The 71094-nt window shown below is 33.3% G+C and overlaps 6 protein-coding genes and 1 non-coding gene across 18 annotated transcripts in view; 3 read left to right on the top strand and 4 right to left on the bottom strand.

The window, feature by feature from the left end:
• LOC107939257 (probable mediator of RNA polymerase II transcription subunit 26c) overlaps nt 1-5061 on the bottom strand; it is a 5117-nt gene extending 56 nt beyond the window's left edge. The window contains exons 1-12 of one of the 11 annotated variants that reach the window (XM_041114547.1): nt 4318-5033; nt 4164-4232; nt 3992-4074; nt 3790-3863; nt 3619-3671; nt 3497-3530; nt 3268-3389; nt 2825-2918; nt 1273-2722; nt 587-592; nt 447-468; nt 1-362 (exon numbers count right to left, since the gene is read on the bottom strand). The exon at nt 1-362 is cut by the window's left edge and continues 56 nt beyond it. In XM_041114547.1, coding sequence (XP_040970481.1) covers nt 2613-2722; nt 2825-2918; nt 3268-3389; nt 3497-3530; nt 3619-3671; nt 3790-3863; nt 3992-4074; nt 4164-4232; nt 4318-4692 — 1014 coding nt within the window. In that variant the 5' untranslated portion in view covers nt 4693-5033 and the 3' untranslated portion in view covers nt 1-362; nt 447-468; nt 587-592; nt 1273-2612. Of the gene's footprint in view, nt 593-1272; nt 2723-2824; nt 2919-3267; nt 3390-3496; nt 3531-3618; nt 3672-3789; nt 3864-3991; nt 4075-4163; nt 4233-4317 lie in introns of all 11 variants that reach the window. The other 10 variants (XM_041114549.1, XM_041114546.1, XM_016872554.2 and 7 more) reach the window with 10 other exon arrangements.
• A 1726-nt stretch (nt 5062-6787) lies between these two features.
• On the bottom strand, nt 6788-6874 carry TRNAS-GGA (transfer RNA serine (anticodon GGA)). Its single transcript has one exon. It is a non-coding gene; the product is annotated as a tRNA-Ser (tRNA).
• A 15921-nt stretch (nt 6875-22795) lies between these two features.
• On the bottom strand, nt 22796-23994 carry LOC107939249 (uncharacterized protein At5g39865). Its single transcript, XM_016872547.2, has one exon. The coding sequence runs from the start codon at nt 23830-23832 to the stop codon at nt 23035-23037; it is 798 nt and encodes a 265-aa protein (XP_016728036.1). The 5' UTR covers nt 23833-23994; the 3' UTR covers nt 22796-23034.
• Nucleotides 23995-25945: 1951 nt separating this feature from the next.
• On the top strand, nt 25946-37494 carry LOC107939259 (protein ACTIVITY OF BC1 COMPLEX KINASE 3, chloroplastic). The gene is made up of 7 exons (XM_016872559.1): nt 25946-26449; nt 26552-26779; nt 26998-27333; nt 31742-32297; nt 32756-32942; nt 35999-36359; nt 37148-37494. Exons 1-7 carry the CDS (start codon nt 26168-26170, stop codon nt 37289-37291), a joined length of 2094 nt encoding a protein of 697 aa, XP_016728048.1. The 5' UTR covers nt 25946-26167; the 3' UTR covers nt 37292-37494.
• A 945-nt stretch (nt 37495-38439) lies between these two features.
• Nucleotides 38440-45360, top strand: LOC107939258 (F-box protein At3g54460). 2 transcript variants are annotated; one of them, XM_016872558.2, is made up of 9 exons: nt 38440-38956; nt 39943-42555; nt 42653-42866; nt 42955-43242; nt 43333-43392; nt 43481-43611; nt 44176-44290; nt 44552-44699; nt 44992-45360. In XM_016872558.2, exons 1-8 carry the CDS (start codon nt 38493-38495, stop codon nt 44696-44698), a joined length of 4032 nt encoding a protein of 1343 aa, XP_016728047.1. In that variant the 5' UTR covers nt 38440-38492; the 3' UTR covers nt 44699; nt 44992-45360. The 2 variants fall into 2 exon arrangements, with proteins under 2 accessions (XP_016728047.1, XP_016728046.1); XM_016872557.2 differs by having other exon boundaries at nt 38441-38956; nt 44982-45360.
• Nucleotides 45361-47121: 1761 nt separating this feature from the next.
• LOC107939261 (60S ribosomal protein L7-1) lies at nt 47122-50196 on the top strand. The gene is made up of 6 exons (XM_016872561.2): nt 47122-47318; nt 47395-47599; nt 48469-48566; nt 48651-48788; nt 49654-49756; nt 49844-50196. The coding sequence occupies exons 2-6, from the start codon at nt 47399-47401 to the stop codon at nt 50060-50062; spliced, it is 759 nt and encodes a 252-aa protein (XP_016728050.1). The 5' UTR covers nt 47122-47318; nt 47395-47398; the 3' UTR covers nt 50063-50196.
• Nucleotides 50197-50529: 333 nt separating this feature from the next.
• Nucleotides 50530-51775, bottom strand: LOC107939260 (two-component response regulator ARR8). The gene is made up of 2 exons (XM_016872560.2): nt 51422-51775; nt 50530-51337 (listed from the first exon to the last, which is right to left on the bottom strand). Exons 1-2 carry the CDS (start codon nt 51525-51527, stop codon nt 50874-50876), a joined length of 570 nt encoding a protein of 189 aa, XP_016728049.1. The 5' UTR covers nt 51528-51775; the 3' UTR covers nt 50530-50873.
• Nucleotides 51776-71094: the final 19319 nt, after the last annotated feature.

Genomic DNA, 71094 nt, shown 5'->3' with positions numbered 1-71094 from the left:
CAGTTTTATAAGTACAAAATCTTAAAACAATGTCCTACATTAACAATAAAAACCATTTTAGGCCTTCTCACAACATATATATCCCCACAAATTAAAGAAGAGGTTTGCAAACAGTGAGGTTGATTTATCATATGTAACTTAGGGCCTAACAAGTTAGTTCAGCATCTGCATATGCATCCCCTTATCTTCAAGGTTCGACACCTTTTGCGGGTGTGTGAACTGTGAATACATGCGTCTAAGATGATTCCATAACGAAAACAATGTAGCCATGGTTCTCCTCAAAGCTTCCCACTAATGCTAATTGTTTAACACAATTCCGTGATATCTAGAAATTTTATCCAAGTAGAATGCCATCTAGCTTCCTAAAACATCGAAAACGAAGCAGCACATATTCGACCAAGCTCTTTCAGGTTCAACAATCTTCAATGCTAAGCTCAAAGGTTTACCTTTGGTTTGTTGATTGCATCACTGCAAGCCAAGAAAAACTCAAGTTACAAAAAACATGCTATTTTTTTGAACACATCCCGCTTTTGGTCAAAGAAATGTGAAATAAACATGCTTCAAAGCCGGACTATGACAATTGTACCTGCATCTATCAAATATTCATGAATCAGTACTAGTACTTTATAATGTCAAGAAAGTTGTATTTATCATGCATCTAGAGCAAACCAATACATATCTAGACCTGATTATCAGGATATAAGCCTCAAAGGACTCTCCAAATACATAAAAATCTTGGAGACAATTGACTATACTTTTATCAGTCTGAGTCATGTAAATTGATACATATATATACTTGTCAACAAGAAAATTATATTTATATAACTTTACTTGACAATGGATACCTGCATAAGTAAATATGTAGGAAATAAGGAAAGAAAAAAACAAAATAACAGGGAAAAGTATTGAGTAATATTTCTGGTAAAAGAACATGAGAACTTGATATTATATAACATTAAATTTTTTGAAAAGTCAACATTTTGTTCATTAAGCAAAAACATAAGGAATGCATGTTGCAGTCATCAAAACCTGAACGGTTATACAAAAGGCAATCCGGAGTTCATGTAGCAACAGAACTAAGTTCACGGTTATCAACATTTTTATGCAGTAGAACTTTTACAAAAGCTATGAATCAAGGATGTCATCCACAGGTTCCCTAACATACCTTGCTCATGCATGTTCAGTTTAAGCAAAATGTAGTATTAAGTTGCTGCCTTCAACATATATAGAACTCGTATAATAATGAGTCTATTGAGGTTATAGTGAGAATACCTGCAAAGTCCAATAGATTACATCCACCAACCAGCATAACAAGCTGAAGGCCACTTCATCTTGTTGGTTATGGTCATAGCATAAAGGCCAAAGTGCAATTGATCACTTCATAAAGATGAATACCAGTTAAAGAGAGCCTTATTACTCTCTTGCTCGACTCAAAACATAGTTTCATATAGCCATTTAATCCACACCACCTGCAAGCAAAAATGACAAGAAAAATGGTTAACTAAACATCATGTTAGAGAAGACAGAAAGGTGGAGAGAGGTGGATGTAAGTTTGATATTTTCTTCTTGTTCTTTTCTTTTTGCTCCTGGAGCGAATTATGGTTTGGAGTTTGCTGGTGAAGGAAGTCTTGTTTTCCTAAGCATTCAGCTTTGAGTGAGAAGTCCCACAAAATGAAATCACTGAGCAAAAGCTTGCGACATAGGGGAAAGCAAGTACTAGGACTACTGCATAAGAAGCTGCATTGAAAGAGTTAATAAGAAACTTCATTCAAGCATCCTTTGAAGTACAAGCAACTACCCTAAACAAATAATCTAGAAGTCATCAACCACAATGCATGAACCACAAAAGAGCAGTTACATATGATATATCAACCTCACTGTTTGTATACATCTGTATTAGCCGTGCAGAGTCCCCTTGACCCTCTCAACAGATGCAATAAGTTGAGAAGCCTTATCATATAACCCGAAAATGTGGAGGCAGAAAACTTTTTGAAATTAAAAAAGGGTTTCTCTGCACACCTCATCAATGTTTCAAAAGACAGATGGTATCTACCAAATGAAACAAAATCCACATGGCTGGCTTCTTGCATAATCTTTAAAAAAGTAGTGCACAAAAGAATTTTAAGGAAAAAAATGAAAAGAAAAAGAGTAAATTTTCGTTATAACCATATCCCACAAAGTACTGCTACCCTTAGTATGCATTAAGTTAAACTATCAGTTCGCCTAGTATATCAACTATTATCTTCAAGGTAGAGTCAGCTTGCATTGATAAAATATGAAAGATTGTAACATACTTCCAAAACAAGGAGTTATGTTTTAAGAAAACTCACATATATTACAAATTAAAAACATCGCACAGTTGGGGGTGGGGGAAGGTAACATGTCGCAAACAAAGAAGTACAGTTCACCCCCAATAGAACGGTTATGGATGTCCACGGCCCTCAAGAATTTCAAATGATCGATAATAGTTCAGTACATATCCATGAAAGAACATGGAAAGATAACCTATAAAAGATATGAAGAGTACTCCTATCTTATACAACGATCACAGCAGAAAAATAGAAATGAAATCCTAAATTGGGATGTCGTTTAATCCCAACTCATTCACCCAATCACCAGTGCCTCCCTTGAGAACCACCTCCCTTGTTTTTGGCAAAGAAGGCATTCTTGGGTTTTGGTAGCTCATGAATGTCCATCACTTGTACCGTTCTTTGCTTTTTGGCTTCAAAAAGCACACAAAAATCGCAGACAGTCACATTTAGTATGAACCCAAAATGAGGGATTCAAGATTAAGTAAACTGTGGAAGAAGAGAAGAAAGCAAACCATTTTCAGCTTCCTTGTAACTTTCTTGAAGCCTTTTCCTCGCAGAAGCCAGCCTTTCAGAGTCAAAATTGCTTTCCTTTTGTTCTCTCTGTCTCTACGAAATCCCAGAAAGGCGATTCAACAAATAGAAATGCCAAAGTTTATACCAATTATAAATTCATCAAACTGAATCCTTAGGACAACCGGCAATGCTAAAATTGCTAAGTTAAGTAGAACTTTCCCTTGGCCTTTTGCTAAGATAAACTATTAGGGTGTGGCGAGTAACTATAACTTCTCATTCCTTGAGAATCGAAAGCCTCAAAATTACAGGAATTTGTCAAAACAGCGGTTTCGCATCAACAATTATTTTGAAAGCATTTCTTTCTAAATTTGGTATCAGACATCTATGTCCATCAACAAAGTAATGATGCAATTAGATGCTCCCATTTGGTATGTACTAATACCTGTACATTTTGTGGAGGAGTTGAGTGAGTATGTCTTGGTGGAGGATCTTTTCGGGAAGGAGGGATTGGCTTTGGCTTCCTTTCAGGTTCTGAATTATTCTTCTCCGAACCAAAACTCCCATCTGTCAATTGTTGTACGGTAAAGCATTAAAAAGGAGGTTGATTAATTAAAAGCACAAATGAAAGATACAAAGATTATATCCAACTTTGAATCAGATTCTATACTCACTGTGGGGATTAGGAGAGTATGCAAAATCAGGAACCTATAACAGAACAGAATCTTAGAATGATAAAAAATAAACAAAGCAGAATTTTAAAACAACTTTCACAGGGAAAAAGAACTCCTTTCACCTGTTGCCGACCATTTTGAGGAAGTTTTTGCTGTGGTGAATCTCCATCGGCTGCTAGACAATATTCATAGTCATTTTAACTTTACTGACATGTCAATTTCCATTCACCTTTGAAATATTTTCTGACAAAAACAAAAAATTCTTCATATTACAGTTAAGATAATAAATTTACCCATAAGTCCAGCAGGTTCTGGTTCTCCAGGTTGATTCACCCTTACCCATTCATCTACAATTTCTTTCCACTTCCTGAAGAAACAAGGAATCAAATCATATAACACTCTTTCTTTGATAATTGCTTCCTTAGTTTGTTCACACACTCACTTACATACATATATATTTTACGTATATGTAAATTTCAGCAAGTTCATTAAAACCTGACAAGTTGCTTCACTAATCTCCTAACATCATTTGATGAATGTTTCCTCAATTTGTTAACATGTCTCCCAATATCAGTCTCCTGAAGATAGTATCATAACGAGGCAATTGACATAAATCAAACTAAACAGGAAATTAAACCGAAAAAAAATTGTTCCACATAATTATTACCTTGAGAGCTTGAAATGTTATATCCATGTCTGCCAAGCTTTGAAGTAAATCAACTAAAGAATCCTCAGACTGTAAAAATAAATTATTCAAATCAAAATCAAAATCCAAAACAAATGATCAAATCAACGATACAATAGCAAAAAGATTCAAAGACCTGATCAGGTAGTTCAAGACGCTCCTTAATCTCAAGAACCCTTTTTTGTTCATCATCAAACAAGCCTCCATAAGGGTCCATATCATCATCTTCATTTTCAGAATGAGGTGTAAAAGGAGACCCTTTTCCTCCTCCTTTACCTTCATGGGGGCTATCTTCTTTATTAACTTGATATACATTTGATCTCTCACCAAAATCACAGCTTTTACACCTGGTAACCATGGAAGTAGCATAAAGCCTCTCCACAATCCCATCTCTCCTTTGCTTAAACTCTTGGCCATAATCCAAAGAAGCTACCAGGATTGCGGTATCTATAAAAGTCCACACATCAACACCAGCTGTTTCAAGAACTGATCTGAAATCATCCAAATCCATTACAATTAAAACCAAAAGTTGATGATTATGTTGCAAATTCCAACGCCTGTTTTTTCCAGGTATCAAATCAAAGATTTGACCTTCAACATAATCAGATCTGATTGAAAACAAAAACGCCCAAAGCTTGAAATTTACAATTTTTTTCAGCTGACAAAAGAAAAACAATTCTTTCAAGTCAAAGCTGAAATGGGTTTTTTTTTTTTTTCTGAACAACTTGATGATTTTGAGTTTGTTAATGGAATTGGATTTTTGTGTGGGAATTGGAATAAACCAAATGAACAGATAAAACTCTTTTCCTTTTTTTTTTCTTTTTGAAATGAAATATGATTATGATATTTCTTTATTTGGAAGAGAATCTTAGATAAGTGTATTCTTTTCGTTATAATTACACAAACGTATGTAAATAAAAGTAATTACATTACAGTGAAACTGAAATTATCTTTTCACCTATTTATTATAAGGGTAAACTACACTTTTGGTCATTAAATTATAGATAAGTTTTTATTTTGATCAATTAATTAAAAAAGTTACCTCTTTTGAGGACTCACAGAAATCCCTCGGGTGGTGCCACAATCTGTTCTACGTACAACAATGTGTTGAACTACTTCAACAAGTCTGCGCTTAAGATATCCAGCATCTGATGTTCGTATGGCGGTATCCGCAACCCCTTTTCGGGCTCCGTAGCAAGAAATGATATATTCTGTTAAAGACAGTCCTTCGCGTAAATTGCTTTGAATGGGTAAATCGATCATTTGTCCTTGGGGATCCGACATTAATCCTCTCATACCTACTAATTGGTGCACTTGAGATGCATTTCCTCTAGCTCCTGAAAAAGACATTATATGGACTGGGTTAAACGGGTCAGTCATCCTAAAATTAGGATTCATTTCTTGTCGCAAATATTCACTTGTAGCATACCATATCTCATTATAGTAATATTTTTCTGAAAATATCAATTATTATTTATTATTACATATTACAATAATTTCTATTTACAATAAGTTAGATACATCGATCAAAAATACAAAGAATTCCCCCAAAAAAGTATGATATAAATCATAGGATGTCCTAGAACTTAAAAGAAAAACGAATTATTTGAGTTTGTTTATTCGAACTTATTAACTAGTTCATTTTCATTGCGGAACTGATTGATTGTCTTCCACTATAATAAATGAACCTTTTCTTGTAGGAAAGACTATCCGATATTTTCTTTATATTTACATATAATTAAAAGAAAAATGACTATTAATATAATAAAATATTCTTTTTTTTTCAAAATTATGTATCCTTTAACAGATTAACTACGAGTCTCATTCGAATTTGGTTGAAAATGAAAATTAGGCATACCCTCTCTTCGAGCTTGACCAATTTATGGAAAAAATCAAATTCAAGTTTGCATAGGTAGATAAAATGGGTTTTACACTTTTTATTTTGATGTAGTTTTCATGTATAAATGGAGATGTATAAATTATAAATGTAAGACAACAAAAAACTGGGCGTAGATAGAAAAAGAAAGACTTTTTTTGCGTTTTTTTTATTTCATCAATTCGATTTATATATCATAATAGATATAGATCCTATTCTATCCTATAGATTTGAATGGAGATATAAAAAAGAAAGGTACCAATAAATTAAATACAAATTCTTCTTTTTTTTTCTGGATAGTGTATGGAATATAAATAAAAAAGGGGTTATATTGTTTTTTTGTTCTAGAATAGAAGCATTTTATGCGATTTTCCCATCTCTATTCATTTTTTATGCAATTTGTATTGTATTTAATTACTTGTCGTAGAATATTATTCTCGTCAGACTTAAACCTAACTAAAATAACAAAACAAGGGTTCTGCCCCCTTTTCACCTGAGTTAAGGTTAAGTAAAGGAAGACAGGGGAATGGGTTTGATTCGGAGATTTTTCTCCTATTCATGTATGATAGATACGTAAGGAGATTTTCATCCCCTGTATGCTATTTTACGTATTCCATATTAAAAAGGAATTGGGAATAGAGAATCTATACTAAAGAAGGGTCTAATTCTTTAGTATATGTTCTTATTTGATACATTGTAGTCAGTTACATTGGCGAATTAGGTGAAGGTGCGGAAAGAGAGGGATTCGAACCCTCGGTAAACAAGAGTCTACATAGCAGTTCCAATGCTACGCCTTGAACCACTCGGCCATCTCTCCTACATAATTATTATGGCCGATACCCCGAGCGAATAGCGAGTTACTCATATTAGATTGTTCGATAGGTACGAAAATATCAATTCTAACTAGGAAACTTGCTATAAAAATAGAAAACTTTTCATCACTTTTTTTATCACTTTTTCTTTAGCCTCCGGGCTCGAAGAATTTTTAAAAAATGGAATGGGTCTACTTTTATGTTATTTCGTACTGTACACTTCCAATTTGGTCACTAAATTTTTTAAAACTGTTCTTTTGTCACCCAATTGTGAAGTAACACCTTTTTAGTTGGTATAATAACAACTTTACTCCTCAATTTTTATACTTTTTGTCAGTTTGACAATGATTATATATAAAATAATAAAAATTGACATTCTTTTTTTGAAAAATTAAAAAATTCTAAAAAACTAAATTAAAATAAAAGTTAATAAGACAGTTTAAATAGATAAACTGAGAGAAAATGAGGGAAACCTATTTTTAAACCCTCTAATTTTTTTCTCTGCATTATTCATATAAAAATATCAAATATTCATTCTTTAAAAACCAAAAAAAATATAAAAAATTAAGCAAATTTTTTGGTTTTTTGTCTTACCTCTTTTGTTTTTTAATATGACTTTTTCATAAGAAAAGAAAAATTCGAAATATAATTTTTTTACAACTTAAATTTTGAAAAATAATTTAATTGAAAAATAATTTAAATGAATTGAAAATTTGCATTGAGTTTGAAAAAAATAGTGGCATATTTAGTTTTTTTTACTAAAAATAACATTAAAGTCAATTTTACAAACTTTTGTAGAATGTTCTTTAAGACTTCATAATATTTGAATCAATTTCTTTTTCACTCACATAATAAATATATCAAAATCTAATAAGTTATAATACAAAAATTACAACTATCTGCACTAATATTAGTTGTTAAATTTACTAAAAACATAGTAGGTCATTTTATTTGATTGTTAATTATTGCCTTTTTATAATGTTTATTTTGAAAATATGATGATAAAGACAATTTGGTTATATGGACAAGATTGAGGTTTTGAGATTTTTAGTGTTTTGATTTGAACTTCACTTTGATAAGTTATTTTAAAGTTACTCGGTTTGGTACTTATAATGAGGGGTTGAAACTATGAATTATATTAAATCATTTGATTTAATGCTTATAAAAATTGATTATGACTATTGATATAATTAATTATTTGTAACTTCAAATTTAAAAAAAAATTTTAATACTAAACAAATACAATTTATAATTATGACATATCTTACGATTTCAAGTTTTCCAACACTTCTATTATCTTGCAACGACAGATTTTAGAAATACTAAAGATCTCAACTATTATAAATCCAAGAGTTTACTTAGGTATGCTTGCTCTATAAGGAAATCTAAAACTATGAGGCAGGTGAGAGGCTGAGTTATCCACAAACTTAAGGAGTGGAAGAAGATGACCTTTTCACTAGGAGGTAAGGAGATCCTGATTAAGGTAGTTGTCACAGCCATACCAACTTATACGATGCCTTGTTCTAAATTTTCAAAGAGGTTGTGTTCTTAAATGAATTCGACTGTGGCCAACTACTGATGGAGACAAAAGGGGAACGAAAACATAACTCATTGGAGGCCATGGCAGAGGTTTACTAAAGGAAAGGATATTGGGGCCTTGGTTTTAAGGACTTGGAATTATTCAATTTAGCGCTTCTTGCGAAAAAGTGTTGGAGGTTATTGCAAGAACCAAATTCTTTTTAGGTAAAACTATTTAAAAGTTTATACTTCCCAAATGACAATTTTCTTAATACCAGGAAGGGGTATCGAGCCTCATGGGTGTGGAGCAATTTGTAGAAGGGCAAGAATTTATGAAGAAAACCTTATTGTAGTGAATTTGGACTAGTGGAAGTGTGTGAATCTGGGATGATCGATGGTTGGTAAACTGTAAGGATGGAAAGCCTTTGTTCCCTGGGCCTATTGGTACTTCTACCTTTAAAAGTTGGTGAGATAATGAACAAAGAAGTTTGGGATCTTTCGAGTATTGAATGTTAATTGTCAAAAGATGTTAAAAGGGATATTCTTGGAGTTCCGATTAACAATTCTGATAAAGGAGATAAATTAGTTTGGCCTTTTACTTCCAATGGCCTACATTCAGTTAAATTAGGGTATAAGGAGCTCAAAAAAAAAGAAGAAGAAAGAGGAATGATTCAAATTCAGTGCCTTTTGCTTACCATATTATTGATGAGAAAACATAGAAAATGGTTTGGGGTCTCAATGTGTCTAAGAAAATCAAATTTTTCTATGGAAACTATATGAAAATGTATTGCCCACATCGGGGAATCTTTTCAAAAGGAAATGTTGTTAAAGTTTCATTTGTAGAATTTGTCAAAGAGAGGAAGAACTATGGAGCACTTAATTATGGGCTCCAAATGGGTTCAGGGAGTATGGTTTATTGCAATAGATGGTTTGCGGATTATTAAAGAAGAAATCAACACTTTTGATAAATTGCTTGAGGATATTACAAAAGGCATTGGCAGGGATGATAACTTGTTGACTAAAACTGCCTTTTCTTGTTGGATGGTCTAAAAAGTCAAGTGTAAGGCATTGATGGAAGGAAGGACTATTGACATTGATGCCATTATTAGGAGAATAAAGTTTGCTTCCAAAGAATACATGGATTCATATGAGCTTGATTTTAGGGAGGTTGGAATAAAGCAGGAAACATCTGACGTTGTTTGGAAAAAGCCCTTGGATAGTTGGGTTAAAATCAACGTTGATGGTGCTTATGATCACAAAACTAAAAATGTTGGGATTGGGGGTCATATGCCAAAATAGTGAAGGTAAAATTATTGATGAATTTGGAGAAAAGATCATTGTTGAACCACTAGAAATGGAAGAAACATTTTCAATATGTAAAAGAGAAGAGTTGGTTATGTAAAAAAAATAGGAGAAAGTGAACTTAGAGTTAAATTCTCAATTTATAGTAAATGAGGTTAAAAAAAGGAGCATAATCACAGATAGAAGTTGAAGCCCATTTTGAGTAAGTTAGATCTCTTAGAGCGGCAAATTCATTCATTTAAGATTTTGCCAGTTAAACGAGGAGCTAAACAAGCAGCAATCTAGGTTTCTACCCATGCTATACAAGAGATGTTTTGTAAAGGTTGGCTCAAGGCAACCACCATTTCTTTGGTTCTCATTTTAGATAAGGATAACCTACCAGATCTTTCATGTTTTTGATAATTTTTGAACTTTGAGCAAGTTCCTCCCAATTGGATATTGAATCTACAACATGCGAATCTAACCACATGAACGCGTCATCAATAATGAAAAGGGGAAGAGCCAAAGACGAATAGCTTCAACAGATACATCATTATATCTAAAAGTATCACACAGAGTTAATAATCACTTGAAATGCAAGTTTGGGTTTTCATTGACCGATCTTCAAAACTGTAAATCACTTTGAATTATCAAGACCATGGCCTATTTTATTTCAAAATTATTGGCATTGATTGTCGACCTGTTGATGTTGCCTCATACAGCATCCAAGTTGGGCCTAACATAGTCCCTCAATGTACGGTTTGCCATTTGCTCTTCGATTTGTGGAATTCAGACTTGCTTTCCTTAAAAAGCGTATTTTCTTCCATTTGATCAATGTAAGGCAAATCTTCGCTCGAAAATATTCCCCTTCTTGCATTGTGCAAAGTTCTCTCAAGTTTAGGATCAAATGAAAGTAACTCATTTATATTTTAAGCCATACACTATGAAACACCACTACCAAGAAAGTAACCAAATTAAACAGTAAAAATTAAATAAAAATTACAAATGAAAATAACTAAAATGCCATATCTATAGTATCAAAATTGAATTACTACAACAACTCAATCCTAAGAACCGAAACCCTCCCCGGCAACGACATCAACAACTTGACCGCTCTTTGGTGTGTGTGCACCAAGGCAAATAAATTTTACTAATAGATATGGAAATGTGGTGTATTGCAAGTATAAAGTCAAATTATAATATAGTTTTTTTATTACAACAAAATATAGAAGTATTTCGAGGATTGTACCTAAGGGAGGTATGAACTAAAATCGAATTGGATAGAAGGAAAACATGCAATAAGAAGTCTAGACAACTACTTATTTATTAACTATAATTGTAGCACCCCTTACTCGGTCTAGTCACCAGGCCCGAGCGATAAGATGTTACGGCAAGTAACAGAATAGTACACGTAATTCATAAATAAAAAATTCAATTATATAATGAATAATCGCATACATTCACATATATCATGTTTTGCAAACATAATTGAGTTTAAATTGAGCTTAAGAAAGCTCTAAGAACAACCAATGATTAAATTGTAACATTTTCAAAATATAAAGGCAATTATGCGAAACAAGGGTCATATGACTATGAGCCCAGGCCGAGTGGCAAGCTGTAACTGTGTAGAATTGGAGTCACAAACCATGTATCTAGACTATGTAACTTATTGAAGCTATGTAGGTCAAATTGCAAATATTTAACAAAAGTTACACAGCCATGTGGCTGAGCCATGTAACAAACTGAGGCTGCATGAAAACTAAATAAACAAATCTATAGTATTCACACAGGCATGCAACTAGCCCATGTGGCAACCGAGAATTGTGTGCTTCTTATACATTCTATATTTCTGTGGCACACGGTCGTGTCACTAACCCGTGTGTGTATTACACGACCGTGTGGCTAGAGCGTGTGACACAAAATATGATATTTAGGGCTTGCTTCATGCCAACCATGTCCAAGGCCAAATCTATGTTCATTAGCACAAATATACCAACTTAAAAACCTGTATAAATTCAATAGATCATCTATCAATTAACCACATTCAAACCAAAACCAATATGCCTTAAATGGAACCCCAAAACAATCAACATGTCATGAATCAATTTCACCATTCAAGCAACACAACTAATTAGTTTACTAAATCCATTTCATAGTGTATCATCTATCCACCATTTAAGAAATTAACCATACATGTCTAATCCACTCAACAAGAACGTCATTAGCAAAGATCATCGCCAACATATATATACATATGATATTCAAAATGCCAAAACATTATCCAAAATACAACATTGTATAACCAAAAGACTCTTTTAAGTACATGCCATTAACTAACAAAAGACATCACCAACTTATTAAGTCCGAGATCGCAACTGGATGCTGATATTGACGAGTGTAAAAGATTGAAACCTAACCTGCGTACAGAAAACAAAATTGTACGTTGAGCATAACTTAGTGGTATTTCTATATTCGAGCACTAGAACATAATATAAATCATGTAATACAATGAACAAACGAAAAATTCAAATTCAATTTAATATGCCAATCTACAAGTCCTAATAATATCTTAAATTGAGCTATCACAATTGCAGCACATACATTTTTTTTCCATATATCAGTCGGATCGATTAAATCGTGCAATATCAAATTCACATTTTCGGACTTATAATATGATATCCACTATCCACCCTTATTTCAATTTCATTTATAATTAATTTCTCTATTCCACATATGTAACAACTTATTTAAGTACAAAACAGATTCAATTGCACATTTACAACATACAAATTTTCAAAACTATTGAATTTAGTCCTTATTGCTAACAATCAATCCAAATCAGGTTGTTTTATCATTTCAAACTTACCTTATGGTCTTACCATGCAACACAATTCATAAATGTAGCAATTGAAAAGGTTCGGATTATAGAAATACAAAGCGTACACTACGAGCTATTCGCTAACGACTTTATCATTTCCTTCCTTTTTGAGGAATCCAGTTTAACGTTAGCTATGGATTAATATAAACACATAACGCTATCGAAATACAACCAATTTAAAAATCAATCATCAATTTATACAAATTTTGTATTTTATTCAATTTAGTCTCTAAAATTGAGACTAACATAACTTTCAATCTGGAATTCATATTTTTAATCCATTTTCACTATAGTTTATTTAAGACTTCCTATTTTTCAATTCTAACACTAATTTAAAATTTTATATATATTAGTCCCTATTGTACAAAACTATAAATTAACTTCATAATTTAGTCCTTTTTCACTCTTAAGCTTAAAATATATCTATTTAACATCTAAAACTTTAAGAATCCATCAATGGCATCTTTACAAAACGTTAATAGTTTCAGAAAATAACACACAGTTCAGCTAGATTAAGCTCTTGGGATTTCAAAAATATAAAAATTATAAGAAAATGACTAAATTGAACTAATCAATTGAAGATTCAAAATTCAAAACTCAAAACCCATGGCCAAAAGTTTCTTCTCCCTTGTGTTTTCGACGGAAAATGAGAAAGATAAAGCTTCTTTCTCTTTCTTTCCCACTTTCATTTATTTTATTTTATTTGTTTTATTTATTATTATTTCTTTAAATTTTTAAACCAAGTTATGAAGAAAACACCTACTTACCATCCACTATTATTTCTAAATTGGTATAATTGCCAATTTAGTCTTTATTCCATCTCTAATTAATAAAATGTCATAATAATTGAAATTTTACCTATTTTATAATTTAATCATTGTACCTTAATTAATCACTAATTCAACAAAATTACCAATCCAAAATTCAATTCACCGATAATATTTACATGTACAATTTTCAAAAACAAGGTCCCAAAATCGCATTTTTTGTCACCACTAACTTTCGAGTCGTTACAATTGTCACGTCCCAAAATGTGAGTAAATTTTTCTAGGATTAAATTGATAAATGTTGAATTTATTTATTCTGCTTAGCCACACAATTGGGCCTCTGTTTGAAACTGTTAGTTTGGGTTACTAAAATCCTAATTTCTTCATCATATTTTTTTCTCCTTGGTGCTGCATATGCCAGGGTGCGCCTAACCAAGTATAAATATATACTTATGTTGGCCAACCACCTTTTCATTTCCTTCCTTACTCTAGTGCCGCCCTAACCCTCAAATTTTCAAGTCATTTACTCCTTTCTCTCTACTATCGCATCTCACATTTCCCCCTTTGCTCCATTCTTTTATTTTTTTCCTTCTTTTCTCCCTAAGTGCCGCCGTTTTCCCCACCATCATAGGGTCGTTGTCCTATTTTCTTTCCCCTTTCCACTGCCACACCTTGCACCACCATTAAGCCGCCGTTTTCTTTTCTTTTCTCTTTAAAGCTGCCACACTTTACACCGTCAATCTCTTCTTATTTCTTTTTATCATTGTCACAACTACCTCCTTGGTATACTATTGTGTTTCTTCCTTTTTTTCTTGTTGTTGCTCACCACACTCTTGGTAACCGCAGATCTAATTTGAAAATAAACTTTGATCTGGTATCAGAAAATCATCAATTCAATTTAGTGGGTAATGAAATTTTGTATGGAAGATCTAATTTTTGTATGTTACCATTTTTCTGAATTGTTATGTTAATCATGTGTGTTATGTCAAATCTGTGTTTAATCTACCATTGCTACTAATGCATATTTACTGCTACTATTAAAATTACAAATCGTTACTGAATGCATGAAAGTTGGATGTCAATACTGCTATCGTTATTGTTTTCTGATTTGTAAAAGCATGTCATACTATTACATTGGGATTGGGATATTGAAGGTGAAAATACAAGCTCTAAATGTCAGATTGGTTCATCGATCAAAACTACTGTTATACTAGCAGTCCATCCACAAAAATTATTTTGGCGTGTAGGGATGGATGAGTTATGGGGGAACTCTTACTGTGAAGTGTAGCAGATGGTTAGGTAGGAAATTAGACTATTATCCATGCATATTGTGTTTTTACTGAAAATTACCATGATATTGGTATTCTGACATGATCTATTTCTGCGTGCTTTTATGCAATAATTTATTCTTATGTGTTTATTTGTTCCTATGTTAATCCTACATTAAGCTTCATAACTCACTTTTTAGTTTTTCCCAACTTTCCAAATAACTCGTGAGGTTAGGGCTTAGACTTGACATTCGGAGCACTATCGTCGCTTTTCCCTTAAGAACATATTTCTAAATTATTTTATTAGTTCTTTTGGGTTTTGCATTGTTTTAAACAGATTGTGGCATGGACTTTATTAATTATTTGGGTGTTTAATTTGGGGATTTGGTATTATATATTTTTTATGATAAACACGAATGTCAATAAGGTTTTCAAAATTTTATTTTAAATTATTTTAAAATGGTGCAAATATGATTTTTCCTATCAACTTTGGAACTAAAATCAAGACGAACAAGATAATTAATATAAACTAATGTTTTCTTAAAACAGATTTGATTTTAAATGTGGTTTTGAGACTAAAAATAAAATTATTTTTCTAAAAGCGTTTCTCATCAGTTTTATAAAGTAGTGGATTTAATATATATATATGTGTGTGTTTACCATAATTTTACTATAGTGATTTCACAATTTAAAAGAGTACCCAAATCGTATTGATACCTCAACAAGTATCGATAACTTTTTAACAAAGTAAAGATTATTTCTAAGTGAACTTGAGATTTTTCTACAAGAATCCATTTTAATGAACCTAAATGTTTTTCTGGGTAATCACGGTGACTAATGTGACTTTCATGATTTGGCTATAATGTTTGGGCTAGGTTGGGGGTTACAACAATTCACCCCTCCTTAAGAAATTTCGTCCCCAAAATTTAGATGAGAAAATATTTGAGTACTGAAATTTTATTTCTGAATCAAATTAATTCCTTTGTTATCCTTTCTTATCAGCCGTCAGACTCGTTTAGCTGTATCACATGGTCTTTCACATGCTATCGACATTTATATATCGCAATTTGTATTCGAGTCATCAGATCTCGATATCAATCCAATTCATATTCCCTTTAACCCATTCATATTTTATAACTTTATTAACCTAGTTTGGACTCAACTAAATGCATAGATTAACCTATTTTTATCCAGATCTAGAATTGAAACAATAATACTAGCACATGAGTGTATCATCGAATGAACCGACGTACATATACTGGCACATAAGTGCATCATCAGGTAAATCGAAGCAACTATACTGGCACACGCAATGCATCATCGAATAAACCAAAGCAACTATATTTTAACCCAACATGAAACGCGATCGAGAAATAAACTAGAATGGAAAAAAAGAATGTGACAAATAATCCAAATAAATATCTAAAAATGAAATCATCTAACGAAATAAAATAGAAATGGAACCAAATGAATGAATTTAATGGCTTAGTTTGGGAAGTCGAGATTCTATCAAAATTCCCTTGATTTAAAATAAGAATGTGAAAGTAACCTAAAGTGTGATTAGTTTTAAGAGAGGGGATGAAGGTGATATTGTTTTGGTGGAGGGAAGATTTTGGTCCCGCGTGCATCCCCGTAGGATTTTGCGCCTTATCATGTAATCTTTTTGTAAATATTTAAATTATGCAATTTCCTCTTCATCTTTTTTTTTTCTTTATAAATCAATTTGTTCAGATTCGAATCCGATTTATAATTCAGTTGATTATATAAAAATAGTAAATAATAATAATAAATTTATTTTTAAGTATAAATACATATCTAAATAATTGTAAATATCAAACTATTACAACGAAATAAAATTTAAGCATTACAGCACGATACAATTAAAAACTGATACAGTCAAAATTAAAATTAACAAATTAAATTTACTATGCTAAACCCATATATGGTGGAACTTCAAGATCCACATTTATAATTACACTTATTATGTTAGCTTGTTATTTACACATAATATTCACAAAAAATCACGTTATTTTAGTTAATAAATTTAGCAATTGTTGTTTAAATATGAACTGTGTTTAAAAAGCATAAGGATTAAAAATGATTAAATTGAAGAATATGAGCTAAATTTATAACTTAAGCATAATACATAACTAATAGCATATTTTAAATCAATGAATTTAACTGCTATACTAAATTTGTAACTTAAGCATAGTATAGGGACTCATAGCAAAATTTGACCTTTTTAGGTACAATATAATGAAATTTTAATTGGTTTAAAATTATATTAAAGTATTGTAAAATTAAATTCTAAGTAAATTATATTTGACTTCAAATAAAATTAAATATTTTATACTTATATTCAATTCAATTCAATTATATATTTATCTTAATATGAATTCATTAATTTTTTATTTAAAATTAATTAATTATAAATTTTTAATAGAAAAATGAATTAAAATATAAAATTTGAATTTGAATTTAAAAAATTAATCTCAAATTTAATATATATAATTGAATTAAAAGTAGCATAAAAATTATGAAAAATAAAACAAAAAGTAAAAGAGAGGAAAAAATGAAAATATCATTATAATTTCCTGACAGTTTTTTTAAAATAAACTTACATTTGATAATTGAGAAAGAAATAATTTATAGATATGCTAATATTAGAATCTAATGTAATTTATAATTTAATATTTATAAATAAATTTTATAAATAATTAATTTTTTTTATTATTTTTAAATTAAAATTACTGAATAAACATAAAAAATAAACTAAATAAAATATAAGTGATTAATAGAGGATAAGTTCATATTTTTATTTAAAATTCAGTTAGTAAATAAATTAATGTATTTTTCATTAAAACTTAAAAAAAATTAGGTAAATTTTTATATCATATTCAAATATAAATTATAAAACATATAAATGTCTCAAATAACACATAATATATTTACGGTAAAATTATAATTTTTGTTCATGAATTTAGTCTTTTTACTTTAATTTGGCCAAATCACTAACATCATTAAATATACTAAATTACGGCACTTGAGTAGAAAAAAAATGTAACAAATTTATTTATAAAAAATATGTTAAAAAATGAGTTTTCAATTAAAATGATAAAGCTAAAATGTTAAAAAAAAACATGTTGTCTTATGTTTTAATCCATTACGAGTGAATTTTTATATAAAAATATAAAAAGATGTAAACACATTTATGGTAATATTTTTTGTTTTTGAAAAATAACGAATTTTTAGTAATTTTACAATTAAATTGGAATTCAATTAATGTGTAGCATCAACTCAATCGAACATTTAAATAATATATGTAATTAGTCTACTGATAAAAGTAGTCTAAATCACAACAGATTTCATTTTTTAAATAATATATAAAATTTTAAATTTTGTATTTTTTAAATAATATAACTATCCATAGCTCCTACTTAACCCATAAATAGGAAGATCATATACTTCAGTGCATTCAAATTCATATCCTCATGCATTAGCAACATGTCTATACCAATCGAGCTAAGACTAAATCGATTTAAATTTTACATAAGTCAATTAACAAAAATTTTAACAAATTACTACTTTTTTTTATTAGGAAAATGCATTATCATTAAACCAAATACCCAAAGAAAATAAACAAAACCAAGCGAATAACCTTACCCCATACACTCGCTTTTACTCCCCTTGTCGATATTAGAAACACTAGAAACAAAACCAACATTTAACAAATTATGAAGAAAAGATGGGCAAGAATCTCAATAAATGCCAGATACATAGGATAAAGCGGCCTTAGCAAAAGTATGAGTTGCTTTATTAGCACTCCGACCAACGGAAGGAAAAACGTTGGCAAAGAGATTTTCAACCACAAACAATCGCCCACCAAAAGTCCAAATTCCTTTATGTTTAGTGATGATTGATTAAGAGCCATAGTGACGTCCTAACAGTCGGATTCATGAATGACAAAATCCTGTTGCAGTGAACGGAGCCAAGAAAGGGCCTCCCTCACCGCTATTATCTCAGTCAATCAGGACTCTTGACACACCCATGTAAAAGCCCAAAATACCTTTGATAAAATCACCATTCGAGCCACGGAGAACAGCCCCATATCCACACGCGTCGTGCGTCGGGAATACAGCCCCATCGACATTACACTTAACCCAACAACTCCATCCTTTACTTGCTTTAGAAGCAAACTTGGTGTTATGTCTCCAGCAAGGCTACAAGAGTTAGCAGAACTTCAACAAACCAGATAAATGTTACAAGGCTCCACAGAAGCCAAACAAGCTGGGTGAATGTTATAAGGGTTAGCAGAAGCTAAACCAGTTGGGTGAATGTTAGTGATTGATGAGTGATTGTAATCAAATAGTTAGCTAAAGGTTATAGTTAAGAAGTATGCTGCTGTATTTGATTCAAGAATCAGTTAGCTGTTATTTTTCAATTCACTCTTCATCTTTGTGTATAAATATGACTCATCCCCATTGCTGAGGTTTTAGAGTCTTTTGAATAAAATACTAAAATATTTTCATGCTAATTTCTTTATCTTTTCAGTTCTTCTTTGTCTCTTTTAAGTTTTTGTTTTCTTCTTTGTTTGTTGCATACTGGTTCGCGAGGTGAAGGGGGAAGAGGGGAGAAAAGGGAGAGAAAGAGATAAGAAAAGAAAGAAAAGGCGAGGAAAGGGAAAAAAAAAGAATATTTTGTCCATTCTATATTATTTTTGTATAGTTTGTGATAATAATTCAACTTTAATCTAAATTTTTTACTTAAAATATATTTAAATTAATTTTTATAATTATTCAATTTAAAAAGTTTATTTTATTGTTAAATGGTGTTTTTAAAATAATTAATCTGTAATTTAAATTAGGGTCAATTTTAGGATTCGTATTCAATTAATAAATTTTTTTTAAAAAAATAAACACTATTTTTATATTATTTTTAAATATTTTATTTAAAGGGTTTGATTCACAATTTTTTATATAATCATAAAATTATAATTAATAATATAAAATATAGTAAATTATTACTATAATCTAAAATAGGAATTTAAAAAAACTAATATTGATTTTTGATATTTTATTTTAAAAGTTATTATAAAAAATAAAAAAATTTGAGAGGGTGTTGTTTGATGTTCTAAGTCAAAAGTTGGAATTGAAAATAAGGATTAAAAGGCATCTTTCCATAAAAAATAAAAAAAAAGGAATAAAATGGAATTAGTATATAAAAACACACACAGTCCAAATACTGGAAGTTATAAAGCACAAAAGAATATATAAAGATGGTTTTGGCTTTAAACTTGGAATTTCTTTTGAATATCTTTTTAGAAAATGTCACATTCCTTTTCACTAACTATTTCACCTAAAAGCTGAAAAAAAATATTAACCTAACCCAAATTACACCTCATCATGGTCAATCTAGACCAGGTCTGAAAGTTTGTCTAAAAAAGGTTTGGACAAAAATATAAGTTTGAAATATAAATTTGGATAAAACATAATGCCCATTTTATAAATAGGTTAGGCTTTGGACATAATTTTCTTAGCTTGAGCTTGGCCTAGCCTGAATAACATGCTGATATTTTTTTGTATTTTCAATTTATTGAGAAATATTTATTTTAATATTTTTAGTGTGTTTGATATATTATATATATTTTTAATTACAGTCAAGGAGGGTCGAGCTCGTGTTTAGCATTTTTAATATGAGCTAGGCTTGACCAAATTTTTAAGCGTATTTTTTTAGTTGAGCCGAGCCTGAACCTAGAAAATAGGCCTAAAATATTATATGGGTCCGACCGATGATGATGTCTAACCAAACTTTAGAGAAGCCTGTATTCAAAAGTTCATTCTTTTAGATGATTAATAGTTAAATCTTACGTTGGGTGAATAAAAAAATGACAAAAAATAATGTCTTAGCTCAATTCCCATGGGTATTATTACCAATGCATAAAGACATGAGTTTGAGTGCGCTAAAGCATATTATCCTTCTATTTATGAGTTAGGGGGATATGGGTAGTTCTAATAATTATGTCAAAAAGAAAATATATTATTAGAACCTATAATGAGATTGTTAAAAAAAAAATCAAAACCAAGATAACGATTTGGACAACTCAAACTTCCCACTCCCAAAATTGAAGAAATCGTAGCGCTAGTTGCAAAATTGAAATTAGAACTAAAAAGTAGAGAGGACTTTATCATATCAACATACTATCTAGAACAAATAGCGTACTCCGAAATTATATCTCATATTACCATGGCCTTTGTGGACGACCCTCTGTGCAGACCAAGAAAAGATACGGGCTCAAATGATCACCTTAACATAGCCCACGTAAGGGTGTAATACAACTATATATCACCTTAACATAGCCCACGTAAGGGTGTAATACAACTATATTACGACGCATTGGCACTATTCAAGAATATGAGATTACTCAATGACTAAAATATTGAAAATCCAAACATTATAATCTCATTTCAAAATGTAACATTATAGACCATAATATAAAATTCGACGAATGAAATGCGTTAAATGCGTAACTTACAAAAATAAAACGTTTTAGACCCTGTTATAGTTTAACAGAAAGAAAAGGGTTTCTTCATGCATGTTTTCAAATTAACTTTAATATTTTGAACAAGTTTAATATCATACACTCCAATGAATGATCATAAACACCCTTAAATAGTTTAACCTAATTTGAAGCCAATTACACAGGAAAAAAAATATTGTTTCGTGTATTCATCCCGTTAAGGAAAATAGTAAAAAAGAACACTTTAAAATTGTCAAATCATCATCAAAGAAATTGCAATAAAATAGATTTATTAGTTCATAAAATGTCAAAAAATAAAAAAATAAATTCAGTCCTCAGCAAATTAACACCCAAGTAAACTCTCAAAAGATGAAAATTAATCAATCAAGTTCATCCGATTAACGATGATTAAGTTTGACCATTAAATTTGTTGACGTGGTTTATCTTGATAAACTAATTGAATGACGACATGTGACGGCCACGTGTACATCATGCAAACTTGACAAAAATGTCACATCAAAAAATATTTTTAAATATAAAAATACTAAAAAAGAATAAATAATTATTTAAAAAATCAAATCCAAAATAAATTTAGACAAGCAACTGTCTTGAACAAATGGTTGTCTAGATTCATTTAAATCTGAATAACCACTTGTCCAAATTCTTCATGCATGTAGTTCCTTAAATAATTACTAAGAATTACAAAAAAAAGAAAAAAGAAAAAAAGGAGAAGTTATAAATAAAAACTGTGGAAGATTATTGATAATTATAATAAACCTGGACAATTAGTTGTTCAGTTGCATTTGAACCTGAATAATTTCAATGGTTTTTAATATTTTTTAATATTTTTTTATTTTTAATATATTTTATAATTTTTTATGATTCTTATAGTTTATAAAGAATTTACTATTTTTTATAATTTTTCTATAATTTTATAAATAATTATTTATAAAATCACATTTAAGATGAATGTGGACAAATAATTGTCTAAGTTCAAATAAATCTGGACACCAATATGTCCAAATTCATCCTAGATTTTTTTAAAAATTATTTATTTATTAAGATTTTTTATTTTTATTTTTAAATATTAACATGATGTACATGTAGCTCTCATGTATAGCCATTCGATTGGTCTGTTATTAGCAAAATTCAATGGTTAAATTTGGTCAATGTTAACGAAGAGACTTGATTAATTAATTTATTATCTTTAAAATCTCAATTGGATATTAAATTTAGTTGAGGGCTTAAATTTTTTTTTTTGTCTTTTTTTCACTTTTTCCTATAGAAATATCATCACGAGATAAAAGAAAAACTTGTGGAGGTTTGAAGTTAGGATCTATTATTATTGGAAGTCACCCCTTAAAAGATAATTCTATAAACTAACTAAACTAAATTCCAACCTCATCCTTTCTTAACCATAGTGGGATTTCTTTCTAGCTTTACCAAGCAATTCCAAGAGTTATAAGGCGGTTTATATTAAAGGAATTGTGAGTTACAAGTTAGGTCCTAAATTTGAGATGTATTCGAAAAATTGAATTTAGAGAAACAAATATATTATTAAAGGAATTTATTCGAGTCTCGAGAAAGAGGTATAATGTAAGATTAATAAGAACATCAATCTATGTAAAACAGCACATGCATGGATTGAAAATAAAAAATGCAAGTAGGTGGGTAGAAATATGGATAGATTAGAAAAGTAAAAGCATAAATGATAGTCTATTCTCATTGCAGCCCAGCCCACCAGTTACAAGACCTTAAGTAAAGTAGATGACCATGACACTAAATATTGACAATACCATAGGCATAAAAGGAGAATCCCATCCCCTTACGAATCAAGATGCTATTGCATTATACTATTATTGACAATATGGGGTGGACATCGAATGATCATTTCGATACCATTATACACATCGTCAATATATGTAGAAAAACACCTTCAATCGCAGCAACCAGGGCATCGAATCAAGCCGTTTTCGTTGCATTCGAAGCATCGCTTAAGCGACCCTTCGTCGTCATCGAACACCTTTCGACTCCCACTGCAATTCCCACAAGGCACAAACCTGACATCCCCACAAGCATTGCAAGCAAACCCAGGTTGTCTCCTTGGAAAATCATCGAGAATCTTAGCCAATTCACCCATTTCAAACATGCTTTTGATCACATCAGCACCACCAATATACTTCCCCTTTATGAAAACCTGAGGCAATGTCACATTTTTCACTTTCAATATGTTTTGCAACTCTTTCTTATAAGCAGCATCCATGGAGATATCTCTTTCATCAACCCAAAGCCTGAACCCTCTAAATATCATCTTAACAGCATAACAATCCTCAAAAGTCCTTCGAATCCCTCGTAAACTCGTTAAATAAACAACAATTCGATCTTCAGTTCCGGGTAATCTTATGGTAGGATTAATAAAGCCGGAACCAATTGATTTTGTCGGTCTCAAAACAGGCTTAGGACAAGATTCTTTAGGACTGGGTGAGGTGGGTGAAGATGATGAAGGTTTAGATTCGAATAAACTCCTAAGCTTTTTAACTTTACCTTTGACGCTATCGATTGAATTGTGGAATTTGGAAAGCGGAGCAGCTCGATTGTGAGACAACGGAGGTGGATTCTTGAAGAAAAGATGAACTTTAGATTCCGCCATTGAGGCGTGCATTGTAAATGAACGATTTAAGAACCCAGATGAGGGTGACGATGATTTCGTCTTGTTCTTCCCTGATTCCGCCATCAACCCAAATCTCACAAAAAGAAAAAACTCAAATCAGAAACTTTTTTTGCTTTGACGATGAATAAAGATTGAAGATTTTCTAAATCTACAAATTGGGGTTTAATGGATTGTTTTGTTCCTTCTTCTGTTCTGCCTTCCAAAGACAAATCCTTGAGAAAGAAATGGAGGGAAATAACCTCAATCCAAGATTTTCGCTTTTTAACTACTTTTATATTTTAAATTTATTTAATTAAATTATTTTATACAAATTAAAAAAGTTTACAGATTTGAAATTATTTGTATAATTTATTTATTTTCATATATATTTTTTTTGTGTTGGAATAATTTTCACCCTATGATTTTTAAACCAAAATTTGTTTTTTTCACAATAAATAGAAAAAAAAAGTTTTAAAAAGGGGTTTACAGTTAAACTAAAATTTGTTAATCTTGTTTTATTAAATACAAAAAACTAAATAAAAGATTAAAAATTTTAATAAATTACTCTCTAAAAAGTCCGAAAAAGTTTAAGGCTTCACAGGAAAATTGAACTCATTTAAAATATATGTTGGGTTTGGCTTTAAACATTCAAGGTCCAAGTTCGATTCATTTTTAAGTTTACAATACTGTATAAAATAAACTATTAAAATAGTCATTTTTATTTATCTCAGGTTATATTTTAATAATTTATATTTGAAATGTTATTTTTTAGTCATTTACATTATCGAGAATTGGTCAATGGACCGGTTCGAAAAGTGACTTTGAACTGATTAGACTGAAAAATGGTATGAACTTGCTAAAAAGACCGGTTGAACCGATTAAAAATCGATTGGATCAACAGTTGAACTGAATTTTTTATTTTTATTAATAGAATCAATGGTTTGACCAACTTGACCATCTATCTTATTTTAAAAACATTTGTTAAAATTAGTATTATTTGAAAGAAAAACAAAATTTGTAAGTTGAAATCCTTTTAATCACAAAGAAAAAAAAATATAAAATGAAAGCTTGTATTTTGTATTTTTATAATTTATAATTTTTTTCTATTTAGGATCAAGTTAAAATAATGTGTAAATATTGAGGGTTATTTTTAAAAAGAAATTATGATTAAATTAACATAAAAGTTGAGACCTACAATTGTTATTATGCCAATGTAGAACAGGCACGTCTTCTCTCCATCACAAAGTTAATGGAAGGCAATGGAATGGGACAAAAAAGGATAAATGGGATTAGTTGAATGATCATGCTGCAATTTACCTTAAATTAGGGTAAATTATACTACAAGTCACTTAACTATTTCCTATTTTCTGTTTTGGTCACTCAATTATCATTTTTTAATTTGATCACCTAACTATTGTCCCTTTTATTTTTTGGGCACCCAATTATCAATTCTTCTAATTTAGTCATCCAACTAATCAAGATTGTTTTTTTAGTCCATTTCCAATAAGTGGCATTAAACATGGCAGTTAAAAAATTAGTATAATGACAAATTTATCTCTTAATTTTTACATATCATATTGATTTAGTTATAATTTTAAAAAATTAACTCTCAAAATTTACAAATATTTTTTTTGAGAGAATTGAAAATAGCAGCATTGATGCGAGAAGGAGCCATACGAGGTGTAAGGGGAACCACATCCATTCCAATGAAAAGCTTGAGTTCAAGGTGGGATTGTAGATTATCTAGAAACAACAACCATAACCCAATTTTTAGTAATGCAAGAAAGTTACAATTCCACCATTGTATAGAATTATCATATGCATATATATACACAGAATACTGCTACTGCTAAAAGAAAGAAAGAAAGAGACCGCAGAAGCATGAGCATCATCTCCAAGAGTACATTCGACAAAAGAGGAAAGAGGTTTTGATCACCTTCCCATCAGAGAGAATATTGATTAGTTGAGTAACGAAAATAAAAAAAAATAATAGTCAGAGTGAGCAAATTAAAAAAAAATTGATAGTTGAATGATAAAAAATATTAATAATTGGATGTAATTTATCCTAAAAATTATAAATATAAATACAAATAAGGAAAGTGCTTGAGAGGGAGGTGATATGAAAAATTATATTTACGTTGTAATTTAATATTATTAACTGTCTAAAGTAAGTTTTTTTTTTGAATTTACCCAAAATAACAAAAATGGACTGGAATAGGAGAAATGGGAGTTTTGGATGAGATTTTAAAATAGCAAAAACGAAAGACATCAGAAATTTTACGAGTCTATGGAAAGTCTAAACCACCTTACTGCCCTTTGTTAAAATCTATGAATCAACCAAAAGGGTGACACTTTCCACCATTTTTTGGTTTTATTGAATCCATTGGTCGGAGGGGGGAAAGTCGTTGCAGTGGCAGCTATGAGTCTTGTTGTTTCAGCTGGGGGTCATCCCTTCTATTTACAAGCAGGTAAAGGGTTTTCTATATCCAAACCCAAGGGCTACAAAATCTGTCCTCGAGCTGCTTTGGTCGAAGCTACACCCAGAGTCAACGGTTCGCCATCGTCCACCTCTATACAGGTTTTAGCAACTGACCGAGCCGAGGAACTAAAGGCGGAGGCTCGAGCCTTGGCTCGTGCTGCCGATGCCTCCGTTTACAGCCCCCAATTGCTTGCCAAAAAGTATGGGTCTCGTCCCGTCAAGGTGATAATATACTTGTCATTTTCTTCATAAATTCGTTATAAATGAATGGAATTTAGTAGGTTTTTTTTTTGTTAATGAGGAATGGAAATTGCTATGATTTAGGCAGTGAAAAGGACTTTGGAAATCTTGGTAGCACTGGGTACTTTTGCTTTGAAACTGTTTTTGGACCAAAAGAATGGAACCTTAGATCAAAACAAGAGGAAACGAGCAGCTGAATTGAGGACTATCTTCACCAGACTAGGCCCTACTTTCATAAAATTGGGTCAGGGTTTATCCACCAGACCTGACCTTTGCCCTCCGGAGTATCTCGAGGAGCTGGCTCAGCTGCAGGTGTTCCTGTATTTTATGGTGTCGTAATTGATGTTTTTATATTTGTATAAATGTTGATATGTTAATGATATGAGCATTTCAAGACCCTCATGCTCATACTATTTTGTTCTGTTGTGTTTATATCCTATAATTTCGTTGTATTTGATATTGTGAGATCTACTTGCTTGGAGGTTTTCTCCTTGAATAAATTTTACTAAGTTATTTTGACATGTTCCTAGGATGCTTTGCCCACATTTCCTGATGCAGATGCATTCTCATGCATCGAAACAGAGTTGGGGATGCCACTGGAGTCCATTTTCTCCTCCATATCCCCTACTCCTATTGCAGCTGCCAGTTTAGGTCAAGTGTACAAAGCTCGACTTAAGTATTCAGGTAAAACCGTTGCTGTCAAGGTACAACGACCTGGTATTGAAGAAGCCATTGGACTCGATTTTTATCTCATAAGAGGTCTAGGATTTTTCATCAATAAGTATGTTGACATCATCACCACCGATGCTGTTGCTCTCATCGATGAATTTGCCAGTCGAGTTTATCAAGAGCTCAACTATGTGCAGGTTAGTGTTTTTGGTCACCAATTGGTTCCCCTTTTTGTCGTCAAGAGTAGAAACGTCCTAAAAAATCCATCAACTTGCTTTTCTTTTACGCTATGTTCGGGAAGATTAATTTGAGAGATTAGATTTAGATGTAATTTGCTATATAAATTCTGAGAATATAATGCATATGCTAGGTAGGTATTAGTTAAGAAGCAATATACTTAAAAATTTTCAAAACCTTTATGAAAACGTTTATCTTTTCTGTCAGATTACAGTTTACTAATTAAGGAATATTTAAGTGTATCAGATAGGATTCTGTAAATATTTTACTGATTACTATCCCTAACTTGAAGGCTATTTTTTTAGACAGCATCCCTAGAGTTAGTTTGTTTCCTAGTATAGAGTTTCCTAAGTTAGGCTTACTATGTGTATAAATATTTATGTAATGTCTTATGAATAAAATGGAATAGAAAAAGCCTGTTCTTAACATGGTATCAGAGCCAGGTTTTTAGCTCAAATTCTGGGATTTTTTTTCTTTGTCTGGCAACTTCTTCTCATTCCCGATCAACCCTCAAGCCTGTAGAATTTGTTCAAAAGAAACATGGCTGAAACTGTCAAAACCAGCAACACTGGAGAAGGGAATTCTCAAGAATCATCTGTTGAGTTCAGTAAAGAAGAAATTGAGAAGTTGAAGAATCTGCTGGGATCATTGGAAAAATCTCCTTCAATAGGTACTAGTGGTTTGGTTTTTTCAGGTATATCCTCTTCTCAAAATTCTAAAATCTCGGATATACCCACAAAAAGTTCTTGGGTCATTGACTCAGGAGCTACAGACCACATGACCCACTCCTCACAAAAATTTGTTTCATATACACCTTGCCCTAGTAGTAAAAAGATAACAGTAGCCGATGGTTCTGTGATCACAGTGGCTGGTCAGGGTGATATTGTTATAAACAAAACCCTTACTCTTAAAAATGTCCTTCATGTTCCAAAACTATTTATCAATCTTCTATCCATCCAAAGAATTACCAAAGACTCTAACTGTAGTGTGGTTTTCTATCACAATCGATGCCTTTTTCAGAAAAAAAATACGAGGAGGATGATTGGACATGCTAAGGAAGTAAATGGCCTATACTATCTTGAGGAATCCAGTGGAGAAGTTAGTGCTCTGAATTCCTCACCATTATCTTTCATATCCGAATCTATTAAAACCAATAAAAACCAAATTTGGCTCCATCACCTCCGCCTTGGTCATCCATCGTTTAGAGTCCTTAAAATTATGTTTCCTTCATTGTTCAAAGGATTAACTGTTGAAAAATTCCATTGTGATGTCTGTGAACTTGCAAAACATAAACGTACCTCTTTTCCGGTAAGCAATAAAAGAACATCCGCTCCTTTTACTCTTATTCATAGTGATGTTTGGGGACCATCCACTATTTCAAATATTTCTGGGGCTCGGTGGTTTGTATCCTTTATTGATGATTGTACCCGTGTGTCTTGGATATTTCTTTTAAAACAGAAATCTGATGTAAGGTCTGTCTTTCCAACCTTTTACAACATGATCAAAACACAATTTGGAGCTGAAATAAAAAGGTTTAGGTCAGACAATGCCAAGGACTATTTCAATCAGTTTCTCTCACCATATTTCCAAGAAAAAGGCATTATACATGAGTCATCTTGTGTTAGCACACCCCAACAAAATGGTGTTGCCGAAAGAAAAAATGGTCACATTTTAGCTATTACAAGAGCCCTCTTGTTCCAAAAAAATGTCCCTAAACAATACTGGGGGAGGCTGTTTTAACTGCTACTCATATGATAAATAGATTGCCAACAAAAGTCCTTGAATCTCAAAGTCCTATGCAAGTTCTAGCAAAATTCTTTCTTGATTTTAGTACTTCAAGTAACCTTCCTCCCAAAATATTTGGTTGTGTTGCCTTTGTACATGTACATTCTCAAAATAGAGGAAAATTTGATCCACGAGCTGTCAAGTGTGTCTTTCTCGGTTATTCTTCCACTCAAAAAGGGTACAAATGCTATCATCTAGCCACAAAAAAATTTTATGTATCAGCGGATGTTACTTTTGCAGAACAAGAGAATTTCTTTAATCGTCCTTATCTTCAGGGGGAGATCTTATTCACAGAAGATAAGGACAGAGAATTCTTTCTTCTTGACATTCCAGCTACTGTCCAGTAACCAAACACTCACATTCCAGCTCCTGTCCAGCAACCAAACACTCACATCCCAGCTCCTGTCCAGCAACCTGAAACAGAGCCTAATACACCCAAATCACAAAGAGGGATTCAGGACACTACTCGTCCTTTGCTGGTTTACTCAAGGAAGAAGGCATTGGTGCAAGTTCAATCATCTTCTCTTCCTATACAACCTGAGGTAATTGCTGAACCTACTACTGAAACTACTGAAAATTTAGATGAATTTCCCATTGCTATTAGAAAAGGGATTAGAGCCTGTACAAAACTTCCCTTGTACTTATTTTTGTCTTACAAAAATTTGTCCCATAACCACAAAGCCTTTCTTACTAGCCTAAATTCTATCTCCATTCCCAAAACTGTATTCGAGGCATTAGAAGATGAGAATTGGAAAAATGCCATAAAGGTTGAAATGGAAGCTCTTGAAAAAAATAAGACATGGGACTTGGTGAAATTACCGAGAGGAAAGAAACCAGTGGGATGTCGCTAGGTGTACACAGTGAAGTATAAATCAGATGGTTCTTTGGAGAGGTACTAAACAAGATTGGTTGCTAAAGGGTACACTCAAATGTATGGAGTAGACTACCTTGAGACATTTGCCCTTGTTGCAAAGATGAACACTGTGAGAGTGTTGTTGTCATTAGCTGCCAACCGAGGCTGGAAATTACAGCAATTTGACATAAAAAATGCCTTTTTACATGGTGATCTTGAGGAGGAAGTCTATATGGATGTTCCATCAGGATTCGGTCCAAATACAGGACAGGTAGTTTGCAGACTAAAAAAGGCTTTGTACGGACTAAAACAGTCCCTGAGGGCTTGGTTTGGAAGATTTACCAAAGTAATGCTCAAGTTGGGGTATAAACAGAGTCAAGGAGATCACACTCTGTTTGTAAAACACTCATCTTCAGGAGGAGTGACTGCTTTATTAGTCTATGTAGATGACATTATAGTGACTGGTGATGACCTGGAAGGAATGGAGAATTTAAAGAAATGCCTAGTAAAAGAATTTGAAGTCAAAGAGCTCGGAAAGTTAAAATATTTCCTTGGTATTGAAGTGGCACACTCTCGGGAAGGAATCTTTATATCTCAGCAAAAATACATAGTTGATTTGTTGACAGAGACAGGCAAGTTGGGATGTAAACCAGCAGACACCCATAGAGATGAATCACAGACTTAGAGATGCACTAGAAGATGCAGCAGTTGATAAAAGTTCATATCAAAGACTTGTGGGGAAGCTCATTTTCTTGTCTCATACCAGACCGGATATTGCCTATGCAGTCGGTGTTGTAAGTCAGTTTATGCACAACCCCAAAGAATCACATCTTAGAGCTGTGTATCAAATTCTACAGTACTTAAAGGGCACGCCAGGTAAAGGAATCCTATTTAAAAAGGGGGAGAATTTAACCCTTGAAGCCTATACTGATGCAGATTATGCAGCGTCTATGGTTGATAGAAGATCAACCTCTGGCTATTGCACTTTCCTAGAAGGCAATCTTGTGACTTGGAGGAGTAAAAAACAGAATGTTGTGGCTAGATCTAGTGCAGAAGCTGAATTTAGGGCGATGGCTCTTGGAACTTGTGAGCTATTATGGCTAAAAATTATTTTGGAAGATTTGAAGATCAAGTGGGAAGGTCCAATGAAGTTGTATTGTGATAATAAGTCTGCTATCAATATTGCACATAATCCAGTTCAACATGATCGTACGAAGCACGTTGAGGTTGACAGACATTTTATAAAGGAAAAACTGGACAGTGGCTTAATTTGCACTCCATTTGTGTCCACTGATGGTCAACTAGCAGACATACTTACCAAAGGGTTGTCTGGAAAGTTGTTTCAGAAACTAGTAAGCAAGCTGAGAATGGATGATATCCACTTCCCAGCTTGAGGGGGAGTGTCAGATTACAGTTTACTAATTAAGGAATATTTAAGTGTATCAGATAGGATTCTGTAAATATTTTACTGATTACTATCCCTAACTTTAAGGCTGTTTTTTTAGACAGCATCCCTAGAGTTAGTTTGTTTCCTAGTATAGAGTTTCCTAAGTTAGGCTTACTATGTGTATAAATATTTATGTAATGTCTTATGAATAAAATGGAATAGAAAAAGCCTGTTCTTAACATTTTCTGAATTTGTATAAAAAAAAAAGACAAAAAGAAGTGCAATTTCTTATTCTCGGTACCGTTTTTTGGGGTATGAGTGTTAATTTGACAGGTGCCTGCAGGAGGGACAAAATGCCAGGAAATTCAAGATGTTGTATGCTGACAAGGAGGATATCCTTGTTCCCGATATCTTTTGGAATTATACCAGTGGTAAAGTATTGACAATGGAGTGGGTTGATGGAGTGAAACTGAATGAACAGGCTGCAATTGAAAGGCAAGGTTTGAAGCTTTTGGATTTAGTGACCACTGGTATCCAGTGCAGCCTCAGGCAACTACTGGAGTATGGATACTTTCATGCGGATCCTCATCCTGGTAATCTTTTGGCAACACCTGAAGGAAAACTTGCTTTTCTAGATTTTGGAATGATGAGTGAGACCCCGGAGGAAGCAAGATTTGCCATAATCGGTCATGTTGTTCACATGGTCAATCGAGATTATGAAGCTATGGCCCGTGATTACTATGCTCTGGATTTCTTGTCAGCTGATGTAGATGTTTCCCCAATTGTGCCGGCACTTCGGGACTTCTTTGATGATGCTCTTAGCTACACTGTTAGCGAACTAAACTTCAAGACCCTAGTTGATGGTTTGGGTTCTGTTTTATACCAATACCCATTTAACGGTGAGCTGATTCTTTCCATATACTTTTGAGCCCTGTCCTTAAGTTTGGTTAGTTTATGCTTCTATAATGGATTGTTTTATTTAGAGTATACTGCTCCGACTCTTTATTTATTTAGTAACCGTGTTCGAACATAGGCATTGGAATATAATCCTCCAAAGATCCTCCAAAAACATGGAAAACTTAAACATATCCATGTTGCACACAATACTGGTACTCGACACTCACCCCAAAATCTGAGTAAAGTAGATTGTAGTCAGTGGGAGTTCTGGTTCTATGATTTCTTTCTAACCTATTAACTTTTCTTTAGAAATATTTTACCACTATCATCATTTTATATCCTGAAATTCCAATGTCTCAAGGAACAATTTTTTTTTTAACATACCTCTGAAGACTGCAGAGGGAGTGGATGATATATATATTTATGCAGTCTAATGTTTCGGTTTTTAATTTGTTTGCAGTACCTCCCTATTATGCACTGATATTGCGGTCCCTTACTGTGCTAGAAGGGTTGGCCCTCTATGCCGATCCGAATTTTAAGGTGCTGGCTGCCTCATACCCATACTTTGCTAAAAGGCTTCTCACAGATCCAAATCCATATTTGAGAGATGCTCTCATAGAGTTGCTTTTCAAGGATGGGAGGTTTAGGTACGAACAATGATTAATACATCTGAAGAATTGAGTGGAAGAATTTTTTTTTTTTAAAATTTATTTTCTGTATATATATTACACCATAGTACTTATAGGGAAAGACTATACAAAAGAATAGAAACTAAATCTTAAACTTAAGGGGTTTGTCTCCTATAGTAAAGGGATCCTAATCTCAAGGGATATTAATTACCTAAAGTTAAAGATTACAAAAGATTTCTTCTAAGCTAGCATTATTTAAATCATTTGATCCCTATTTATTTGAATCTCTGGCTCAATAAGCTTTTCAAGAGAGTTGGAATCTTCCACCAAGAATTTTGAGTCTTCATTATAAGTATCCCCCTGAAGATGAGATCTAAAGAAAAGCTGGAATTCAAAGAAGGTAGCATCCATTGAAACAATCATTCTTTTTGTTTGTGGATCATAACACTTATATCCCTTTTGTGTTGGTGCATATCCTACAAAAACACATTTTCGAGCCCTAGGATCTAGCTTCCCACGGTTTTTATTTTGAATATGAACAAAGGCACTACACCCAAAGACCCTCAAAGGTAAATTACTTGTTATCCTAAACATGGGGTATGATTCTTGTAAAACACTTAAAGGAGTCCTAAAAGTCAAAGTTCGCGTAGGAGTCCTGTTTATAAGGTAGGTGGCTCAAAAGAGCCTCTCCCCAGAGGTACTTTGGTACATTAGAAGTAACAAGTAATGCCATAGTAACCTCTAAAATGTGCTTATTTTTTTATCTCAGCTATCTCATTTTGCTGGGGAGTGTCGGGACATGTGCTTTCGTGGATGATAGCCTTTTCATTGAAATAATCTCGTAATATTTCATTGGAATACTCTCTACCATTATCACTTCGAAAAATCTGAATTTTTTCTTGAAATTGTGTCTCATCCATTTTATAAAAGATTCTAAACACTTCTTTCACCTCAGTTTTTTATCCTTAGTAGATAAACCCAACTAACTTGAGTGTGATCATCAACAAAACTCACAAGCCATTTTTTTCCAAACGAGATTGATGTGCTAGATGGTCCCAAACATGGCTATGAATCATTAAGAAAGGTTTTGATGCTTGGTAGGGCCTAGATGGAAAAGAAGAGCGATGGTGCTTAGATAATTCAGAAAACTCACATTTGAAAGAAGATGGATTTTTACTCAAAAATAAACTTGGAATCAAATGTTTTAAAGAATAAAAATTTGGATGTCCTAACCTATAGTGCCATGTGATAACATTATTGAAAATCAAACTAGTGTTCAAACAAAGACTTGAAACTTATTGTTCAGATTTGGTTCCATCTTCTAGGAAATAAAAACCTCTGTTTTCTCTAGCACTGCCTATCATCTTCCCTGAAATTATGTCCTCAACTTGCAATAAGATGAGTTAGATATAACATGACAATTTAAAGTGCTTATGATCTTGCTGATAGACAAGATTACAAGAAAGTTTTGTAACATGAAGAACATCATATAAAATTAAGGAAGGGGAGAGTTTAATAGTTCCTATTCTGGCAACTACCGAAAATGAACCATCAGCAATGTGAATCTTTTTGTTTCCTGCACAAGGTGTGTAAGTTGAAAAAAATTGGGTGCAACTTGTCATGTGATCAGTTGCACCAGAATCAATGATCCAAGAGCAATCAGGCTTATATTCACTGAGAAAAACTGAAGCAATGTTACCTAATTGAGCAACAGAGCCAGAGGGAGTTGGTTGGTTTGGAGGATTTACAACTTGAAATTGCGGAGATTGGAGAAGTCTATAGAGGTGTTCTAACTGCTCCTTCGTAAAGGGAGGTGTCTCCTGAGTAGATTGTTGCTCTTGTTCTGCACCTGCTGCTTGGAAGGCTTGTCAGTGATTGGAGCGGATCTGTTTTCAGCTTTTTTCTCCCTCAAATTTGGTGGTTTTCCATGGATTTTCCAGCAGGTTTCCCATGTATGCGACGGTTTTTTACAATGGTGACACCATGGCCTTTTTTTCCTTATCATTTTCAGTTATTTCTCATTGTTGCTAGAGCAGAACTTTTTATGGAAGATTTGTGATCAAGGTCTGTTTTAACATGACTTCTCTCCTAGATTCTTCTCTTCTAATTTCAGAGAAGCCTTCTCTAATAGAAGGTAACGGCTTTTTTCCAAGGATTCTAGCTCTCACTTCATCAAAATCCCGATTTAACCCAGCTACAAAGGGATAGGCTATCATCTTCTTTTTTCATGAATCTTACACTATCTGAAGAACAATCCCATTCATCATTATAATAATAGTCTAACTCTTGCCATAGTTACACCATTTCATTATAATATTCTATACCTTTCCTTGTCTAGCCCTGCATAACTTGGTTTTTGATTCAAATATTTGAGAAAAATTTTCAACGTCTGAATAGGTTTCTCTCATAGCTTCCCATACATCTTTTACAGTAGGAAGAAAAAGATAAGGTTTACCCATTGAAAGTTCCATGGAGTTAATAAGCCAAGCAATGATCCTAGAATTCTCGGACTGCCATATGCCTAGCTGTTTGTCATCTTCTGGTTTCTTCATATCCCCTGTCAAATACCCAAGCTTCCCCCTTCCATCAATGGCCAGCTTCACGGATTGCACCCACTCCAGGTAGTTTTTTCCGTTTAGCTTATGAAGGGTCAGCTGCAATGAATGATCAGATGAATCTCCCCAAGACCCATGGTGCTCTCTGTTGTTGCTGCTGGTCTGCTACTTTCTGATATGACCGATTCAGCCTGAAACAGTGGGAAATTTTATTCTAGCTCTGATGCCATGACGAATTGAGTGGAAGAAAAAAGAATTATTTTCTGTATAATCAGCAGTATATTACACCATACTACCTTAGTACTTATAGGAAAAGATTATACAAAAGAATAGAAACTAAAATCCTAAACTTAAGGGGTTTGTCTCTTAAATTAAAGGGATCCTAATCTCAAGGGATATAATTACCTAAAGTAAAAGATTACAAAAGACTTCTTCTAATCTCTACAACATCCTCTTTTTCTTTGTGTATTCAGTTGTTGAAGTCTGTGGACCTGAATACGTGATTTCTGTTTGTGACAGGTGGAATAGACTAGAAAACCTTCTCGTTCAAGGAAGCAAGGACCGAGATTTCTCAGCAAAAGATGCTTTGCAACCTGTTTTAAAGCTACTACTGGGACCAGATGGCGAAGAGCTTAGGACTTTGGTCATTAAAGAAGCAGTTCGTGTTACTGAAGCGGTTACTCTATGCACATTTGTTGATACATACAACTCCGTACCTTCTTTTATGCGTAGTCTAATATTCAATGGAAATGGAGCGCTGGCGATGAGCAGTGCTGAATTGCAAAGCATGATGGAGCTCCGGGACCGAGTCTTTCGAATCTGGGGGCTTCTACGGTCGTCAGAAAACTTTGATCCAGCACTTTTGCAGCCTATTTTACAAGTAAGTAAACTTTATTCCTGTTGTAGTTTAGTCACTAAAGTAGAAAGAGACATACTAAGACACAGACACAGAAGCCATAATTGATGCAGCAGTGCTGAACAACTGTTAGAATTTCTTTTTTCATTGATCTTAATGTCTATGTCAGTTCTTTTTGCCAAGATATTTTGGATGGTTGATATATATTGAGCTCTAGAATTAATAGTTAATATATGGTCTAAAATTGCTTAAGTTTTTATTCTACTTTATTTTTCTTGATGAAATAAAATTGCATAAGTTGGCAACCCAGTAAAATGAATGGTCTTTACCATGGACCATGTTTCATGGTTCCATCTTTGGGAGGTATATATTTTGAGCTTTATTACCTAGGCTTAGGTGTGAGTTCGAGTATCTGTCTGACAGGGTAAGTTTAGTTTCATCTAAATTTTCAATGTATTCAGAGGGTTCTTAAAGGGTCTTGTCCTTGTATCCATGTCCAAATATGCAACAAACATGGGTATTTCAAGAATAATGAAGAGTCAAAGAAACATAGATTTTGAGAACTTATACAATTACTATGTGAATCGAGTGGTATAGCTGTTGTGTGGGTTCAGGTACGAATTAATGGTTTAGCAGTTGATGCCCTAATGGCTATGGAAAATCCTGAATTTGCAGAACTACTTTTTAGCACCAGAGACCCTGCAATTGAATGAGGAACTAACTCTGGACTGTTTTCATTTAGCCCCAAACTATTTCTTTACGCAATTAGAATTATATTCTATGGTTCTGGCTAATGACGTGTTCTTGAGCAGATCCTTCAACAACCCGAGGCACGCAGTCTAGGTGGTCGTGTAGTTGGTGGGATCACTCAGCGTCTGGCCGCTCGCTTACTACAACAAGTTCTTCAAATGCCAATGGCTCCTACTTCAAGTTTATCAGCATTGGACACTCGGTGAGCAAACCTGAAAATAGACAACCATTCTTTTTTTCTCCTGTTAGTTATTCAACTAAAAGGAATTACATTAGAGAGATTATAGCAAAAAGAATACCCCTTTGGGGAGTGTATAATCTCATCGGTAACCTATTAGTTAGGTTATGATCTTTTGCAGAATATTTCTATTTAATCAATTTACATAAAAGAATCCAAATATTTGACTCATTGATAGATGCATTTATCATCCAAGCTGGGTTTAATTACCCTATTCTCTAGAATAAAGTAAAAAAAAAAACATGAAAGTACTTTCAAAATGGAACCATGAATTGAGGATATTCATAAACCATGTTACCTTAAGAATAGGTGTTCGATATGGATATGTTTCCGAGATGGGTGTGCCTTTATTTTTTTTCATGTACATTTTCAAATATGTGCCAAAATAAAGAGTCATAGCCTACAGCAATTCAAGTTTCCATTGTGTTAGATAAGGAATTTGTATGCATGATACAGCAACGAACACGAGATATAGATGAGTTATCTGATGTGGGTATTGGGAAGATGAATAAATGAGATGAGCATTTGCATGCATCCACAATAGAGTTTTCGTTTTACTGACAAGTAGAAGAGCAGCTTGTTTTACCCAGAAATTTTTATCATGCTATTCTGCGTTTTCGTTGAGTATTCATTTCCAACACACTCAGTCAACCAAATATTTTTGAGTAATTATAAGAGAGTGTAATTATTACTAAATTTAAGTTTTCTTGCACCGTGGTAAAATGTGGACGCCAATGGAGTTAAGAGAAGATAAATATTTTTATAAAATAAAATTAATAAAAATACATTTGTTTAATTTTAAATTTCATTATTTTAATCTGGTTTTTATATTAATTTTAAAAATAAAAAATATTTGTATAAATAATTAAAATGGAATCCACATGGATGCTCACTGTATTAGTGAAAACCATGGAAGCAAAAACGGTGAGAAAGTCAAAAACAGTTAAACAGCAAGCCACTGATTTTATCATCAAACGGCAAACAGCGATGAAAGCAAGCAGTACCAAATTAAAAGCGATACACCATAAAACAGCGTAATAAAACCCAAAGAATCGGGGGAGCCCACTTTACCTTACCCAATCTAAAACAACCTTCTCTTAAATACCGCCTCCTCGAAATCTTCATTCTGTCTTCGTCAACCGTACCCAAATACCTCAAGATTTTTGTGAATGCCTATGGACGAAAAGGTACCCGATCACAAGCTCTGCGGTTACCTTTGTGCCGTCCTCACGCTTCCCCCTCTATCCATTGCTTCAACCGCCCCCTTCTCCGGTCCTTGCCACCTCAGCACCGCCGACGACAACGGCGTTTGCTTCCGATGCCAAAACGGCGTTGTTCTTTCTGCGATTCGGAACGCCGCTGTTTCGGGTCCGGACAATGCCGAGAATTCCAGGAAGAGAGGGAGGAAGAATATTGGGATGGTGAATGGGAGCATTAGTGTAGTGAACCAGATTCATGCATTGGTGGCTCATAAGTGCCTGAAGATCCAGGCGCGGGTTTTGAGCGTGGAGGAAAGTGGGGAGGAGGCTAGGGCGGTGGTTCTGGTGGATGTTTATTTACCGGTTGATTTGTGGTCCGGTTGGCAGTTTCCCCGTTCCGCTTCGGTTGCTGGTTCGTTGTTTAGGCATATAAGGTAAATTTTTTTTGCATTTTTTGAATGCCAATTTGATGCTTAGTAGTAACGTTGTCTTGTGGATGCTTTTGAGTTAACTTAAAAGAAATTAGCAGTATTTTTTAATAATTAAACATTGAATTTCATGCGTGGATTTATTTTTCTAAAAGTAAGAATTCTGATTAAATGCTGAGGCATAGTTATTATTATTTAATAATTAAATTCGAGCATGGTAATTGAATTTTTACTTTTAAGCACAATTTACAATGAATATAACAAAAATAGTAAAAAAAGAAACAACTATGACTAGAAGATCAACTATATATTATTGTGGAAAGTTTTGCAATTCAAAGGAAAATACTTTTTTGCTGTAAGTTTTGGGCGGAAATTAGGATGCTAGAGAGTCTTGTCGCGAGGTAAAGTGATGGGGCAAATGTGCTGTGCAATTTTAGAAGTAAAAAGTTCATTGAACTAGTATGAGTAGGGAATGTTAAAATAATGTTGATGCTGATACATGCTATTTGGAGTTGGAATTTTAGTATTTATTTAGGAGCTGGGGTTGTTTTGTTTCCCTTATATTCTTGATTGTTAGTTTCATTTGAGCATCTTTGAATTAAATGTTCTACATGCCACATCTGTTCTACTGGTTAGCTGCAACATTCTTCTTAGACCAATCTGCAGCTGAAGAGATGAATGGATATAAACCAACTTGTATCACTATTATGATATGTTACATTGTTTTTCTTAATTTATTAATTCTACAAATTCTTGATGGAAAACCATTTTTTTCTTTCTACTTTGTAGAACATAGATAACTGGGTAATTTCCTATCCACTATAACAATTATTTTTTATTTACATTGGTTCCTCAACAAACTATTAGTATTTTCATGCACAAATAAACTAAGTTTAGCTGTAGGTTTATCATTTATATCGATTATTTTCCCATTAAATTTGCACCAATTTGTCAATTTTCCCCCTCAAAAGTAGTTTGTTTGTTTTTTCCAGCTGTGATTGGAAGGAGAGAAATTTGATGCTCACTAATGGTACAGAGATTGGTAATCATGGAAATTTAAGAAGCATCTGGAGTGTTTTTGACTGTCATGTGCTAGGATGTAAGTTGCACTGCAATGGTGTTGACCCTTTGAAGAAAAGGCTATTTGAGCTTCATGACATTTTCAAGAGCTTACCTAGTGTAACAAATAATGAAATGACTCATTCTTCTAGAGTACAACCAGCTGATGACATTCTTAATTCTGGCATTTGGGACTTAACTGATGATATTCTGATCAATGTTTTAGCTGCACTTGGTCCGAAGGATCTTACCAGGGTAGCAGCAACATGTCAGCATCTAAGGTCTTTGGCTGCATTGATAATGCCATGCATGAAACTTAAACTTTTCCCTCATCAGCAGGCGGCTGTTGAATGGATGTTAAGACGTGAGCGGAATGCTGATGTTCTACGACATCCTTTGTACATGGAATTTTCAACAGAAGATGGGTTTCCTTTCTATATTAATAGTGTTGTTGGCAGTATAGTTACTGGCACTGCTCCCACTATTAGAGATTTTCGTGGAGGGATGTTCTGTGATGAACCTGGCTTGGGAAAGACTATAACATCCCTGTCACTAATTCTGAAAACGCAAGGAACAATGGCTGATCCACCAGATGGTGTTCAGATAATTTGGTGCACACACAATGGTAATGATAAATGTGGTTATTATGAGCTTAGAGGTGATAAAGTCAGCTGCAATAATATGACTTCAGGGAAAAGGACTACAAGTCTGAATGTTCTCAGGGGGCAATCATCTTTAGGAAAGCTTTGTCTCATGGAGGACATAAATTACCCTTTACCTAAACGGCCCAGGTTGATGAGTCCAGGTGAGAGAAGTGCTGAATTTGATGATTCTTGTTCTAGTGGAAGAATAATATCGCCATCAGCTCCACACTATGAGCCATTAACCTGGGCAGTTCGATCCTCAAGGAATTTGGCTCACATCAGGAAAAATCTTCTGTATGCATATGATGGGCTGTCTGGTTCTTGTAAGGGAAAAACCATTGAGAAGAACATGCCTATAAGGAATGGATCAAGACATGTTTATAGGGGAAAACCAGTTGATTTATCCTTTGGGGTCTTAGATGGCTGCATGAGAGCTGGGAAGGGCAATGCTGGTCGTGCAATGTGTACTGAAACTTGGGTTCAGTGCGATTCCTGTCACAAATGGAGGAAACTTGTAGGCTCAGGTTTAACTGATGCTAAGGTAGCATGGTTTTGTAGCATGAACACTGACCCTGCACGTCAGAGCTGTACTGATCCAGAAGAAGCATGGGATAAGCATGAGTCTATAACATACTTACCTGGATTTTTCACCAAAGGAACAGCTGGAGGAAAGGAGGAAAATGTATCTTTTTTCATGAGTGTTCTCAAGGAGCACCATGACGTGATAAATTCTAAAACAAAGAAAGCCTTACTTTGGTTAGCTAAACTTTCTCCAGAAAGGCTCTCTGAAATGGAGACAGTTGGTTTGTCAAGTCCAATATTAGGCAGTGGTGTTGTTGGAGATGCCCTTGGTTTCCATAAGATATTCCAAGCATTCGGTCTTATAAAGAGGGAAGAAAAGGGAATTATCAGGTGGTATTATCCAAGGACTCTTGAGAACTTGGCATTTGATTTGGGTGCTCTCAGACTTGCTCTCTGTGAGCCATTAGATTCTGTGAGGTTATATTTGTCCAGAGCAACATTAGTTGTTGTTCCATCAAATCTAGTTGATCATTGGAAAACACAAATCCAGAAACATGTAAGGCTGGGTCAGTTGCAGCTTTATGTCTGGACTGATCATAGAAAGCCTCCTGTTCACAATCTGGCTTGGGACTATGACATCGTTATCACTACATTTAACCGTTTAAGTGCTGAGTGGGGTCCCCGTAAGAGAAGTGCACTGATGCAAGTGCATTGGTTTAGGGTCATCTTAGATGAAGGGCACACCCTTGGCTCAAGTCTTAATTTAACCAACAAATTGCAAATGGCTATTTCATTGACCGCTTCTAGTCGTTGGTTATTGACAGGAACACCCACTCGTAACACACCCAATAGTCAACTGTCTCATCTTCAACCATTACTCAAGTTCCTTCATGAAGAAGCTTATGGTCAGAACCAAAAGTCATGGGAAGCTGGCATTCTTAAACCATTTGAAGCCAAGATGGAAGAGGGTCGGTCACGTTTACTGCAGTTGCTCCGTAGATGCATGATTAGTGCAAGAAAGATCGATTTGCAAAATATTCCTCCTTGCATTAAGAAGGTGACATTTGTCAATTTCACTGATGAGCATGCAAGAAGTTATAATGAATTGGTAGTTACAGTGCGGCGTAATATTCTAATGGCTGACTGGAATGATCCTTCTCATGTTGAAAGTTTATTAAATCCAAAGCAGTGGAAGTTTCGGAGTACAACAATTAGAAATGTCAGGTTGTCTTGTTGTGTGGCTGGGCATATAAAAGTGACAGAAGCTGGTGAAGATATTCAAGAAACAATGGACATTTTAGTTGAAAATGGCCTGGATCCTCTTTCAGAAGAATATGCTTTTATTAAATATAACCTCCTTTATGGTGGTAATTGTCAGAGGTAATCATTTGCTTTTGAGTTTCTTTGTGGCTGTTGTTTCAACCATTTCCTAGCATATGGTCGATGAACATTTATTTCTTTTTGTCTTCTGATATAGATGCAATGAATGGTGCCGTCTACCAATTGTTACCCCATGTAGGCATCTTTTGTGCCTTGATTGTGTTGGTTTGGACAGTAAAATGTGTACTTTACCTGGCTGTGGTCACTTATATGAGATGCAGACTCCTGAAACATTAGCGCGCCCGGAAAATCCAAATCCCAAGTGGCCTGTCCCAAAAGATCTTATCGAATTACAACCTTCATATAAACAGGTGGGTTGATTCTTGATTTAATCATTTTATTTTGTAGTTTTTATGCTATATGAATTCTTACAAATAGACATTTACTTTTGGTTATTAGGATGACTGGAATCCTGATTGGCAATCAACCTCTAGCAGTAAAGTTGCTTATCTTATGGAGAGGCTGAAGGCATTGCAGGAGGTAAATAAAGAGGTCCGTTGCTCTATGGATGAAGATGATGAAGCCAAGCACATAGATAAGTTTCTTTGTCCTTCACAGAGGAGTGATATGGGCGTGCCTTTGCTGCTGAATCACTCTAGACTGGGCAATGAGTCATGCAAGATGCTTCCAGAGAAAGTTCTAATATTTTCCCAATTTCTTGAGCATATACATGTTATTGAGCAGCAGGTATATCTAATTTGACTTTAACTATGCATAAGTGCACATTATTATTTTCCTTCTACAATTGATAGATGGATGACCTTTTTCTTTTGGAAGCTTACTTTTGCTGGTATCAAGTTTGCTGGAATGTATAGTCCAATGCATTCTGGCAACAAGGTACTTCTCTTCTCTAGCCATTTTTGTAGCTACTATTTTGTTCCCTTATTTGTGCAATCCTTGAGTTAATTAATTTCCACTTTTGCAGATGAAGTCACTGGCCATGTTCCAGTATGAGGATAGCTGCATGGCTCTCTTGATGGATGGGAGTGCTGCATTGGGTCTTGATTTAAGTTTTGTTACTCATGTATTTTTAATGGAGCCTATTTGGGACAGAAGGTAATTTTAGCCAACTTCTATACTGAAAATTATTTTTGTGTTTCCTACCTAGAAAAAGAACTCTGAAATAGAAGATATTTTATCTCATCAGTTTCCTGCAAAAAATTCTGTAGACTTTGCTGCTAAAACTGTTTTGTTCTTGAGTGAAAGATAAGAGCATTAGTGTTCCAACGCTCGGATCTAACACCAAAGCTTATGCAACTGTTTTGTCTTCGTATTTTCTTTTTAAAAGTAAAAATAGCCTGCAGCGGTAACCCATCATGGGCATGACCATTACCTCTAACCACTGGGCAACCTGTGGCAAGACAGACTTGCACAGAGCCTCTAGGAAGGACACTTGTGGCCTGCAGCGAAGGCCATGAGTGGATGATAAAGGGGTTAAGCCACAGCCTGATACCTACCTCACTGAGGGTACATCAATGGAGAGGCTGGTCTTGGATCCCACCTTTCACTGTTATATGTCTAAACCATGACCATCTGGCTATCTTTTACCATTAAGTCACCTTTTACATCCATTTTTTATAATCTAATGATGTCATTGTTTGGTGGTTGAAATGTTATCAGCATGGAGGAACAAGTCATTAGTCGTGCCCATCGGATGGGTGCTACTCGTCCAATTCATGTGGAAACTTTAGCCATGCGTGGTACAATTGAAGAACAAATGATGGAATTCTTACAGGTGTGCCTCTTGTCCAAGCTTCTGTTGATAAGGCAATGACTTGATCATTTGCCATACTATTATTGTAAATATTTACCCCCGTCCCCGCTAAGCTGACCTATGTATTCATTGATGGGTGGATGCTTGACAGAGAGTCCATGGCACTTCTAGCAGCTGTTGGGAACTTGTATTATTGATTTCAATGGCTACTTATATTTTTTTATAAAATCTTTATCTGGATGATCATCTTCTTTTCAATCTTTAATAACCGCTTTTTTTCAGGATGCTGATGCATGTAGGAAATTTTTGAAAGAAGAGTCCCAGAGATCAGGCCATGAGGGTTCACGACCTTGTCGAACACTCCATGATTTTGCTGAGAGTAATTATTTGGCTCGACTTAGCTTTGTGCATAGAAATTCAGTATCCTAAGGTTTGTACAATAAATTTATTTTATCCTACAATTTTAACCTTTAATTTTCTTGGTTTACATTGCTTCTATTACCTGAAAGAACTGGTTTCTGCTAATATAGCGACAATTTGTTCCCTTCCATGTATGTAAATTCCAGTTACAAGAAATCAATCCTTCTAAGTTTTGCAAATCTTTAATTCTCATATTTATCTAGAAAATGATGCTGTTTCAACCTATCGACATTGTAAAATGTTAGTGGAGAAGAAACATATTTGAAATTTGAACTGATATTTGTGGCTTCAGTGACTTACAGGACTGTTATTCTAAAAGGATAGGAGGGCACCATTTTAAAATATTAGCACCGACTTCAGTTGACGGTTCTACAAATATAGTGCAGCTTGTTCTTGATACTTGGTACCTTTTGGTGGAACATGGTAAAGTTCACAACCATCTTTCATTGTTGTAGAAAATACCTTGGTGTTGCTAATTTTTTGGTACCTAATACATAGGATAATTTAACATTTATTATCTGTAGGTTGTATGTTTTAGGTCATTTTTTGGTGTATAATGGTGCCTTTACTGATATGTTATTTCACATGTCTGGATGAATATTCATTGCATTATCTTCCAAACAGGTGAATTCTAATTGAAATATATTTTAGAGTTGGATTTGAGCGAAGAATTTATAGAAAATTAAAGTTACTGTTGGGCTATTTAAAAATTTTACTGTTGGCGTATTTGAATTTGTACCATCGGAGAAATGATTGTTGGAGGAAAGCACATATAGCTATACACGCTTTCTCTCTTTCTAAAATATTCTCTAAATCTTTCAAAAAAACACCCTATCTGGCCAATTAAAAAGAATTTCAACATATATTGCCTATTTAGCCCCCAATTGAGCCATTGAAGATAAAAAATTAGTCAATCAAATCCCTTTGTTAACATTGACCAAATTTGACTATTAATTTTTACTGGTGTGATTGATAAACTAATCAAGTGTGGACACATGGAGGCCACATGCACATCATGTTGATGTGGCAAAATTAACACATATTTAAAAAATACAAAATTTAAAAGATAAATAATTTTTTTAAAAAATTCACATCAAGGGTGAATTGGACAATTGTCCAGATTCATTTAAACCTGGTTAAATGATTATTCAGGCTCACCCTATATATAAAATTTAAATAACTATTATAAAATTTATAGAAAAATATAAAATTATTTAAAAATTAATAAGAATATAAAAAAATTATTAAGAAAAATAAAAAATTATTAAAAACCGCGCTTGGAATGAGCCCGTCAAATGGTTGTCTAAATTCAAATGCAAGAGATCAACCTCTTGTCTAGGTTAATTCTAGGCATGAGTTTTAATTTTTTTTTAATTTTTAAAAATGACCAATATGCTCTTAAACTTTGTACTTTAAGTTGCGTTTGGTGCTTTCCCATGTCACGATTCAAATGGAATGTGATTGTTGGGAATATGATTATCAAAAATGTTTCTTTACAATGTTTGTTATTAATTGAAAAATATCAATTAAATTCTCAAGAAAATTATACTATCACGTTTGGTTTAGTAAGTATTTTTCTAATATAACGATAATTTATGAATTTACACTTATTAAATGAAAGATAATATTCATGTATTAAATTTTTATAATAAATTTTTTCTTAACAAATATTTAGATTAAATATTTAATAATAAAATTTAATTGATAATTTTAAATTATTTTTTAATTTATAATTTTAATTGAAAGCAAATATATATATTTTTAAATATAATAATGCATAAATAAAATTAAATATATAAAAATTTGTTTAGGAATAAATTTAAAAAATATTTGAAATCACATTTTATTTTAGCTAAAGGCTAACCTATAGAAATATATTTGTAAAAAACAAAGTTGATTCTAGGTATTGTTATGAGCACAACCATAAATAATTTAAAGCTAAATAAGGTTATGATTAAATAAATGAGCTAAACTTAAATATATATATATAGTCTTTTTGCTAGTAAATATTCATAAAAATTATAATAAAATTAAATTTTTTATTAATATATCGAAAAGAAAAGAAAGAAAAATAATAGAAAATAAAATATAATATGTAAACGATATACTATATAGATAATTAAATATATATATGAAAATAAAATTAAAAGAAATTACTTACCAATCAGGTTGAGTGTAATAGTAAGGTGCAATACATTTCTAAAAGGATGATTTAAGCCCGAATTTTAGAGATAATATTATTGGGGAGGACAGTCATGAATCTCGAACATGAATATAAAAAAGTTAATTTACGAAAAATTCATTAACATAATAGAGAAAATCAAATAGGAGGAAGAAATAATTATTATTTAGTTTTTATTAATTTTATCTTAATATTTTTTAAACTTTCTAATTTATAAGGAAAATAATTTGTTCAGAAAAATAATCAGTTTGAATCGCTGTTTTATATATTTTTTACTCTTCCTTTTTTGTTCCATATTAAATACCTAATTTTTTTATTCTTTCAGTCTCTTTGTTCTCTGTCGCCGCTACCCATCACTTCTAAAACCCTTACGCTATTTGCCGCCTCACCGGCCACCGCTGCCGTTTCTCCTCACCTGCGCCTTCATAAGTCAACGTCTTTTATTGGGTAAAATTCAGCTTTTCTTTGCTCAACTTGGATTGGGTAAATATCTTATCTTTTACTTATTGATTATACGAAACAGGAAGATGATGGCGGAAGAGGAAGGACAGCCATTGCCGTACGTATCAGAGATAGTATTGAAGAAAAGGAAAATAAGAGATGAGTTAGCAATTACGAGGAGGACCCAGTTGGAGTTGGGTAAATACGGAGCCAAGAAGAGCAAGAAGCAATCCGATGTTTCTGACATCAAAAGACCTGAGCAATTCATTAAAGAGTTCAGAGACAAGGTAATGCCCGATCTAACTTTGCATCTCTTTGGTTTACTACTTTATGAAATGGGTTTTTACTGTTCACTCAGTGCATCTCTTTGGTTCATAATGTTACTAAGGAATGATACGGGTATAAATGAGTGAAGCTACTTGTTACCTACTCAAACTGCACTTGTTCGTAGTTTAAGGTTATGGGTTTAATCGAGACACTTGTGCTTTCAAGCTACACGTTTTTTAATCAAGCTTTTTTAGTTTTTAGTTAGTATTGAAATTTTTTTATGCAAACTCAAACTTGAGCATAAATAATCTAACCTGTACTTGAGCAGTTGGGCACTGTAATTGAGCTCATTTTAATCCAGTCTAATCAAGTGAGTTCAAGAAGTTTGGTTTTTTCTTGAATTGAGCTCAAGTTTTATGCTTGAAACTCAATCAAGCTTGAGTGACCTTTGAACATTGAATTTTAAGTCAAGCTTGAGCTCTAGCTTTTCATGGCTTAAGCTCTTCTCAGCTGGATGGGTTGAGTCCTGACTGAGTATATCCAATGCTTTCTCAAGCAAGTCATGAACCTAATAGCAGTTTCGAGTATTATATTTTATGAATATACATGTGTAAATATGATTCGGTATTTATTTTCATGTTTGCGGAATCTGAACTCCTTGTTTGAACTTGAGTTTCAAGTTCCTTGAATTGATTACTTAAATTGACCCTAAATTAGTCTTCTGTAGCATGATTGTTTTGTTTGAGCTGAGGTCAAGGACAGAAAATTATAAGCTTAACTGAGCTTCAGCTCGACAAAATATCAGCTCAGCTGAGCTCACACCTGTGGTAGTGGTTCTATTTCGAAAGGAAATAAGATTATCTTAAAATCAATTGTCTTGTGGGTTTAGGAATTGGACCTGATCAGAACGAAACAAAGGGCAAAGAGGCCAAAATCAATGATACCAACAATAAAATCAAATTTGCTTTTCATTATCCGTATACAAGGGTAGGCAATCTTTTCCGCTGTGATCTTATTCAATAGATTTCCCTGTAACTTTTTCCAGCTCTTATCTTTTTCTTTGTTTTGCAGCAAAAATGACATGCATCCAAAAACTAGAAAGATCCTATACAACCTGAGATTGAGGAAAGTTTTCAGTGGAGTTTTTGTGAAGGCAACTGAGGGTGTAATAGACATGCTGCAGAAGGTGGAGCCGTATGTTACTTATGGGTATGAAAACTGCCTCTGTTTTCTTTTCTTTTCCTGTGAATGTAAAACACCGAATCTTCTGATCTGAAAACACAAACTAAAGGGATACTCCATGTGTGTTGACGTTTTTCATCCTCTAATGCATATATATCATCGTTTTTATGGTTACCTAGTTCCGGGGGGGGGTATTGCCAAAATAGGTTTTTACGATGTTTGAAGGGGGGAAGGGGGTGGGGCAAGGCCCCTGTCTGCCTAGATGAATATTGAATCTCATGAAAAAAGGTTTTACGTGCACACTTGGCAATCAATGTACTTATTTTTTTTGAAAAGAGCTAGGGAACTTGCCATGGAAAATTGTTCTTAGCATCATAATAGCTAGAATCGGGTGTGAATTGCTGTTGGCCATTTGCGTAATGGTATCAGACGCTGCTTTCTGTGAACTTTTTACCAAGCACATACTGTATGCATTTAAACCATTAGTGTGACCTTTTGATGTGAGCCTTCGTAATGTGTAATAATTCAGAAGCTCTTATTTAGAGGTTGAACTGTCCAATAATTCATGTAGTTGAAGATTTCATCTTGGATAGCTTAGGACTAGGAGCATTGGCAGAGCTAACTGATGTTCATGAGGTTTTCTTTGTATAGGATACCTTTTCGAGGAATTTGCTATCTCATAAATTTAGCAACCACCTGTCCTTTAGAATGTACAAAAATAGAAATGACTTTTCATGAAATTATACCAGCATCTGACAATTGCACCTGAGTTTGAGGAATACAGGCCATAGAATCTTATGCAAGCTATAAGGGTTAAGTTTTCAGTTTGAATGCTTAGTTCTTTTATTTTTGTTTCTTCAACTTATCTAACTACTAACATCGGTTTATGCAGATACCCAAACCTTAAGAATGTGAAGGAGCTGGTTTACAAGAAGGGTTATGCAAGGATTGACAAGAAAGCAGTTCCTCTGACCGATAATAACATCATTGAACAGGTACTGTAGTTGTCTTACAGTCTAAGTTCCGGGTTTAACTGTCCCAATGTGTATCATAGTTGTCAATGTAACCTTTTCTCTTTCCAGACATTGGGAAAGTATGGCATCATATGCGTAGAAGATATCATACATGAAATTGCAAATGTTGGTCCACATTTCAAGGAGGTTGTTCTTTTTATGGGACCCTTAATGCTTAGCAAGCCAGAAGATGGATTACTCCGGGGAAAGAAACAGCCGTATAGAGAAGGGGGAGATGCCGGAAATCGTGAAGATGAAATCAACGACCTAATCAGCAAAATGAATTAAATATCCAATATCCTAGTTCCTTGTACCTTTCCGTAACCTGTATGGGATGTAATCCAGTTTTGAAGTTGAACAAATTTGCCTTGCTTTATCATTATAGATCAATACTAATTTACCATTTCTTGTTTGTTGAGAAAGTTCCCTACGAGTCTTCTTCTTTAAATTTTTTTCCCTTTTACAGAGAATAGGGATAGTGTTTGGTTTCTGAGAAACTGAACGAAAGAAGAAAGAAATTAAAATAGATTTTCGTTAATTGTTGTAGATTTGAACCTGGAGAATAGACATCAACGTATCATTGGATCAAATATCGATCTCTCTGTTAAGCTCTAAATTTCAAGCAGAATATTCAATTTCCAAGGAAATTTTCCTGAGAAAATAGTTGTTCTGCAGATCAGACGAAAAAGGGTATGAAGTAATGAAAGAATGTAATGAATCTGACACCGAAATCGAAGGAGGAGCAAATCTGTTAATGAACCAACAAAATTGAGTTTATATTTTTCCTTGTGGTAATTTACACTTGGGAGTCTTAGATTCCATATAATTCTAAAACGTAACATGAAAAAAAAAGTAGGTTTCTCTCTTCTTTGAAATGAAAACCAAAATCCTATACTCTGATTCTGTATAAAGCAAAGGAAGAACCCCCCCCCCCAGAACTAAGCACAATCGTTTCATTCAGTCAACAGAGTTGGGATCTCAGCCTCCACACCCGAATCCCGATCCCCACTTTGGATCGAAAAAAAAAAGAAAAAGAAAACCAGACAGAGAGAAAACCAATAAACCTGAGAAAATATAAAAAAAAGTGTTCGGAAGATCATCAGACAACTTCCAATTCATTGTATCTTGGTCTTGTTCTATCAGGGGATTGAATTTCTTCACTACCCTTCCTTTTATTAGTGTTGGATTGCATTTCAGTTTTGGTTGTAATTCCTTTCATGAGATGAGGCCTAAGCTTGTTTACATCTGATAACTTAACAGGTTTCAAAAAGAACTCCTCTGCTCCATCTTCCAAGCATCTGTTGATTCTTGATGGGATATTCTCAGATGACATTATGACAACCGGTATGTCTTTAAAGGATGAAGATTGTTTGATTTTCCTCAGGAGATCATACCCCGTCATTCCAGGCATACAATAATCCGTGATGATCAAATTCACCCCCACTTGATGATCCTCATCTGCAGCAGATACTGATTCGACACTCGAATTCCTTTCTTCATCTTCATTCTCACCATTCAATCCCAGAAACTCCAAAGCCTTGCTTCCAGAATCCACTGCAGTCACTGTAAACACACAAACATCATCAACCAATGTTCCCATCATTCATATTTTCCTGATTTAAGAAAAGAAGGACAAAAAAGGAATACCTTGATAAGAGGAAGTCTTGAGAAGCCTTTCAATAAGTTTTCTATCAATGAGACTATCATCAACTGCAAGAACATGAAACTGAGTCTGGGTGGCCATATTTCCCATGAAGAAGAAATAGGGAAGAAGAAGGGAGTATTAAAAGGGGAGAGACATGGAAGAAAATGAGACAGTTTGGAAAGGCAAGATCCGGCAGATATCATCCAGAATCTCCCGGATCTTCTACGTTGATTTTTGAATTGGACTACAAGCAAAGATGATGCTGTGTTTTCCTTTTTCTAAATATTAATAATAATATTCTGTTTGACCCTTTGATTAAAAGCTTATTGGCCTTTTTGCTTCATGGAAGGCTACTGTTTCCACCTTTTCTTTTTCTCTCTATTTTATTTATTATGTGATGTAATCTCCTTAATTAAGGATTTTCTTTTCTTTTTCATTTCTATTTACTATTTCTTAACCAAATGTCAACATATATATATATATACATATATAAGATTTCAAATATTTTTTTAAACATATGAAAGATATTGGCAATCACCATACATTTTGACTTTTTTTTTTACTTTAAAAAAATAAATTTTTCCAATTTTTTTGAATAATCTGATCGCTCCTCAATCAATATGCTCACACTCACATTCTCCTACATTGGTAACAATATTCATGCCAATCAAATTAAAACTCAATCGGCGTTGATTCCATTAGCTTGAAATAAAAAAATTTTAACATTTTACGATTTATAATTCTCTTTTTTTTTAATCTTTTTCTATAATACAATGAAATAAAAGAAAAGTGTATAATTTTTATTTCAAATGATATAATAAATCTGTCCAAATAAAGAATATATATATAATTAAGTGTGTATAAGATTATTATTATTATTTTATTACATATTAAAGACATAGACATCATCTTGTAGAATTTTTCGATAATGTGATAAAAATGGATAAAATAAGAAAAGGAAATATAATATTAAATTCGATTATATTTGATTTAATTTTGTTTAATACATCAAATTAATTTGAATTAATTAAGAATCAAATGTTTGGGTTTAGGGGGATGTGATGTTTTGAAAAAGAAAAAAGAAGAAAATATTTGTAGGGCCTTTTCAATTGGGTCCCTGAAACTGAAATCAAATTCATACCATTTTTTTTATACAGTAATTAAGAATGGTAAGGAAGACATGAAATTGATGGAGTGTTGATTTTGAAGGGAACATTTGTGGGTCCTTTATCTTGAAATTTTGTAGGAAAATAAAGAGGAAACTTCAATTCAAATTATTAGGTTTCCAACATTTCATGTCTTCATCTTTTCTCCTTTCTCAATCATCATTTTCTTTTCTTCTTCCCTTTTTCCATTTTCAATAATTTTCTTCTTGGAAAATAAATAAATAAAAGAAAATGGATCTTCAAGCTTTACTATTTGTCCCCAAAATAATTGTTGCTTCATCTCCATTTTTTTTATTTTTTATTTTCCATTTAAAAAACAAACATAGATAGCTGTATGAATAATAAAGTCTCCACAATTTGTTTTGTCTTTATTATTTTTTTAAACACACCATGTTATTAATGCTTTGCTTCTTTCAAGCTTCAAATTTATATATTTTGGTATTTAAATTTATTTTTTTCTCATTTTTTAAAAGTAAAATGAGATAATAATAATTCAAATGTGAAAATAAAGAAAAAAGGGGTTGAAAATTAAATAAATAATAGTATAAATGTTAAAATTGATTATTAAGAATAATAAAAAAAAAGGTTGGAAAAGAATCCCATGAAGATGGAAAGAGTGAGTGGGTGAGTTTGGAGCAAGAGTTGGGTTGGACCCACCAAATCTTTTCAAGGATATGCTTATTTCAGCTGCCTAACTTTTCCCTTGTTGGAAAATCATATGCTCCATCCATATGCCATTTCTTTAAAACCATATCCTCCAATTCAATATTTAACAATAACAAAATTAGTGCAATATCTTAATATTTTTATGGGTGGCTAAGCTATTTTACTTTTATATAATTTTGATTTGATTTATATATTAGATTATTTAGATTTGGATATTTATATTTTATAAGGAAAGAGGTATAAATTAAATTTAATCCAATATGTGATACAATATAATTTCATCAGTGTTAGTTTTGAGGATTGAAATAATGCAGTCAGTAGGACTTCAACAATAATATAAAAGATCTTTTAAGTTTACATTCATAACATTCTAATTAGTCAATAAAATATTGTCTAATTTGGCTATTATATTTGTGTGCTTATCCCCCTCTTTATAGATGTGTTTGAGCGAGCTTTGTTCCAACTTAGATAGCAGGAGCTGCAATAAAAATAAGCACATCCAAAAAGCATTTTCTCATATCAATTTTCTTCATAAGGTTGACAACAATTTCAACTACCAAAAATTTGATATTAAGCTAAGTAGCTAGCTTTAGGCCATCTTAAAGGGCCCTGAAGCTTAGCTTCAACACTCGAAATTACTTGTAAGTGATGATATGAACCTACAACCCAGTTCCCACAGTAGTTAGCCTCTATGCTTCCTATACCTGAGTTTCCAATAGTTGAACTATCAATATTTAGCTTGCAACCTAGGTGTTGGAGTTTTCCATTTCATACTAATAATCTCACACAAAGGCAATTTCTTAACATTACTTGCCATCGAAAAGAATTTTCCAACCTTGGCAATCGTTCTAGGGATATCTTTATTTTGATCACCCTTGTCAAAAACAGTTTTGTTACGACATAGCCAAATTTCCCATAGAATAAAGCCAAAAAGAGTTTTCCAAGGTATATAATGTTTATGATGAAAAAGTTTCGATCTTCAACCAATCTTTCCATACCAAGGTTGATTGATTGATTGAGTTGAGACTATGATCCGATCCCTCCCACAATTTTCTACTAACAAGATACCATCTTAGAATGTGTTCCATTATTGCAAGGTTTGCATTACAAAAGGGGTAGGCTTGAAATAAATCCAATCCATTTTGTAAGAGAAGCTTTTATAGGTAGGAAGTCATAAAGACACTCCCACAGAAAGAATCATTTTTTGAGGAATTTGTAATCTTTGTATCCATCTCCAGTCTACACCCTAATTTGCATTCTATTCTATGTCAATTCCTGCTACCCATTTTTCAGGCTAAATTCTCCATTCATTGATGTTAGCCTGGATGTCCCAAGCTTTTGTTATAACAACATTTACGATAAATTTTATTTACTAAGTCATTTAGTGTTCAAACATTTTCAAAGCATTTCAAGGACTTGCAACTCAAAAAACATATTTCAAATGTGCTTTAACTTATCCAAATATTTTTGAGTCAATAGGAAAGTGTTTTTAAGTTTTTAAAATGTTTGTAAAGCATTTTGATAGCTAATTATTAATACAGAGGGTTAGGGTATCGATACATTGCAAGTCAGTATCCAAATAACAAAACTGGAAGGAAATGTATCAATATATCATGTATTGATACATTGTTGTTTTTATTGATACAATGATGTCATAATGTCTATAAATGACTAATTTTGAGCAATTATCGATACCTCTTTGATAAAAATCAAGACTTGAGTTAGAGGGACACTTTTTAGTCAAAATTAATGCTTGCAATGGTTCCAAATCACTCCCAACGACTCCAAACATCTTCAAACTCGTTCTTTAATACAAATAAAAGTCAAAGACAATTCAAGACATATCCAAGCATCAAAGTCAAGAGAAAAGCTTCAAATCCCCATTCTTTCATTTCTCTTGTAAATATTCTCTAGGATTTTAGTGTCAAGTCTTTTATCATTCTTATTTCTATTATTTGAGAAAGCTAACACTTGTAAACACATACCTTTGAGAGCTCCTAATTGTTTACATTTTTTTTCTCTTTGTTGTAAAGAGTATAGGTAAGTTTTTGAGGTATAAAACCTTAAGGGGATTATAGAGGTTTATAATTGAGCCGTAAAAACTAAGAAGGGTTCTAGTTTAGCTATAAAAACTAGATGGAAAGGTTTTATCTCAACTTTGTGAAAAAGATAAGAATTGTAAAGGTTATACCTTTTCTTTGAAATGTTTCAATTCTAGTAGTGAATTGGGAAATCCTCGGTTAGGGTGTACTAAGGTAGTGGAGGTACGCAATTGAGGTCAAACCACTATAGATCAAAGTGTCCACACTATTCTCCTTGTTTTTTTATTTATTATTATTTTGGAATAGTTTGTAAGAAAATGTCAAAATCCCAATTCACCATCCTTTTGGTATTTTTAGGCCTAACATTCAAGTTACCCCAACATTGGCCATCTTTTTGGTAACATCCCTTACCTGTCCCAACAGACGATATGAATAGGAGATGCTATTGGAAAATAAATGGAACAAAACTTTGAAAAGTTTTGACAATTTTAAAACTTAAACCAATTCAAAAAAAATCATAAAAGGTCATTTGAAATTATTGTAGAGCTTTAGAAACATTTTAAAACTATTTAGAGTCAATTTGTAGGTGATTAGGAGTGAGCGAGGCAAAAAAAGACCCTTGAAAGTCAAAACGAGTCAAAATAGTGCTAGTGTAAAATGTTGGACATGTAAGGTTGCGACGTCATGGAAAGATGTTGCGACGTCATGGAAGGATGTTTGCAACGTCGAAGATTCGAGGTTGAGACGTCATCTACTGTGTAACCCCAAAACTTATCAAGTTATACATAAAACTACTTTTACACATAATATGCATAAAAATCATTCAAAGATCACCCAAACACAAGAAAAAACTATCCCAAAAATTGTTCAACCATACCTCTGAAATTCATGTAAGCAAGTTAATTAAATGCCATTATAAATTTTTCCTTAGTGGAGATAAGGTACTATGTAAGCACACTTAGCTAGAATTTAAACGCATTATGATCAAACACAACCATTAAAGCCACTAACACAACAACTTAATAACAAGCACTTCAAAATTCTAAGTAGATAATGAACTAGCCTATTTATACAAGTTAACACCCTAGGTACATGCCACGATTACAATTACACTAAGTTCATACTTTCGATGGTCTTATTGATAGTGTGATGATTGTAGACACTCAATTTTGCCCGGGCCCAGAAATAAGTCCAAAAACAAAATAATAAACCCCAAAAAAAACGAAGTCCAAGTTCAGTCGAGAATTATAAATATAATTTGGCACGATCGGAATGGCCCATTACTTGAAAAGATTTAAGGTCCATCTACAAGCTTGACTCATATGGAAATATAATCTTCAATGATATGCAATCTTAGATATGGTATGCAATCTTAGATATGATACAATCTTAGATATGATTGCAATCTTAGATATGATATGCAATCTTAGAAGATATGATTTTGTAATCTTAAAGATTTAATTTGTAGATACCTTTTAATCTTAACTGTTGATGTAATTGATCTGTACCGTTGGATTTTAGGAGGTTCAACTATAAATAGAGGCCTCTCCCTTCATTGTAAACACACTGGAGTTTGGGAAACAATAAAATTTTTTGAAAGCTTTCACTCAAATTTCTCTTCTTCTTACGTTCTTATCTTCTACGGTTTGTTCTTATTTTATTCTTTGTTCATCTTCGTTTTTCAACCATTTTTATTTTGATTTAATCCATGTTTCCCTGTTTTTTTTATATATTTTAATTTTTTAATAATTTTAGTATCATATCAAACTCTTTCATTTTTTAATAATTTTTTAGTATTACTCTTAGTAAATTATTTTTTAAATTTTACTCAAATCATTATTTTAAAAAAATATATTTTATTTAATTGTCATATTTTATCCAAAAGTTTTTCTAAAATGAGGCAATATTTTTCGTATTTAGGAATTCGGGAAATAGTGCCCTAACATGCTGGGTTGCGATTTCCCGTTTGTCTAAATGCTTAAAGTATCATTCTAAATAGATTTTGCAAATCACGAGATGATTTCAGTTATGAGAGTTTAAGAATACCGTGTCCTATCATGCTGGATGTGATGTTTGTATTCTTTCGGATCTAAGGAATCTCGATTTTTCAACTTAAATAATTTCGGTTTTAAAAAAAAGGGATCCTATTTTTAAATCCTTTCAAATTTTTGACATTAAGACAGAAAACTATTCAATTTGGTACCAATTTTGGTCGTTGCGAGGGTGCTAACCCTTCCTCGTACGTAACTGACTTCCGAACCTGTTTTCTTAATTTTCGTAGACCAAAACGTTTTATAAGGTGATCCAATCACAGCTAAAAAGATTGGTGGCGACTCTCGTTTTCATTTTTCAAAATTTGATCCCCATTTTTCAAACATCCCTTTAAAAAATGGTTTCGACAGCTTGGCGACTCCGCTGGGGACATAAGAGAGTCGAGCCAAAAAATTGATTGTTTTTGTCTTAATGTCGGAGGTTTGTAAAATTTAAAATTTGATCCTTTTTACATGTGTTTGCTGCATATGTTTGTTACCTTATTGCTGTACATTGCATTTGCATGACCGTTGTGGTCACACCCTTAAGTGGGAGTGAGAAGCTACGCTTTCGTAAGGTTCTCACCTTCGTATGAACTAGTGGATTGCTTCCAGGATACTGTACCTATGTCTTCGTGAGAATTTCATCTCCGTATGGCCATAGGGAAATGTGTCCCCCTGAACTGAACTTGGTCTATATGAACCTATAATAGGTGAAGACCAAGGAATCTGCTGGTTCAGGTACCCTTACTTTAGAACTAAAACTCATATAGTGAACTTTAAAGAGTTTAGGAAAGATAGTGATAGCCTTTAGTAAGCTACCCTTGTAAGTACTTTTTTATCATTTTTTTTATGATACTGACCTATTTTTATTTTGTCATCATCGCATATCATTCATCATTAAAAGGTGTCGATTCAAGGTTCGATTTCTGAGTTAGGAAGTTTTGTAATAAGGAACAGATATCTTAAAGTGGGGGACAACTCTTCCGTTTGTGCGTGGTCAGAGAAAACCCAGTTAGAGAAAAGAGATAGTGTCACCAAGGGATATACATCAGAGTTGTGGGACTTTACTCGTATCAGTTCGACACAGAATATTTTCAGGAGATGAATGACATTTGTGCCCAATGGGATGGCGAGGCTAGACAGCTTTTCTTTCAGACTTATGGAGATCTTTCTTATTTGCTAGACATTAAGGTAGATAAGCATCTGTTTCGAGCTATGGTACAGTTCTGGAACCCTACTTATAGTTGCTTTACATTTGGAGAGGTAGATGTAGTGCCTACTTTGGAGGAGTATACAACCTTGCTTCGTTGTCTGAGAATTCAAGGTAACAAAGCTTATGTTAGGCCTGCTAGTCTCCCAATTTTCATGAGGAAATTAGTGATGATCACATGGATGAGTGAGCAGTGGGCTGTAGCTCGAGTGCAGCAAAAGGGCGATAGTAAGTGCATTCCGTGGGCCATTTTGAGGGATCTGATATTGACACACCCAGATGTGATGAAGAAGGTCAACGTTTTGGCCTTAAGTAATTACGGCTTGGTGATTTTCCCGAAGGCGATAGGGCACATAGATGAGGCAGTCGCAGATTTGTTTGATTGTATTGGTAAATAGAACACACCGGTGCTAGCAATCCTAGCTGAGACGTTTAGATCCTTGAAGTACATGCCGGAGAGCCAGTGAAGTAGATTCATTAGATGCGGACAATTGTTGTTAGTATGGTTCCATAGTCACTTTTGGAAGCTTGAGAAGGTTCCTTGCCGAGTGTTCTTTGAGGGTTAATCCCCCTTAAAGGAAGCAGCAACTACACCAAGGAGAGACGATATTACAGAAGAAAGGTGGATGGATATTCTTCAGAATCTTCGAGAGGAGGAGGTTTTGTGGAAAGCACCTTGGATGACTCCTAATGAAGTCCTTTATCGCTGCGGCAGTTTTGATTGGGTACCTCTTCCTGGGATTTGGGGAGTCGTTGGCTATACACCGTTACTCGTCCTAAAGCAATATAAAGCGGGGCAGTTCAGATAAAGGTCGAGAGTTAGCTTTGTTATTAGATAAGGTTAAGACTCTGGGCCTACGAGCGAAAGCGTATTTGTAATCCATTTTATGAAAAGACTTTTGTTCCTTAAATAATGTTTTCTAAAATTAAACTGAATCGAGATCGATACCTTTTTTGCATTCATGCATTTGCATTACATTACATCAAAGAAAAGAAGACGTTGATTCGAAATTCGATTTCTAAATAAAATAGTTTGTCATAAGGAAACGAATTTCTTGATAAAGTGGATTATAGTGCGGTCGTCTGAATATAGTCCAAGTAAACACGGCGAGAGAAAGCTGGTAGTCCACGGAGGAATACATGATGTAATTGCCAGAGATTCAAGCCAACAAAAGCATGACGAGAGAAAGCCGGAAGTCCACGAAGGAATACATGACTTGATTTAAATGCCAACGAAGATTATCCAAGAGCCGGCACTTTTGATGAGTATCATAGAGATAAGCGAGCAAGAGATCGAGGCTCAGATTAAGCAGCAAGGAGCTAACAAAGGCATCTTTTGGAGAATTTATAGGATTCGACCATGAAGAAAAGATCAGCGTTTACTTGGACTATGAAGGGCAAGACTACATATGTAATCTATTTTCATGTAAAGAAATTTGTTTTCTAGAAAAGTTATTCTAATGGAATTGAATTCAAGATCAACATCTCCTTTTTTTTTGTATTTATGCATTTGCATTGCATCACATCACATGCATTTAAATCCATAAAAAGACCCTAATTAAGGTTAAAAAGAGAAAGAAAGAGAGAAAGAGAGAAGAGGGTCACGGCTGAGCGAAAAGAAGACGCTCCCTTACATATCCTAGACTTTTGTATCAAGAGGGATAGCTTACATGGAGATGGGGGTGTTTGGAAATGAAAATCATTCCATCAATGCCATACATGAAGAAAAGACTGATTAAGGAAACCTTGAGGGCATTCGCCCTTACGAATCGAGAAGCTCTCTGAACAATTGGACTGCGGAGGAACTTCCTGTAGTCTTTAGGAATTTTTCAAAATAATTCTCGAAACATTCTTGTTACTTTAGGGCCTAGGAGTAATAGGATTACATTTGTGGAATGGGTTTACGATCATCTATTATTTTTTAATAAAATATAACTTTTATCAAATTGAACGAGTATTGTTTCATTTTTATCAACCAATATTCCGTTAAATTTTGGCAATTCTTATTCTTTCATTCATAGCACATAAATAATCATTCTTAAATTTATTCATTCTTTATACTTCACAGATCCCTAGATATCAATGATATGAGCATTGATATTACAAATCCTGATTTCTCTCGTGAGCAAGACATGTGTTTAGAGGAATCACAGGATTTTGAAGATGTCCAGGATTGTGATGTGTCTCTAGATCTTTTGAGGATGGTAAAACAGGAGGAGAAAAAAATGTGTGTTGATTACATGGAAGGTACGAATGTGTGTTGATTACAGGGATCTGAACAAAGCTAGCCTAAAAGATAATTTCTCTCTGTCTCACATAGACACTTTAGTAGACAACACAACGGGATATTCGTTGTTCTCCAAAATGGATGGTTTTTCAGGGTACAATCAGATAAAGATGCATCCTGAAGACATGGGCAAAACCATCTTCATAACCTTGTGGGAGACTTTCTGTTAGAAGGTAATGCCCTTTGGGCTAAAGAATGCAGGGGCAACATACCAAAGGGCTATGGTGACCTTATTTCACGATATGATGCACAAGAAAATTGAGGTGTATGTTGATTATATGATTGCCAAATCTCGAACAGAGGAGGAACATATTGAGGTTTTAAAGAAACTATTCTTGAGATTAAGGAAGTTTCGGTTAAAACTTAATCCGGTAAAATGTACTTTCAGAGCCAGGTCGAGGAAGTTACTAGGTTTTGTGGTTAGTGAAAAATGAATAAAAGTTGATTCAGACAAAGTTAGAGCCATACAAGATTAACCTTCACCTCTACACATTATGACTTCTCCATGGCCTTTTTCTATGTGGGGCATGGATATCATTGGGTCAATATCACCAAAAGCTTCAAAAGGGCATTGCTTTATTTTTGTGGTCATTGATTACTTCACGAAGTGGGTAGAGACTGCTTTTTATACGAATATTACTAAGTCGGCTGTAAGTCGTTTCTTGAAGAAAGAGATTATTTGTCGGTATGGGATGCCTGAAATGATCATATCAGACAATGCACTGAACTTGAACAACAAAACGATAGCAGAAGTTTGCAGTCAGTTCAGGATTAAGCATCATAACTCTTCGTCGTATCGCCTAAAGATGAATGGGGCAGTGGAAGCTGCTAACAAAAACATCAAGAAGATAATGGAGAAAATGACTGAAACCTACAAAGACTGGCATGAGAAGTTACTATTTGCACTCTTAGCTTACCGAACGTCTGTCAGAACCTCTACCGGGGCAACTCCTTTCTCGTTGGTTTATGGGATGGAAGCAGTGTTACCCATTGAAGTGGAAATACCGTCTCTTCGAGTCTTGTCAGAGATAAAGTTGAATGAAGCTGGATAGATATAATCGCGATATGATCAGTTGAACTTGATTGAAGAAAAGAGGCTAAAGGCCATTCGTCATGGTCAGATGTATCAGAAGCGAATGATGCGAACTTACGACAAGAAAGTGCGACCAAGAGAATTCCACGAGAGGGATCTTGTGCTGAAAAAGATCCTCCCTATTCAGAAGGACTTTAGAGGAAAATGGATGCCAAATTGGGAAGGGCCATATGTCGTGAAGAAGGCCTTCTCTGGGGGTGGATTGATCTAAACGGAAATGGATGAGAAGAGTTTGCCCAATCCAGTGAATTCAGACTCAGTCAAAAAGTACTTTGTTTAAAGAGAGAAGAATTCAGGGTGAAAACCCACCAAAGGCGCATTGAGTTTTCAAAAAAAAATAAAAATAAAAAAATAGAGAGGCCAAGGTGAAAACCCGCAAAGGGCGCCTTGTGACCAAAGGGGTTTTGAGTTGAAAACCCGAAAGGGCAACTCAAATTTTGAAGAGTACACGGTAATCTTGCTATATCTGATTCAACGAAGAGTGAAGCGCGTTGCATATCGGGGCATCAACAAAGTACTTTGGATCTTTTAAACACATGTTGAATTCAAGAAAGTCTTCATGGAGCTGGCATATAAACGCTCAAGCGGCGATATCTAGGGCATCTAACTTTTGTCCTGTTTGCTATCTTTAGATTTTTTTTCTTCTCAAAGATAGGCTTTCAAATTAATTTCCTTTGTATTTTTGACAAATTTATTCAAATCTAATTATTCTCAAGATTAAATTCATCTTCCATTATTCTTAAAGTATGTTGCATTAAAATAATGATAGATGAACTAATCAATTTTCACAAATGAAGTTTTGCTCATTACTCTGGAAATTTCTAGATAATACAAGAAACTAAAACAGAACAATTGTTCGAAGAATTCACGTAAGTGAGGTTTGAAAGAACTCGAGAAAATTTTTTCTTTAGTCCAAAATGATGATTGGATAAATCAAACGATTCGATCCTAAGTGTGGATCATCTTACAGACATTTTTGGTGGGTCACAGCATTTGAAGAGTGGTACAAACCCACAGGCTGAGTAGGAATGATACTTCGAGAGAAAGAAGGATAAACTTTGATGAAAGAATGGGTGGTGACGTCTGGAATAGGGGTCATATTCATAAACATTTTCCATTATAACAGGTTTAATTAGGAGCATTTGACTCACTTCGATCATAGCATCCTAATAATTAGGCATGAACTCATACACATTATACAGGTTATGTACTTCAAGGGACAATGAAGATTGATGCGCCTTAACCCCCTAAGCAGTAGGGTAACAGGCTAAAGCATAGCAGATTTGACCTTCAGGTGTTTACGCTGAAGCGGATCCAAGATGATTTAACATCTCTGTATTGTCAGAGAACAAATCGAAGAAACAGATTTGGCATCTCCATATTCGACGGAGAGCAGATCGAAGACATAGCAGATCTAACCTTCGGATGTTTTCACATCAAAGTAGATCCAAGATGATTTGGCATCCTTGCGTTGACAAGGAGTAGATCGAAGACATAGCAGATTTGCCTTTCACGTGTTTACGCTGAAACAGATCTAAGATGATTTGGCATCTCTGTACTGTCAGAGAACAAATCGAAGAAACAGATTTGGCATCTTCATATTCGACGGAGAGCAGATCGAAGACATAGCAGATCTAATCTTCGGATGTTTTCACATCGAAGTAGATCCAAGATGATTTGGCATCCTTGCATTTATAAGGAGCAGATCGAAGACATAGCAGATTTGGCTTTCACGTGTTTATGCTGAAGCAGATCTAAGATGTTTTGGCATCTCTGTACTGTCAGAGAACAAATCGAAGAAACAAATTTGGCATCTCCATATTCGACGGAGAGCAGATCGAAGACATAGCAGATCTGACCTTCATTGAAGCAGATCCAAGATGATTTGGCATCTCTGTATTAGACGGGGAGCAGATCGAAGACACAACAGATTGGACCTTCATTGAAGTAGATCCAAGATGATTTGGCATCTCCATATTCGACGGAGAGCAGATCGAAGACATAGCAGATCTGACCTTCATTGAAGTAGATCTAAGATGATTTGGAATCTCTGTATTAGACGGGGAGCAGATCAAAGACACAGCAGATCTAACCTTCATTGAAGCAGATCCAAGATGATTTGGCATCTCTGTATTAGACATGGAGCAGATCAAAGACATAACAGATTGGGCCTTCATTGAAGCAGATCCAAGATGATTTAGCATCTCTGTATTAGAAGGGGAGCAGATCGTAGACATAGCAGGTTTGACCTTCATGTGTTTACATCGAAGTAGATCCAAGATGACAGATTTGGCATCTCTGTATTAGACGGGGAGCAAATCGGAGATAACAGATTTGGCATCTCTGTATTAGATGGGGAGAAGGTTGAAAAAGCAGATTTGGCGTCTCTGTATTAGACGGGGAGGAGATGAAAGATAGCAGATATCGCCTTCCTGAGTTACATTGAAGCAGATTGAAATCGTCAAGAGGCCATTTAAAGAAGATTAGGGATCAAGAACTCAAGACTCTGCGAGCTCGGACAAAATTGGTCATTTTATAGTCTTTGCTCTATTCCTGTTACACAGCAATGAGCAAAGAGGGGCAGCTGTAGACACTCAATTTTGCCCGGGCCCAGAAATAAGTCCAAAAACAAAAATAATAACCCCCCCAAAAAAACAAAGTCCAAGTTCAGTCCAGAATTACAAATGTAATTTGGCCCGATCGGAATGGCCCATTACTTGAAAAAATTTAAGGTCCATCTACAAGCTTGACTCATATGGAAATATAATCTTCAATGATATGCAATCTTAGATATGATACAATCTTAGATATGATACAATCTTAGATATGATTGCAATCTTAGATATGATATGCAATCTTAGAAGATATGATTTTGTAATCTTAGAGATTTAATTTGTAGATACATTTTAATCTTAACTGTTGATGTAATTGATCTGTACCGTTGGATTTGAGGAGGTTCAACTATAAATAGAGGCCTCTCCCTTCATTGTAAACACACTGGAGTTTTGGGAAACAATAAAAATTTTTGAGAGCTTTCACTCAAATTTCTCTCCCTCTTACGTTCTTATTTTCTACGGTTTGTTCTTATTTTATTCTTTGTTCGTCTTTGTTTTTCAACCCTTTTTATTTTGATTTAATCCATGTTTCCCTGATTTTTTTATATATTTTAATTTTTTTAATAATTTTAGTATCATATCAAACTCTTTCATTTTTTAATAATTTTTTTAGTATTACTCTTAGTAAATTATTTTTTAAATTTTACTCAAATTATTATTTTTAAAAAAAATATATTTCATTTAATTGTCATATTTTATCCAAAAGTTTTTCTAAAATGAGGCAATATTTTTTCGTATTTAGGAATTCGGGAAATAGTGCCCTAACATGCTGGGTTGCGATTTCCCGTTTGTCTAAATGCCTAAAGTATCCTTCTAAATAGATTTTGTAAATCACGAGATGATTTTAATTACGAAAGTTTAAGAATATCGTGTCCTATTATGCTGGATGTGATGTTTGTATTCTTTCGGCGCTAAGGAATCTCGATTTTTCAACTTAAATAATTCCGGTTTTAAAAAAGGGATCCTATTTTTAAATCCTTTCAAATTTTTGACATTAAGACAGAAAACTATTCAATTTGGTACCAATTTTGGGCGTTGCAAGGGTGCTAATCCTTCCTCGTACGTAACCGAATCTCGAATCTGTTTTCTTAATTTTCGTAGACCAAAACGTTTTATAAGGTGATCCAATCACACCTAAAAATGTTGGTGGCGACTCCCGTTTTCGTTTTTCAAAAGTCGATCCCCATTTTTCAAACATCCCTTTAAAAAATGGTTTCGACAATGATTTTGAGTCGAGACAACTCCAAGGATTTGAAAGTGAGAATCTACATACAAAAATAACAACCCGTAAGCACAAAATGCTTAGTAAGTTCAAATGCTAAATAATAAACTTACCTTACTTGGAAGAACATACAAACATATGGCTCAACAAGCTTCATATATACATGTTAATTTTTCACGTGACCTTAATGAATGACAAACTCTATTTGGTTTCATTTTCTAGCATCTATGGATTAGGAGGAATAATTTTATTTTTAATACAAACTTTATTGCATAAGAAAGTGTGTTAGAGAAAAGCTACCAGATGAAAGACATGTTTCTTCATTCGAAGCGTGGAGTGGTGAGTCCTTTGATGCATAGGTAAGCTAAAACATGCAGACTCATTCAGTTGGAATACACCTGCAAAAGGACAATATAAGGTTAATACAGATGGTGTTGCTTGTATTGAGACTAGGAATGCTACAACAGGGGGCTAAGTCTGTAACCTTCCTAACTCGGCCTAGATGTTAGACCTAAGTTTGAAAGATTACATTAGCCACCAAAATGGTCCAGTAAGCTATCAGAGTTTATAAAATTGTAATTTTAAAACATTTGTCTATTTTTCTTAGAAAAAGAATTGACCTATTTTAAAAAAACTCATTATTTAATAACACCCGATTAAATAAATTTTTTTTCTTGTAATAGTGATTACTTTTGAAAACTTAGTTAATTTCTAATTTATTTATCACTCAAAATTTATTTATAATCTAGCAGTGGGAAAGTGATATTTGACTTAGTTTCAAATAAGTAAAATCAGGATAGTTTTAAGCTAAAGTAATTCTAAATCCATGCTTTGTTATTCTAGATTCATATTAAATATCATTCATACTAAATGAACCCAAAATAGAAGTCCGATGCCACAATTCAAATAAAGCGATACAATTCCGAAATTGATAGAAATTTCAGATAAAAAATCTAAACTACTTTTATAGTAAAAAGGTCAATCCGATCTGAGTTTTCCGTATGCTGAGTCTGCGTCCTAACCTGATAGGTTATCTATAAAGATGGAAATAGAATAGGCGCATGACCTATAAAGATGGAAATAGAATAGGGGCATGACCTATAAAGCTCAGTGTGATTTCAATCAGAAGAATACCAGTGCAAATGGTGGGAAAATCATACAAAATATAAACTCGTAGAATAAATCACAACTGGATAGCAATACAAAATACCAAAAGTGCAGAACAATTCATTAACATAATATCTCAGAGTTTATAGCCATGTAAATGCTTATGTAATCAATGCAATTTCAATTTATCAGAATAGGTCTTACCTAACTCCACTACACTCTATACTAGAAGTTCCCTAAAAAGTCTTCTACCTTTACAGCACGGTGTGGATGAACAGCTAAACGTTGCATATGAACTGCTAGTACGGTGTGGAAAAACCACTAATCGGTGCAGATAAAATATGCTAATAACGACGTAGATTGACCACTAAACAATACAGATAAAAACTGCTAATACGGTGTGTATTAACCACTAAACGGTGCAGACAAGTTGCTAACAGTTCCTTCGATCATATCGTCCCACCTCATGTAGTGCAACATGACATGGTATAATAGATTAGTGCGGTAGCATTAACATGCTTATAACAAGTATATACAGTAGCAATTATCATGCTTATAACCGATCATAACAGTAGAAATAAATTTGCTTAACATGTATTCGATTTAACGGTAGCAGTAGGCATGTATTTCATATAATCAGTGACACAATGGTATGAAAAATATTATCAGTTTATCATCATTACAGTGGTAGTAAACAAGTAATGTTCTCATATCAAGTATATACAATAATAATTTAGTCAACTAAATCATGGATTCCAACATTATTCATATTAACAGGGACTTAATTGAATGAAATACAACACAAACAGTTTGGGAATCATTCAAGGACTAAACTGAAAAAATCCATAAAATTTTGGGTAAAACTCTAAAATATGAAAAACAAGGGCACACGGTTGCGTAGGATGCTATAGACCATGTGAAAGGTTACACGACTGTATGGTCAGGCCGTGTAATAGAATATAATTGTGTGAAATTTGCAAAATTAAGCTACAAGGGGGCACAACCATGTAGCAGGCCTTGGAGGGTTCCTGGCTGTGTGAGATTTGAACTATCCTAGGGTTCTAAAGATACATGGTCATGTGGTCCACACACTCTTATGGTAGACCGTGTGGCCTTAATCCTAGGCGTGGTTTGCCTATATTTGCTTGTAAAAGAACATACACCTTTCACCAGATGCCAGAACAACGTCCCTTGCATTCAAATCTGATCTGACGTACCAAAAACAAGTCCTTCAAATGACAAATTTGCATGAATTAACAATTGATTTCAATATTTAATGAGATTAGTGGAAAGATTCGACAAGAATCGCAAAAAATTATAAAAGATTTATTAGCTTGAATGAAGAATTAGCCTCGGATAGAAGTACTATGAAATTTTGGGGTTTAATCATAGGGGTCGAGATATACTTACCGATTTTTGGCAAAAGTTAAGGATGCTACTTGACAATAATTCTAACACTGTTAAGAATACAAGAAGTAGGGTTGATTCGATACGAGATAGAAAATAATCAATATTTCAATGATGGAAACATGCTGCAATTATGAGAGAAAAGAGGAGGAAAAGAAAAAGAGGAAGAAAATAAATAGAGGATGAAGAGGAATTTAACTAAAATTGTGAATAAGATTGTTATTATAATCTAAATAAGAGTAGGAAGGACTAAATAGCTAGGGTTTGTAAACTCCAGGGGAGATAAGAATAATTTCCTCAAATTTTGGGTAGAATTAAAAGGAAAATGGGAAGAGAAGGGTATGGTTTGAACTTGGGTATACAAGGGAGAGAGTTTAAGACTTAGCCATTTAGCTACTACCCATTTCTTGTTTAATTTTTTACTTCAAATAATATTTTTTTAGTGTGACTTTTATCCTAGGTTGCTGAGAAAAAAAAAGATGGGAGGAAGGAAGCTTAAACCTAGGACCACTAAGATAGGAAATAATACTTAACCATCAAGCTTAAGGCTCATTCCTTGTCTATTCCTTACAACTAACCCCTTATGTTTTGGGGTGTGACATAGACTATGACCAGCATGGCAATTGGGTAGCTAGTTTTCTAAAAATATTGGATCCTACTCTGTTATTAATGTTGAGCTTTGGGGTGCACTTGATGGCCTTCAAGTATCTTGGAATTTAGGTTTGAAATAGGTGGTTCTTGAAATGGATAGTGTTGCAGCCATCCAATTGATTCAAACCTTTTCAACTGAGCACCATCATTTAGCAGTACTACGAGTTATCAAGGGGTTACTTTAACTATTTGGGACGGTTCAGATTACTTATGTTTTCAGAGAATGCAATAAGGTAGTTGATAGATTGGTGTCAATTACGTCTTCAAGGCCGTTATGTAGGTATATTTTCATGCAACCACCGGATGAAGTTTTATGATTGCTGTACAATGATAAATCTGGCATGGCTTGGCCTTACCTAGTTTAGTTGGGGTTTTATCCTTCTTCTTGTATGCCACAAAAAAGGAAAAAAGAAAAAAAGAAAAAGCTTTTTATATCTATATATCTATATCTATATATATATAAATAATGGGTTAGTATGTGATACATTGGTAGTATGCTTTCTTTGTTCCATATGCAGCCTTAAAAAATTACCATGTGTCATTTTTTTTAATATTTATATTTTTAATATTATACACCCTTATAGGACACTTGTCTTGTGGAGTTGAAAAACTCCACTAAAAAAGTCCAAATATTATTCTATAAATAATTTATGAAAAATTATTTGATACACTTATAGTGAAGTTTTTTAGACTCCACAAGCGAATTAAAAGTTTGACAAGCGTATTATAGGAGGCAGTAAAAAAAATTTATATTAATAAATGTAACACTTGTCATTCTCTCAGTCCATTTGTGGAGTCTAAAAAAACTAACGATATATCAAATGATAACTCATAATTTATTATCTCATAAAATTCAAATATTCAACTTTTAAGACTTCTTCAAAGAAATTACAAATGATGTTCTTTTACATTGATGCATTTGAAAGTACTTGCAAATTCAAAATTTCAACCCACAATCTTCGATATTATCTTTATTCAATCATTAGGATCAAACATCTTTATCTTTTAATAAGACCAATAGATATTTTCAAATATAGATATTTTGAAAACTTATTTAGGTATAATAATTTATTTAGCCCTTTAACTTTAGAGAAAATATCATTTTAGTTTTTTATTTAATATTTTGACTCTTTTAACTTTTGAATTTATTTTTTTTCTTGTCAAATCACCATAAAATAGATGGAAAAAATTAAAAAATATTAACTTTGATGATGTGGACTACTACGTGGATGCCCCATCAATAATTAAATAAAATTTTAAAAAATCTAAAAAATAGAAAGTTATTTAAATTATTTAAAACTTTTGTAAAAATAAAATTATTTAAAAATTATTTAAAAATTTTAAAAAAATAATAAAAGTAGTTAATTGTCATGTGACATCTACGTGGCAGTCCACATTAGTAAAGTTACGTTTATTCTATCCATTTTGGGGTGATTTGATTAAAAAAATATAAATTCAAGGGTTAAAAATGACAAAATCAAATGGAAGGCTAAAATAATTTTTTTTCTAAAAGTTGGAGTGCTGAATAAGTCATCATGCCAATTATCTTATTATCTTATATTTTATTATTAGTAATATATATGGAAATACTTAAATTATCCTAAGATTAATTTGATTTTATGCATGTTTTTATCTATACTATTATTTAAGTCCCTGATTGAGTTTGCATAACGAGTTAATCAAATACCAACTTGGTTAGAGAAATTATGGAAATACCCTTTCGTAATTAAAATCATTTGTATTATTTGAGGAGTATTTTAATCTTTCTATTTTAACAAAAATTAATAAAAATAAAAATATGCATATGATAATATTTGAATCCGCAACAATTAAATTGGTAGAACCTCAAATTTATCACTCAACAAAACTTCATTTCATTGTGTTTTATATATTTTTATTTCAATATGCACAATTTATTATCTCTATTAGTTGTAAATCTATACTTATTATTATTAAAGCCACTGATTGAGTTGGTTTTACGAGTCAACTAGACACCAACTTGATTAGGAAAATTACAAAAATATCTTTTCATATTTAAAATAAGTTATATTATTCGAGGGCGCCTTAGTCTTTTTTATTAAAGAAAATAATTATGGTGAGATTTGAACTCAAAACCAATGCATAATGCTTTAAATTTACCACTCAGTCAAAGCTTTATTTTATACTTTTTATACGT

Source organism: Gossypium hirsutum, chromosome A05, assembly GCF_007990345.1.
Source record: "Gossypium hirsutum isolate 1008001.06 chromosome A05, Gossypium_hirsutum_v2.1, whole genome shotgun sequence".
NCBI classification, from domain to species: Eukaryota; Viridiplantae; Streptophyta; class Magnoliopsida; order Malvales; family Malvaceae; genus Gossypium; species Gossypium hirsutum.
This window is presented reverse-complemented; position numbering and strand designations above follow the sequence as displayed.

Bases quoted from the DNA above. Each gene is read 5' to 3' on its own strand.
- LOC107939249 (XM_016872547.2), bottom strand. From the start codon at position 23,832: ATGGCGGAATCAGGGAAGAACAAGACGAAATCATCGTCACCCTCATCT.
- LOC107939259 (XM_016872559.1), top strand. From the start codon at position 26,168: ATGAGTCTTGTTGTTTCAGCTGGGGGTCATCCCTTCTATTTACAAGCA. The intron at 27,334-31,741 runs GTTAGTGTTTTT...AGGTGCCTGCAG, and splicing joins AAGAGCTCAACTATGTGCAG to GAGGGACAAAATGCCAGGAA. The intron at 36,360-37,147 runs GTAAGTAAACTT...GTTCTTGAGCAG, and splicing joins TTTTGCAGCCTATTTTACAA to ATCCTTCAACAACCCGAGGC.
- LOC107939258 (XM_016872558.2), top strand. From the start codon at position 38,493: ATGCCTATGGACGAAAAGGTACCCGATCACAAGCTCTGCGGTTACCTT. The intron at 42,556-42,652 runs GTAATCATTTGC...CTTCTGATATAG, and splicing joins TATGGTGGTAATTGTCAGAG to ATGCAATGAATGGTGCCGTC. The intron at 43,243-43,332 runs GTATATCTAATT...TTCTTTTGGAAG, and splicing joins TACATGTTATTGAGCAGCAG to CTTACTTTTGCTGGTATCAA.
- LOC107939261 (XM_016872561.2), top strand. From the start codon at position 47,399: ATGATGGCGGAAGAGGAAGGACAGCCATTGCCGTACGTATCAGAGATA. The intron at 48,567-48,650 runs GTAGGCAATCTT...TTTGTTTTGCAG, and splicing joins TTCATTATCCGTATACAAGG to CAAAAATGACATGCATCCAA. The intron at 48,789-49,653 runs GTATGAAAACTG...CGGTTTATGCAG, and splicing joins GAGCCGTATGTTACTTATGG to ATACCCAAACCTTAAGAATG.
- LOC107939260 (XM_016872560.2), bottom strand. From the start codon at position 51,527: ATGGGAAATATGGCCACCCAGACTCAGTTTCATGTTCTTGCAGTTGAT. The intron at 51,338-51,421 runs GTATTCCTTTTT...GTGTGTTTACAG, and splicing joins CAAGACTTCCTCTTATCAAG to TGACTGCAGTGGATTCTGGA.